Source organism: Hirundo rustica, chromosome 22, assembly GCF_015227805.2.
Source record: "Hirundo rustica isolate bHirRus1 chromosome 22, bHirRus1.pri.v3, whole genome shotgun sequence".
In the NCBI taxonomy this organism is placed as follows: Eukaryota; Metazoa; Chordata; class Aves; order Passeriformes; family Hirundinidae; genus Hirundo; species Hirundo rustica.
Genome location: NC_053471.1, coordinates 5,962,254 through 6,030,651, shown reverse-complemented (window position 1 = coordinate 6,030,651; position 68,398 = coordinate 5,962,254). Strand labels below are relative to the sequence as shown.

Here is a 68,398-nt window from a genome sequence, read left to right as displayed (position 1 = left end):
GGTGGGAGGGGCTCTGAGCGGGCAAGGGAAGCGTGGAATGGGTGAAAATAGGGGGAAAAAGGGAAAAGGGAAAGGGAAAAGGGAAAAGGAAAAGGGAAAAGGGAAAGGGAAAAGGAAAGGGAAAATGGAAAAGGAAATGGAAAAGGAAAGGGAAAAGGGAAAGGGAAAAGGGAAAAGGAAAGGGAAAAGGAAAGGGAAAATGGAAAAGGGAAAAAGGAAAAGGGAAACAGGAAAAGGGAAACAGGAAAAGGGAAAAGGGAAAGGCCTGGGAGGCACCAGTTCCTGGGAGCAGCCATTCCCCAGCCATTCCCATCCTCTGATCCAGGAAAAACCCTGGAAGCTGCTGCAGGCTCAGCCGGCACTGGTGAGGGACTCAGGGAGATTTTCCCCTATAAAATCCCCAGGAAAACACGGGAGCAGCTCGGTGGGAAAGGAGGAATTCCCACCTAAACCTGCCCCGCCCTGGGATTTTCTCCACGTTTTTCCGCGGACAGCGCCCGGAGGATGGAACCTCTGCCAGGCCAACAACGACGATCCCAACAGGAATATCCATACTTTACGGAACAGCAGCGGCCTTTTTGCGGGCCGGGAGGGCGTGGAAAAGCAGGGAGGAGCAGGAGAAGGGGATTTTTCCCGGGATTCGGCGGTACCTGGCTCCAGGGCTGCGCCGGATAAGATGCACACGGAGTTGTGCGTTCGGTTCCCGGCCCGGAGCGTGACGAACCCGCTGCCCTCACAGCTGCAAAAAGGACGGGAATTCGGGATTTGGGACGTTCCCGCTTTGTCCCTCTCGTCCTCCCGTCCGCTCTTCCCAAGGTTTTTTCCCCCTCCTGCAGGAAGTTTGGGCTTTTTCCCCTGCCCGGGTTTGTGCCCCTTTGTTTTTCCATGGATTTCCCTCTTTGGAATCCTTTTTCCAGCATCTTAAGGTTGACTTTAAGCGGTTTTAAGATGGGAGTTTGGCTTAAGCTTTGCCTGGAGACTAAGAAGAGAAGAGCCAGGTCTTGCTTAATTAAAAAAATTAATCAATTAATCTCACGACTATCATCGTGGATTCAATTTGATTTTTTAATGTCCGTATTGAGTATCTTCACAGATATTTGAATACTAATTTATTATTATCATCATATTATTATAGTCTCTTTTTTATTCCTAATTTCAAAGGAGGGAAATAGAGAAAACCCTCAGTCTGCTATTATTATTCTTATAGTTATTATTATTATTAATAATTATTAATTATTCCTATTTCCAAATAAAGGGAACATCAATAAACCCATACTCAGTCCACTCTTAGTATTATCCTTATTTCTAGTATTATTAACATTATTATTATCATCTCTATTTTCAAAGAAGGAAAACGCATTTGTAATAATAATTACTGATTGTTAATTAAGAATTATTTCGTTGTTTGTTGTTTAAATTGTCATCGTTGTCACGTTTGATTTTTGATTACTGGTTATTAACGATCGGTTATCGCTCGTTCCCTACTCGGTCCAGTTGCGGCACCAGCTGTTCCCGCTGGAGTAGGTCCCGTTCTCGCAGGGCTTGCACTCGAACCGGAAATACTCAACTCCTGCAGGGAAAGGACGGGAATGGCCGAGATCCCGAATTCCGGAGCAGCCTGCGGCAGCACAGCCAGGGCTGGTCCGTCCCCTGCCCCTGCCCCATTCCCAATCCCGTTCCCTGCTCCATTCCCAGCCTTATTCCCTGCCCCATTCCCAATCCCTGCCCCATTCCCAATCCCTGCCCCATTCCCAATCCCCTTCCGTGCTCCATTCCCAATCCCTGCCCCATTCCCTGCCCTATTCCCTGCCCTAATCCCTGCCCCATTCCCAACCCCGTTCCCTGCCCCACTCCCAATCCCATCCCCTACCCTATTCCCAATCCCTGCCCCATTGCCATTCCCTGCCCCATTCCCATCCCCATTCCCATCCCCTGTCCTATTCCCATTCCCACTTCCATTTCCATTCCCATTCCCTGCCCCATTCCCTGCCCCATTCCCAATCCCGTTCCCTGCCCTATTCCCATTGCCATTCCCATTCCCTGCCCCATTCGCTGCCTTATCCCCATTCCCTATTCCCCATTCCCGATCCCGTTCCCATTCCCAATTACCGATCCTGGCGGGTTCCCAGCCCGGCTGGCACCACGGCAGTTGGGAGCAGGACAGGCAGGGAATGTCCCAATCCCATTCCCAATCCCGTTCCCATTCCCATTCCCAATTACCGATCCTGGCGGGTTCCCAGCCCAGCTGGCACCGCGGCAGTTGGGAGCAGGACAGGCAGGGAATGTCCCATTCCCTATTCCCCATTCCCGATCCCATTCCCAATTACCGATCCTGGCGGGTTCCCAGCCCGGCTGGCACCGCGGCAGCTGGGAGCAGGACAGGCAGGATTTCTCGGAGCAGCTCCGCCCTTGGGGACATTTGCAGTCGAGTTCCTGCGCCTCCGCGCAGGGCCTGGGGTCTTCTGCGGGAAGGAAAGGGTTAAAGCAGCTTTTCCCAAAGGCCGGAATTCCCCTTCCAAAGGAATTTCCATTCCAAAGGAATTGCCATGGGGAAAAGGTTGGGAAAAAGGAGAGCGGGGGGCGGTTGAGGAGCAGACACGGGGAAGGGTCTGGAGCAGAGGGATCCCAAAAATTGTCCCTGATATTCCCAGGGAAAGAGATCTTTCCTGGGAAAAGGGATCCCAAAAATTGTCCCTGATATTCCCAGGAAAAGGGATCTTTCCTGGGAAAAGGGATCCCAAAATTTGTCCCTGATATTCCCAGGGAAAGAGATCTTTCCTGGGAAAAGGGATCCCAAAATTTGTCCCTGATATTCCCAGGGAAAGAGATCTTTCCTGGGAAAAGGGATCCCAAAAATTTTCCCTGATATTCCCAGGGAAAGAAGGAGTCCCTTCCCAGAACAGTTACCCACAATTACCCACAATATACACAATTCGCACACGATTTACACACATTTATATAGATTGACACTAAATTTATACGCCGTTATACACATTTATACAAAATTGGCATAAATTCGCCCACGTTTACTCACGATTACACACATCTACTCACAGCTCCCACCTGATTCACACCGTTTACACACGGTTTACAAAATTTATCCACAATTTACCCACATTTATCTCAGTTTACAATTACAATTTACTCAGGATTTACCCCCCAATTGACACAAAATTACCCAAAATCCCTCGCAGCCACCCACAATTTCCACCTTTGCACGCATTTCCTCACAACCACACGCATTTCCTCACAGTTACACATAATTTCCACACGATTCCCATCTACACACGTTTACTCACAGCTGCTCACATTTACGCACGGTTTACGCACAGTTTCCACGCTTACGCGCATTTCTCACAATTACCCCCATTTACACACAATTTATACACAATTACACACAACTTACACACAAATTACACCCAATTTGCACACATTTACCCCCAATTTGCACACAATTTACAGACAATTACACACATTTACCCCCAATAACACACATTTACCCCCAAATATACACAGTTTACGCAGTTTGCACACAATTATACACAACTTACACACAAATTACACACAATTTGCACACGTTTACCCCCAATTTACACACAATTTACCCCCAATTATTCACAATTTACCCCCAATTTACACACAACTTACAATTATACACAATTAACACACAAATTACACCCAATTTGCACACATTTACCCCCAATTTGCACACAATTTACACACAATTACCCCGATTATACACAATTTACCCCCATTTACCACAATTTACCCCAATTTACCCCAAATTACCCCCAATTTACACACAATTACACACAATTACACACAATTACACACAATTTCCCCCCGGTTTCCCCACTCACCTCCGTTCCAGCTGCACCGGGGGCAGCACTTGGTGTCCCCTCCCCACACCTCCCTCAGCTCCCCGCCCCGGCAGCGCCCGGCGCGGCCCGGCACGGCCCCGAGCGCCGCCAGCAGCGCCAGCAGCAGCCACAGCCCGCCGCCACCGCGCGTGTCCCGGGGACGGCGCATGTCCATGTCCTGGAGATGATGGCACCGGCTCCTTGGCACCCTGTCCTGGAGATGGCACCCTGTCCTGGAGCTGTGACCCTGTCCTGGAGCTGCCACCAGTTCCTTGCCACCCCTGTCCTGGCACAGTCACTGGCTCACTGTCACCTTGTCCTGGAGCTGCTACCTGCTCCTTGTCACCCTGTCCTGGAGCTGTCACCCTGTCCTGGAGCTGGAGCTGTCACCCTGTCCTGGAGCTGTCACCCCCTGTCCTGGAGCTGCCACCAGCTCCTTGTCACCCTGTCCTGGCACAGTCACTGGCTCACTGTCACCCTGTCCTGGCACTGCCACCTCCTCCTGGCGCTGTCCCCGCTCTGTCCCCACCGCCCACGAGGCGCCGGGGTTTTTGTGGCCGGGCTCTTCCTGGGTTTTTGGGGGGCGGGGAGAAGGGTTTGGGTTCAAAGGGCAGAGTCGGACGTCAGAGGGGAGGGAAAGGGGAGGTCCCGGAAAAACGGGGTTTGGGGACGGGTCCGAAATCAGCCCCTCTGTCCATCCATCCATGGATCCATCCATGGATCCATCCATCCATCCATCCATGGATCCATGGATCCATCCATCCCCCCATGCATCCATCCAGCCATCCCTAAAATCCGTCCCAACCTCCCTCTTTCCCTAAACCCATCTCAAGTTTTACCAAAATCCACCCCAAACTTTCCCTAAACCTATCCCAACCATTCCCCAAACCCATCCCAACCATTCCCTAAACCCATCCCAACCTTTCCCAAACCCATCCCAACCTTTCCCAAACCCATCCCAACCTTTCCCAAACCCATCCCAACCATTCCCCAAACCCATCCCAACCTTTACCAAACCCATCCCAACCTTTCCCTAAAACCCATCCCAACCTTTCCCAAACCCATCCCAACCATTCCCAAACCCATCCCAACCATTCCCAAACCCATCCCAACCTTTCCCAAACCCATCACAACCTTTCCCTAAAACCCATCCCAACCTTTCCCAAACCCATCCCAACCTTTCCCTAAACTCCCAGCCCTGTTTGTTCCAGCCTCTTTCTCACAACAATCCGAATTTATCTGTTTCTCTTTTTGGTTTTTTTGGCCGTTGTGGATTTTTTTTCTCTCTCTCTCTCTCTCTCTTTTTGGGTGTTTTTTTACCCTTTTGAGGCGCCCGGCGCCCGTCAGGTGACGGAAGTTTCCAGTCACATCTCCGAGCCCGGAGCCGCTCCCGGAGCTCGGCGGCGACCTTTCGGAAACCGTCGGATTTATCTCCGTCTCCATCTCGGGGGTTTTTTTGGTCTGTTCTCGGCAGCTTCACCTGTCCCCGCTGACATTTCGCCGCTCCCTCCTCGCCTCGCCGCGGCCCCACAGGCAGAGGTCGCTTCCCGCCCCAAAAAAAGCTCATCCCACGGAAAAATTCCGCCTCCTCGGGCTCCAAAAGCGGTGACTCGGCGAGGAAAACGGGAAAAAACGCGACGTCGCCCAGAAATTCCCTGGAGTTAAACCCATCAAACTCTGGGATCCTTCCCCAAAACCCCTGTGAAAAATTTCCCTTTTTTCCTTCCAAACTGGTGACTCCATGAGGAAAATCCTAAAATACCTGACATTCCCCCAGAAATTCCCTGGAGTCAAATCCGTCAAACCCCGGGATCCTTCCCCAAAACCCCTGTGGAAAATTTCCCTTTTTTCCTTCCAAACTGGTGACTCCATGAGGAAAATCCTAAAATATCTGACATTCCCCCAGAAATTCCCTGGAGTCAAATCCGTCAAACCCCGGGATCCTTCCCCAAAACCCGACTGAGCGCAGCCCTGCTTTCCCCATGGAAAAATTCCCCCTTTTTCCTTCCCCTCTCCGGAGATCGCGGCAAATTCCAACCGTAAACTCAAAACTGGGATGGACAAGAGGGAAAAACATCCGGGATCGGATCCCTTTTCCACACCCTGGGTCACCAGAACCCGCAGTGGATTCTTGGAGCTCTGGCCAAAAAAAAAACGGGAATACTCTCATCCAGAGGAACATTCCAAGGAGTATTGGAGGAATCTGGGGGTTGGAGCCGGGGACAGGACGAGAGGAAACGGCCTCAAGTGGTGCCAGGGGAGGTTTGGGTTGGGATTTGCTCATGGATGAAGGGATCAGGCGTTGGAAAAGGGAGGAACTCCGAGGAATTCCCGTCGCTGGGGGTTCCCAAGGAATTCCTGGATGTGGCACTCAGGGTGGGGACGCCCAGAGAAGGGAATTTTTCCATGGGGAAAGCAGGGATGCGCTCAGTGGGGTTTTTTTGGGAAGGATCCCGGGGTTTTGATGGATTTGGGGTGAGGATTTCACTCCAGGTTCCTGGGGAATGTCAGATTTTTCGGGATTTGGTCGGACTCCGATCCTGCAGAGCTTTTCCAACCCCCCGGACAATTCCTGGGAATCCTCCTCTGCCCAAATCTCCTGCCCACATCACCCCGATTTCCCTTTTTCCTGGAGGCCCCGCTTCGCCGAGCCGCCCAAACGACGGAATTTCGGAGAAAACCAAAGGAAACCGCGCCAGAAAAAAAACAAAACTAAAAACCCAAAAAGGGAAACCATCCCCCCTCCAAAAAAAAATTAAACAAACAAAACAAGGAAACCATCCCCCGAAAAAAAGAAGGAAACCAACTCAAAAACCAAAGAAAACAGCCCAAAAAAAAGAGGAAAACAGCCCCCCCAAAAAAGGAGGAAAATAGCTCCCAAAAGAGGAAAACAGCCCCCAAAAAAGGAGGAAAACAGACCCAAAAAAAAGGGAAAACAGCCCCCAAAAAAGGAGGAAAACAGACCCAAAAAAAAGGAAAACAGCCCCCAAAAAAGGAGGAAAAGAGCCCCCCAAAAAGGAGGAAAAGAGCCCCCCAAAAATGAGGAAAACAGCCCCCAAAAAAGGAGGAATATGGCCCAAAAAAAGGAGGAAAAGAGCCCCCAAAAAAGGAGGAAAAGAGCCCCCAAAAAAGGAAAACAGCCCCCAAAAAAGGAGGAAAAGAGCCCCCCAAAATGAGGAAAACAGCCCCCAAAAAAGGAGGAATATGGCCCAAAAAAAGGAGGAGAAGAGCCCCAAAAAAGGAGGAAAAGAGCCCCCCAAAATGAGGAAAACAGCCCCAAAAAAGGAGGAATATGGCCCAAAAAAGGAGGAAAACAGCCAAAAAAAGGAGGAGAAGAGCCCCAAAAAAGGGAAATCACCCCCCAAAAAGGAGGAAATCACCCCAAAAATGTGCCGGGTGCCTCTCGGAGCAGCGCTGCCCCGGGCCCACGTCAGCTCCGGCAGGATGTCGGGGTTTGGTTTCAGATTTGTTCTGCTGATTGCCCAAAAGCAGCCCCGAGCTCCTCAGGCCGGGCCTAAAGGGGCGGCAAAGCCGGGCTTTGGAACGGCTCCGGCGTCTCGCCGCGGGATTTTCCTTCCCGCAAAGCCGAGGGGTTTTTAATCTCCGCGCCGTGGAATTTTCATTCCCACCCCGTGTGGAATTCCCTTTCTCAGACCGCGGAATTTCCGCTCCCACGCCTTGGAATTTTCGTCTCCGAGCCGTGGGAAAAATGGGAATTTTTCTCCCTCAGGAATGTAATTATTATCCAGGGAAAAAGGGAATTTTTCTCCCTCAGGAATGCAATTGTTATCCAGGGAAAATGGGAATTTTTCTCCCTCAGGAATGCAATTGTTATCCAGGGAAAAAGGGAATTTCCCCCCTCCCCCCCATAAGGAATGTGATTATTTCTCATTTTGCCAGGTGGATTTTAAAACTACAAAGTTGAGATCATTCCTGGGAAACCTGGAAATGTGGATGCACCCCAGCCACCCTTGGGGGGGAAGAAACTTTCCCTAAAACCCATCCCAGCCTTTCCCTAAAACCCATCCCATCCTTTCCTTCATCCCAACCTTTCCCTCATCCCAACCTTTCCCTCATTCCCAAACCCATCCCAACCTTTTCCCAAACCCATCCCAGCCTTTCCCTCATCCCAACCCTTCCCAAACCCATCCCAACTTTTCCCTCATCCCCCATCCCAACCTTTCCCTCATTCGCAAACCCATCCCAACCTTTCCCTCATCCCAACCTTTCCCTCATCCCAACCTTTCCCTCATCCCAGCCTTTCCCTCATCCCAACCTTTCCCTCATCCCAACCTTTCCCTCATCCCAACCTTTCCCTCATCCCAGCCTTTCCCCAGATCTCCCCTCCTCCCTTCCCAGGCTGTCCCAGCTTCCTGCAGGAATTCTCCCCCGTTTTTCCCCCCGAACACGCACCGGGATTTGTTTTTCCAGAGTTTTATTCCCACCAATCCCCCTTTGTACACGATACAAACCTTCCTATACACTGTATAAACCCCGTTATATGTATGACATATTAAACAAAATCCCAAATAACTCCAAATCCGTGGATTCAAACACCTCTGGATCCATTCCCTGCTGGATTTTTTTTTTTTTTTTTTCCGGGATGTTCTCGCTGCTCCTGTGTTTAAAATTCCCTTTTTTTGGGTTTTGTTTTTGGGTTTTTTTGAGGAGTTAGTAGCTGATATTTGGAGGGAAAATTGCTCCTGGATGATTAAAAAAATTCCATTTTTGTTTTTTCTGGAATTTCCAAGGAAATATTCCCAATTCAGCAAAAGGACACTCGGGGCTCCTCCCAGAAATTCCAGAGGTTGGGATTTGCTCCCTAAAAATTGGTTCTCCGGATTTGCGGGAAACCAATTGGAGAGGGGAAATCCATTTCAGGAAATGTGGATTCAGCTGCCACTTGATCCTGGTTTTAGACTCAGTTCCAACACTTGATCCTGGTTTTAGAGCTCAGCTTCACACTTAAACCCTGATCACTCCAAAACCTGGGGATTTTAAACCTTGATAAAAGTAAAATTCTTTTTTTTTTTCCATAAAATACGGAGGAATTTAAAACCTTTAAAGAGGCAAAGTTAATCTGAAAATATGAAGGGACTTTCAACTTCACAGAAGTAAAATTCGTTTCAAAATTTTGGGGATTTTGACCCTTTAAAGGAGTAAAATCCTATTTTTTATTTTTTTTTAATATGGGGGAATTCTAAACCTTTATAGGAATAAAATTCTTTTTTTTTTCATAAAATGTTTTGGGAATTTTAAACCTTTAAAGGGAGCAAAATCCTATTTTTTTTTTCCATAAACGCCCCCAAAATCCCAGGATTGGGTTGATAATTCCCGTTCTCCTCTTCCCAGGAGCTCCCAAGGATTTTCTCTTCCCTGAACCATCCCGGTTTTCAGTCTGCTCCCAGGATTTCCATGATTTTCCAGCTGGAAACTCATTCTCAGAGGATTTTCGAAGATGCTCGGCAAAGATTTGCCCAAAAGGGCAAAAAAAAAAAAAAAAGAAAAAAAACCACGCAAAATTCCCTCAGGAATTCTCCCAAATTCCAATGGAGATCCCTGAGTTAATTAAAGCTCCTAATTAACTCCTGATGAAGCAAAACCAGCCTGAATTAATCCCAGCGCTCCTTCGGATCCACGGGCTCAGAAATGCAGGAACAGCCCAAAAACTGGGAGTCAGTTTTTGATGAGGCTGGAATTGGGATCCATCTGCTCCTCCTGGATGGGAATCCGACAGCTCCTGTCCTCTGGAAAACAGGGAATCGTTCCGGGAATCACTCCAGGGATCATCCCAGGAATTATTTCAGGGATCATTCCAGGGATCATTCCAGAATCATTCCAGGAATCATCCCAGGGATCATTCCAGGGATCATCCCAGGGATCATTCCAGAATCATTCCAAGGATCATTCCAAGGATCATCCCAGGGATCATCCCAGAATCATTCCAGGGATCATTCCAGAATCATTCCAAGGATCATTCCAGGGATCATCCCAGGGATCAGGGGAGAGGCAGGAGCAGGGATTTTCCTGCTTTTGGGGGGATTTGGGCTCAGTTCTTGGCTTTCCCGGTGACCCAGGGAATGCCGAATGCAGGGATCAGGGAGAATCCAGCTGGACACGACCCTGGGGATGGACAGGAGGCAGCTGCCACTAAATCCCGGGTTTAGACTCAGTTTTGCCACCAAATCCCGATTTCAGAGCTCAGTTTTGCCACTAAATCCTGGGTTTAGACTCAGCTTTGCCATTTCCTGTTTTATTTATCCCATAAAAAATTGAACTCCCTGGATTTTATTTCCCTTTTTTTTTTTTTTTTTTTTTTAAATCCCATAAAAAAGAGAACTCACTGTGCTGGATGCTCCTCCCAGACCCATTCCTGGTTTTTTTCCGGGCTGCCTGGAGGATCAGGAGCAGGATGGAAATTCCACTCACCATCAGCAGGATCAGGCACAGCAGGAGCAGGGATAAAGAACCTGGGATTCCAAAGGAAAAGTTCCCTTAAAAAAAAAAAAAATACCAAAAAACCCCAAGATTCTTGGTTCTGGTTGGAAAGTTCCAGATTACAGAGGGAGAATCCACACCAGGGAAATTCTGGAATGTTGTGGGAAACGCAGGAAGGGCTTTGGAAAAAGTGGGATCCCAGGAAAGCAGTTTTACATGGAAACCAAGCAGGTGGGAATTGGAAATTCTGGGAAGTTCGGTGAAATCCAGGTTTGGCTTCTGAGAAAATGGGATTTCAGCTCCCAGGAAAGCAGCTGTACGTGGAAACCAAGCAGCTGGAAATGTGGGAAAAATCTGTGTAAAATCCACAAAGGGATTCACAGAGATCGGGAATTCCCTTCCCAGGAAAGCAGCTCCAGCTGGTAATCCCTGCCCAGCTGGAAATGTGGGATCCTGGAATGTGTACAATCCACAAAGGGATTCAGAGAAATCGGGAATTCCCTTCCCAGGAAAGCAGCTCCAGCTGGAAATGTGGGAAAAATCTGTGTAAAATCCACAAAGGGATTCAGAGAAATTGGGAATTCCCTTCCCAGGAAAGCAGCTGGAAATGTGGGATCCTGGAATGTGTAAAATCCACAAAGGGATTCAGAGAAATTGGGAATTCCCTTCCCAGGAAAGCAGCTCCAGCTGGAAATGTGGGATCCTGGAATGTGTCAAATCCAGAAAAGGAATCAGAGTGATCAGGAATTCCCTTCCCAGGAGAGCAGCTGGAAATGTGGGATCCTGGAATGTGTCAAATCCACAAAGGGAATCAGAGAAATCGGGAATTCCCTTCCCAGGAAAGCAGCTCCAGCTGGAAATGTGGGATCCTGGAATGTGTCAAATCCACAAAGGGAATCAGAGAAATCGGGAATTCCCTTCCCAGGAAAGCAGCTCCAGCTGGAAATGTGGGAAAAATCTGTGTAAAATCCACAAAGGGATTCAGAGAGATCAGGAATTCCCTTCCCAGGAAAGCAGCTGGAAATGTGGGATCCTGGAACGTGTCAAATCCACAAAGGGATTCAGAGAGATCAGGAATTCCCTTCCCAGGAAAGCAGCTCCAGCTGGAAATGTGGGATCCTGGAATGTGTCAAATCCACAAAGGGATTCAGAGAGATCAGGAATTCCCTTCCCAGGAAAGCAGCTCCAGCTGGATTCCCTGCCCACTCTCCGTACCCCAGCCCGGCTCCGCGGCGCTGCCGGGATCCCCACAAACCGCCGGGATCTCCCCGGGGCCGGACGCTCTGGAGCTGTTCTCCGGGAATTCCGTGGGAAAGGGATCCCTGTTCTCTGGGAATTCCGTGGAGAAGGGACCCCTGTTCTCCGGGAATTCCGTGGGAAAGGGAGGCAGGCCGTGGCTGCTGCACAGGGCATCCGCTGTCGCCGTTCCAGCTTGGAGCGTGCTCTTCCCAAAAACGCTGCAGCTGGAAAAGAAATCCCGGAGGGTTTTCCAACAATCCCAACCCTTATTTTATCCCCACAAATTTAGGATTTGCCAACCCACGGGAATGGGAGGAATTGTCGGGGAAACAAACAAACAAACAAACAAACATTCCTGGATTTTTCCCAGAGTGGATTTTGGCACGGGAATTTTGTGCTCGTTAACCCCAGGAAAAATAATAAATCCAAGAGTTTTGAATAAAAAATCCCTTTGGGATCCTAAGAACCCCCAAGGATGGGATTCAGGGGGCTTAAATCCAGGTTTATTCTGATTTATTTCTCCAGATTTGGGCTCTTCCTGGAAAAATGAAACCCCATCCCAGTGCTGCTCTGAGCAGGTTGTTCCCTAAAATGGGATTTTTTTCCCCCCCAAATGGATTTTTTTTCCCCAAAAAAAGGATTTTTCCTCCCAAAAGAGGATCCCTACTTGGTCCAAGGCTGGCAGTTCTCATTCCTTCCTCTGGAGAAAGTCCCGTCAGGACACGGGGAGCACTCTGGGAAAAAATGGGATCGAAAGGCCGGATTGCAGGGAATTCCAGCTGGCACATCCCAACTCACCAATTCCCAAGGGAATTCCAACCCCAACTCACCCCTTCCCAAGGGAATTCCAAATCCAGTTCCCATGGGAATTCCAAATCTAAACTCACCAATTCCCATGGGATTCCAAATCCACTTCCCAAGGCAATTCCAAATCCCATCTCACTGATTCCCAAGGGAATTCCCATCCCCATGCCCCTTTCCCAAGGGAACTCCTATCCCAGTGCCCCTTTCCCCAGGGAATTCCCATCCCCGTGCCCCTTTCCCCATGGGAATTCCCACCCCAGTGCCCCCTTCCCAAGGGAATTCCCACCCCAGTGCCCCTTTCCCAGGGAATTCCCACCCCAGTGCCCCCTTCCCAAGGAATTCCCATCCCAACTCTTCCCAGGGAATTCCCATCCCAGTGCCCCTTTCCCATGGGAATTCCAAATCCCAACTCTTCCCAGGGAATTCCCATCCCAACTCTTCCCAGGGAATTCCCATCCCAGTGCCCCTTTCCCATGGAATTCCCACCCCAGTGCCCTTTTCCCAAGGAATTCCCATCCCAACTCTTCCCAGGGAATTCCCATATCCCCGTGCCCCTTTCCCATGGGAATTCCCATATCCCCGTGCCCATTTCCCATGGAATTCCCATATCCCCGTGCCCCTTTTCCCATGGAATTCCCACCCCAGTGCCCCTTTCCCCAGGGAATTCCCACCCCAGTGCCCTCTCCCGGGGCCCCCAGCCGCACTCACGGCTCCCGCTGGGAATTCTGGCGGGAATTCCGTCGGGCTGGAATCCCGCCTGGCACACGCACACCCTGTCCGAGGTTCTCTCACACGGCTTCACCTCCGCGCTGCCCCTCCCTGGCGCTCGTTAATTAACAGCAATTCATTAATGAACAACATCAATTAACGCCCCGGCCTTTGGGGGTTTTCCCACCTAGAAGCCGCAGGGTTCACCGATTTAACAATTCGTAATTAAACAATTCCACGAGATGGTGGGGGTTTTTTTCCCACCGAAATTCCCTCCAAAATTTTATCCCAAAAAAGTAGGATTTTTTTTTCCCCTCAAAAATGCCCCCAAAAGGGACTTTTTTTTTTCCCAAAATGGTATTTTTTCCCCAAAAAAATGCATCCAAAAAGGGATTTCTCCACCAAAAATGGAGATTTTTTTTCCCCTCAAAGATGCCCCAAAACAGGGAATTTTTTTCCCCCAAAATAGGGAATTTTTTCCCCCCAGAGGGATGTTTTTCCCCCCAAAAGGCCCCAAACCCGGGATCATTTCCCCCAAAATTCGGGGCATTTTGTTACCCCTCCAAAACCCGGGATTATTTTCCCACAAAATGCCTCCAAAAAAGAGATTTTTTTTCCCCTCAAAAATTATTTTGCCCCAAAAAATGAGATTTTTTTACCCCCAAACCCAGGATTTTTTCCCCAAAAAAGCGATTTTTCCCCCAGATGCCCCAAACCCGGGATTTTTTCCCAGAAACGAGATTTTTTCCCCCAAATCCCAGCACTCACAGGTTTGGCAGATGGTGCAGCTGCGGCAGAAGCCGTGGTGGTGCTGGGAGCTGAAATATCCGTCCTGGCACGGCGAGCACACGGTGTCGGCCGAGGCCGTGCAGCGACTGCGCATCCTCTCCCCTAAAAACACCCCGAAATCCGGGATTAATGGGGTCCTGAGGGGAAAAATCCCGAATTTCATCCTCTGGGATCGGTGTGTCCTGGCACGGGGAGCGACTGCGCATCCTCTCCCCTGAAAACACCCCGAAATCCGGGATTAATGGGGTCCTGAGGGGAAAAATCCCGATTTTCATCCTCTGGGATCAATGTGTCCTGGCACGGGGAGCGACTGCGCATCCTCTCCCCTAAAAACACCCCAGAAATCAGGATCCACTGGGATCCTGAGGGGAAAAATCCTGAATTTCATCCTCTGGGATCAATGTGTCCTGGTACAGGGTATGACTCTGCATCTTCTCCTCTAAAAACGCCCCGAAATCTGGGATTAATGAGATCCTGAGGGGAAAAATCCTCAATTTCATCCTTTGGGATCGGTGTGTCCTGTCACGGGGAGCGACTGCGCATCCTCTCCCCTAAAAACACCCCGAAATTTGGGATTAATGAGATCCTGAGGGGAAAAATCCTCAATTTCATCCTTTGGGATCGGTATGTCCTGGCACAGGGAATGACTCTGCATCTTCTCCCCTAAAAACACCCCAAAATTTGGGATTCAGTGGGATCCTGAGAGGAAAAAATCCTAATTTTATCCTTTGGGATCAATGTGTCCTGGCACAGGGAATGACTCTGCATCTTCTCCTCTAAAAACACCCCGAAATCCGGGATTAATGGGATCCTGAGGGGAAAAATCCTCAATTTCATCCTTTGGGATCGGTGTGTCCTGGCACAGGGAATGACTCTGCATCTTCTCCTCTAAAAACACCCCAAAATCTGGGATTAATGGGATCCTGAGGGGAAAAATCCTCAATTTCATCCTTTGGGATCGGTGTGTCCTGTCACGGGGAGCGACTGCGCATCCTCTCCCCTAAAAACACCCCGAAATTTGGGATTCAGTGGGATGCTGAGGGGAAAAATCCTGAATTTCATCCTCTGGGATCGGTATGTCCTGGCACAGGGAATGACTCTGCACCTTCTCCCCTAAAAACACCCCGAAATGCGGGATTAATGGGATCCTGAGGGGAAAAATCCTCATTTTTATCCTTTGGGATCAATGTGTCTTGGTACGGGGAGCAACTGCGCATCCTCTCCCCTAAAAACACCCCGAAATTTGGGATTCAGTGGGATCCTGAAGAAAAAAATGCTAAATTTCGTCCTTTGGAAAGTCTGTCCTGGCACAGGGAGCGACTGCACATCCTCTCCCCAAAAAACGCCCCCAAAATCGGGATTCACTGGGATGCTGAGGGGAATAATCCCAATTTTCACCCTTTGGGATCGGTGTGTCCTGGCACGGGGAACGACTCTGCATTCTCTCCCCTAAAAACACCCCCAGATTTGGGAATCCTTGATCTCCCTGAAGGGAAAAACGCTAAACTCCATCCTCTGGGATCAAAACGCCACGTCCCGGCCCAGGGAGCGACTCCGCATCTTCTCCCCGAAAAAACACTCTGAATTTTGGGATTCACAGACATTTCACAAAAAAAAAAAAAAAAAACAACAACCCCCAGATCTACCACCAAGGATGAAATTAGAAATTCCACTAAAAATTAGATATTTCGCTGAGAAATACATCTCCCCCTGGGAAAGAGACGGCGGTTCCCGGCTGTCCCAGCCCCGGCGGGCACTCACTCATCGGGAATGCGGCGGGCACTCACTCACCGGGGGCACGGCGGGCACTCACTCACCGGGAATGCGGCGGGCACTCACTCACCGGGAATGCGGCGGGCACTCACCGGGAACGCGGCGGGCACTCACTCACCGGGAACGCGGCGGGCACTCACTCACCGGGACCGCGGCGGGCACTCACTCACCGGGACCGCGGCGGGCACTCACTCACCGGGACCGCGGCGGGCACTCACTCACCGGGAATGCGGCGGGCACTCACCGGGAACGCGGCGGGCACTCACTCACCGGGAATGCGGCGGGCACTCACTCACCGGGAATGCGGCGGGCACTCACTCACCGGGACCGCGGCGGGCACTCACTCACCGGGAATGCGGCGGGCACTCACTCACCGGGGCCGCGGCGGGCACTCACTCACCGGGACCGCGGCGGGCACTCACTCACCGGGAATGCGGCGGGCACTCACTCACCGGGAATGCGGCGGGCACTCACTCACCGGGACCGCGGCGGGCACTCACTCACCGGGGCCGCGGCGGGCACTCACTCACCGGGACCGCGGCGGGCACTCACCGGGGGCGCAGTCGCTGCAGCACTTCTCATGGAACCGGTACTGCTTCTCCCCGCACTCCAGAGCCAGGAAGCCGGGAATGGGCAGGGCCAGGAGGAGGCAGAGAGCGGGAGGACTCCAGGGAACGCCTGGCAGCGCCATGTCCCCGCGCCGCTGCCCTCGGGCCGCCGTGAGGGCCCGCCGTGAGGGCCCGCCGTGAGGGCCCGCCGTGAGGGCTCGCCGTGAGGGCTCGCCGTGAGGGCTCGCCGTGAGGGCTCGCCGTGAGGGCTCGCCGTGAGGGACCGCCGTGAGGGCCCGCCGTGAGGGCCCGCCGTGAGGGCTCGCCGTGAGGGCCCGCCGTGAGGGCTCGCCGTGAGGGCTCGCCGTGAGGGCTCGCCGTGAGGGTTCGCCGTGAGGGCCCGCCGTGAGGGCCCGCCGTGAGGGCTCGCCGTGAGGGTTCGCCGTGAGGGTTCGCCGTGAGGGCTCGCCGTGAGGGACCGCCGTGAGGGCTCGCCGTGAGGGCCCGCCGCGGGCACGGCTCCGGGCGGGGACCTGTGAGGGAAATTCCTGCTTCCTCCACGCCCCTTCCCGCTCCCGCTTCGGGGTTTTTGGGCAGGAAGAGGAAATGCTGAGCTTGAGAAGGGGTTGAGAGGTAAAAAGAGCCCTCAGAGGAGGGGGATCCCCGTGGGAATGGCTGGGAAAAAACTCCGTTTTTATCGGGATGGAGCGCGGTGAGGCTGCGCTGGCTGAGGCGGGGAGAGAGCGGGAGTTGCGGAATTTCATTTTCCAGGCTGCTGGAGTTGGAGCCAGGAGCTCAGTTTTAGGTGTTGAAGTTTTAGGAGAGCTTCCCCCGAATCCATAAAATCGTGGGAATTAAGGAATTTTATTTCCCAGCCCGTTAGAATTGGATCCAGGATCTCAATTTTAGGTGTTTCAGCGCCCTGGAATTCCAGCTTTACCTTCGCTGACTCCAGAAAATAGTGGGAATTAGAGATTCCGTGCTCATGTTGTCCCAAAATTGATTTAGGGTGGTGTTGGCAAGATCTCTTGAGAAATAAATTACAATTATTAGCTTGTTTTACTGGATTTTTTTGTGTTTAAACTCATTTTATAGGAGATGATCCATGGAATTTATTCCTCTTATTTCCCCCCTTAAAAGCAGCAGAAGTTCCAAAGCATGGAAAGAAATATTTAATGGAAAACCAAAATAAAATATGGAGATAAAAACCTTTTATCCAAGGAATTTAATAAAAACGTCGAATAAAGAGCAGGAAAAGGGAAAGAGGGACAGCAACTCCTGTATTTACATTATATTAAGAATAAATTTAATCAAATAGAACATCTCCGATTTTCAGGAATTCTTTCCCAAAGAGGGGTTTTTCCCAGGAAAGATGGAAGCAGAGGAAAAATCCATTTTATCTGGGACAGAGCTGCTTTCAAGAGCTCACCCAAGACCTGGAATTCCCCCAAATCATCACTAGCAGCTCATGAACAGCATTTATTAGCACAGAGCTCATTAATTTTAGCAGTGAATTTTAATTAAGCAGCCATCAGACTCCATGGGAATTCCCACTGCTCTGTCCAACAGCTTAAATTCCCCCCCAAAAACTTCCAAACTGTTTGACTTTCGACCAAAATCTGATTTTTTAAAGCCATAATCTGCCATTCCCAGTGCAGATGTCAACAAAAAAATGTCATTTTTGTATTAAATTAAATTAATGTTAATTAATTTTCTTTCATTTCAATTAATTTAATTCCAAAGAGTTTTCTTCTGTAACACCCCAGCCCCCTAAAAAGAGGCAAAAAAATTCCCACTAAACTCTTCAGGAAGTTGAGAAAAACACTGGGATTGAGCGTGGATCTCCCCAGGAGGTCAAACATTCCTTGGAAAGAGCAAAATTCCCCAAATCCAACTTTTCTTTGGGATTCCCCGTTTCAGCAGCTGGAGAAAGCAAAGAAGGGGATGAATATTCAAGGAGCCTCCCAAACGGAATTGGGGGTGGATCTCCCCAGGAGGTCAAACATTCCTTGGAACCACCAAAATCCCCCAAATCCAGCTCTTGGTTAGGATTCCCCGGATCGGCAGCTGAGGGAAAAGAAACCTTTAAGGAATTGGGTGTGGAGGCCAAACTTGCCTTGGAATCACCGTTCCCTTCCCAAAACCCAGCTTTTCTTTGGCACCTCCTGGGATCAGCAGCTGAAGGAAACACGGGAATATTTCAGACCGACCACAATTCCAGCTGGATTCAAACCCCCACAAACCAAAAAGGAAAACAAACAAACAAAAAAACCTGCCGGAATCCAAGAATTCCCAATGATTCCTCCTGGCAGGGGGAAAAAACCGCCGGAATCCAAGAATTCCCAACGATTCCTCCTGGCAGGGGGAAAAAATGCCGGAATCCAAGAATTCCCAACGATTCCTCCTGGCAGGGGAAAAAACCTACGGAATCCAAGAATTCCCAACGATTCCTCCTGGCAGGGGGAAAAAAACCCACCAGAATCCAAGAATTCCCAATGATTCCTCCTGGCAGGGGGAAAAAATGCCGGAATCCAAGAATTCCCAATGATTCCTCCTGGCAGGGGGAAAAAACCGCCGGAATCCAAGAATTCCCAATGATTCCTCCTGGCAGGGAAAGAAAACACCGGAATCCAAGAATTCCCAATGATTCCTCCTGGCAGGGAAAGAAAACACCGGAATCCAAGAATTCCCAATGATTCCTCCTGGCAGGGGGAAAAAATGCCGGAATCCAAGAATTCCCAACGATTCCTCCTGGCAGGGGGAAATAATGCTGGACTCCAAGAATTCCCAACGATTCCTCCTGGCAGGGGGAAAAAATGCTGGAATCCAAGAATTCCCAACGATTCCTCCTGGCAGGGAAGAACCACTCCAAGGAGCTGCAGATCCCAGGGACGGACGGAAAACCGGGAATCCTCCGCGAGCGAGGAGCGGCGACGGCAGCGAGGAATTCCTGCGGCTTGGCCGAAGTCTTTTTTTTTTTAATTTTTTTTTTTTTTTTGGGTGAACAAACCGAAGTCCCGGCAGGAGCGGGGAGGGAGCTCAGAACTCCTCGTGGACGTTGCGGGCGTAATCCATGAGCTTGCTGCCGGTGAAGTACTCGCTGTACTTGAGGATCTCCTCCAGCTCCAGGTGGTGGTCCTGGTTCTCGTCGGCCACGGCGATCATCTGCCGCGCCTCGTTCAGCGCGTTGTGCTCGTTCATGGGATCCATGTATTCCTGGGGAAAAAAAAAAACCACGGGAAAACAAAACACCTTGGGAGCTTCCCCCCCCTCAAAAAAACCCCCAGCCCTCAGGGGATGGGAAGTGGAGGTAAAGGTCTTTAAGAAGGGTTTGAATGGAAAGGTTTTTTCCTCATTTCTCGGCTGTTCCGACAGGAATCCCGATTTTTTTCAGGGGTGTTTTTGGGAGTTTGGGCTGCAAATTGAACTCGGGATCAAGCTGCAGTTAATAAATGAAGAATTATCGATTTTCGGGGCGTAAATTCTATGATTTTTCCTGTTTTCTTGCAGAAATCCCGGATTTTTTTCAGTTTGTACTTGAGGTGTTTGGGATCGAATATTCAAATGTTTCAGGGGGTTTAATATATTTAATTGGAAATGAAATTATTGGGAAATTAAATTGAAATATTCCGTTTTTTAATGAAATGCTTACAAGAAACTGAGCCGCAGCTCAGCTACTTGGGGGGTTTAATATATATTTAACTTAAAATGAAATGAACACGAAATGAACACGAAACTAAACTGAAATTAACACGAAATTCAAACTAAACCAAAATTCAATCATTAAGTATTTTTTAAATCGAGCCGTAATTTGAACCTTCTGGGGTTTTTTAATCCTCTCTTTTCAATGAACTTCCAATCAAATCGAAATATTCCCATTTTTTTCACGAAACACTCCAAAAAAACCCCGATTTTGGAGGTTTTTCAAGCTGCATTTTGAACGAACTGGATTGCGCAGGACGAGGAATTCACCTCCAGCTCCTCCATGGTGACGATCCCGTCGTGGTTGGCGTCGATGACCTCCTGGAATTCCTTCCTCCTGTCCCTCACCCAGTCGTCGTCAATGTCCTGCGCCTGCTGGTTCTCCACCGTGCCCACGGGCAGGGAGATGAATTCCGACAGGGTCAGCTTCTTATCCCCGTCCTGATCTGCGAAAACACACGCGCCTTCAAACAGGCGCACTTAGCTCCCGGAAAAACGGGCATTTCCTGCGGATCTGAGCGAAAAATTCATAGAGATTGCTCAATTCCCACAAAAATTCACATAGATTCCTTTAATTCCTGGAAAAACGGGCATTTCCTGCGGATCTGAGCAAAAAATTCATACAGCTTTGCTCAATTCCCACAAAAATTCAGATAGATTCCTTAAATTCCTGGAAAAACGGGCATTTCCTGCGGATCTGAGCGAAAAATTCATAGAGATTGCTCAATTCCCACAAAAATTCAAATAGATTCCTTTAATTCCTGGAAAAATGGGGATTTCCTGCGGATCTGAGCAAAAAATTCATACAGGTTTGCTCAATTCCCACAAAAATTCAAATAGATTCCTTTAATTCCTGGAAAAACGGGCATTTCCTGCGGATCTGAGCAAAAAATTCATACAGCTTTGCTCAATTCCCACAAAAATTCAAATAGATTCCTTTAATTCCTGGAAAAATGGGGATTTCCTCCAGATCTGAGCAAAAAATTCATACAGGTTTGCTCAATTCCCACAAAAATTCAAATAGATTCCTTTAATTCCTGGGAAAATGGGCATTTCCTCCCACTCTACACAAAAAACTCAAATAGATTTGCTTCTAAAGAATTCTCAAGTGAAACCCCAGAAATTAAATTGAAAACCTAGAAACTGAATTTCACAATGCATAAAAAACCCCGCAAAATTCCAGTATTTACACCAAAAATTTGCCTTTTTCACTCATAAAATCAGATCATTTCAGGAAAACCCCTCCCAAAATCCACATAAAATTGGGAATCCACGGATACAATTCCTGGAATTCCCTGGATTTACCGAGGTCGCGGATGATCTCCTGCACCATGAAGTGCGGCTGTGCTCGGGGTGCAGGAAGGACAGGAACTCCTCCAGGCTGTTCCCGCCCAAAACCCACGTTAAAAATGGGAATCCATGGACAGAATTCCCAAATTAAAACCCAGAACTTAAACCGAATTTCGTGATGCACAAAAAACCCCCACAAAATTCCAATATTTACGCCAAAAATTGGCGTTTTTCACTCATAAAATCAGATCATTTCACAAAAACCCCTCCCAAAATCCACATAAAATTGGGAATCCATGGACAGAATTCGCAGGATTTACCCAGATGATCTCCTGCACCATGAAGTGCAGCAGCCATGGCCGTGCTCAGGGTGCAGAAGGACAGGAACTGCACCAGGCTGTTCCCTCCCAAAACCTACATTAAAAATGGGAATGCACGGATACAATTCCCGGAATTCCCAGGATTTACCCAGATCCCGGATGATCTCCTGCACCATGAAGTGCAGCATGCTGCGGCTGTGCTCGGGGTGCAGGAAGGACAGGAACTCCTCCAGGCTGTTCCCTCCCAAAACCCACGTTAAAAACGGGAATGCATGGATACAATTCCCGGAATTCCCTGGATTTACCGAGGTCGCAGATGATCTCCTGCACCATGAAGTGCAGCAGCCATGGCCGTGCTCGGGGTGCAGGAAGGACAGGAACTCCTCCAGGCTGTTCCCGCCCATAACCCACGTTAAAAATGGGAATCCATGGATACAATTCCCAGACTTCCCGGAATTCCCTGGATTTACCGAGGTCGCGGATGATCTCCTGCACCATGAAGTGCAGCAGCCATGGCCGTGCTCGGGGTGCAGGAAGGACAGGAACTGCACCAGGCTGTTCCCGCCCATAACCCACGTTAAAAACGGGAATGCATGGATACAATTCCCCGACTTCCCGGAATTCCCAGGATTTACCGAGGTCGCGGATGATCTCCTGCACCATGAAGTGCAGCATGCCGCGGCTGTGCTCGGGGTGCAGGAAGGACAGGAACTCCTGCTCGCTCAGCAGCAGGTCCGGGGGGGGATTGTCCGCCTGGTACCAGCGATCCTTCAGGTTGTCCAGCACTTCCTGCGCTGCAACGGCACCGCGCCTCAGCCCCAGGGCCCACGGCCGCACCCGCCCGGGCTCACCCCGGCCCCCGTGGGAGCTGGAACAAGCCCTCTGTAGGGTTTGGCACAACCCCTCTGTAGGATTTGGCACAATCCCTTTGTAGGATTTGGCACAATCCCTTTGTAGGATTTGGCACAACCCCTCTGTAGGATTTGTCCCCATCCATCTTTAAGATTCATCCCAATACATTTTTTAAGGTTTGTCCCAATTGCTTTTTAAGGTTTGCCCCAATCCCTTCTCAAGGTTTGCCCCAATCCCTTCTCAAGGTTTGCCCCAATCCCTTCTCAAGGTTTGCCCCAATCCCTTCTCAAGGTTTGTCCCAATCTCTTTTTAGGATTTGTCCCAATCCCTTTTTAAGATTCATCCCAATCCATTTTTAAGGTTTGTCCCAATCCATTTTTAAGATTTGTCCCAATCCCTTTATAGGATTTGTCCCAATCCCTTTTTAATGTTTGCCCCAATCCCTTCTCAAGGTTTGCCCCAATCCCTTCTCAAGGTTTGCCCCAATCCCTTCTCAAGGTTTGTCTCAATCCCTTCTCAAGGTTTGTCTCAATCCCTTCTCAAGGTTTGTCTCAATCCCTTCTCAAGATTTGTCCCAATCCCTTTTTAAGGTTTGCCCCAATCCCTTCTCAAGGTTTGCCCCAATCCCTTCTCAAGATTTGTCCCAATCTCTTTTTAAGATTTGCCCCAATCCCTTCTCAGGGTTTGCCCCAATCCCTTTTTAATGTTTGCCCCAATCCCTTCTCAAGGGATTTTTGTGCCTTCTGACTTCGATTTTTGGGCTGATTTTAGAGGAAATTTTCTTGACTCGCTCCTGCAGGGAAAGGGAAAGGTTCAGGGGGGACTTGACAGGAAATTTCAATGGTTTTCGAAGGGAGGAAAAAAAAAGGGAGATTCCTCTTAAAAACTGGCATTGTCCCAATGCCATTGGAATGTCCCAATCCCTTTTTAAGGTTTGTCCCAATCCCTTCTTTAAGATTTCGGTTGTCACAACCAGTTTTGAGGAATTTCAGTTGTCCCAATCCAGTTTTTAGGATTTCAGTTGTCCCAATCCACTTCTAAGACTTTGTCACAATCAATTTTTAGGGTTTAATTTGTCACAATCCCTTTATTTGAAGCTCTCAGCTGTTTTAATCAATGATGGGGTTCTTTTAAGCCTAAACCCTGCTGATAATTATTTATCACAACATTCGATATTTTTGCTGCAAGAAAAGTTGAATTAGGGGTGCACAAACAGAAAAATCAGCACCAAAATCCCATGGAATTCTTTCATTCCACCCCACAATCAAACCAAGAAACCACCATCAATTAATTAAAATCAAATTTCGGCCCGGAATCCAAATTGCTCCAGAAATCGCCTTAAACTCCAAACCCTCAGGTGGTTTTTATTTAAAAAAAATAAATTAAAAAAAAAAAAAAAAATCATTTTTACAGCGCTTGGAGGAGGAAAAAAAAAAAACCCTCAGGAAGTGGAGGATGAATAATTTGATTTTCCATACGAAGATTTGGGTGCTCAGGTGCAGAACTGGGGCCCTGACTCAGCAGCTGCCATCAGCCCCAGGTGATTTCCCTGCACATTTCTCAGCTCCTTTTTTTTATTTCATTTGCATTTCGGTCGTTTTTGAATCACTGGAAAATGTCACCTAAGCGATTGGGAGATGACTCATTCCTGCAGGGAAAGGGAAAGGTGCAGGGGGGATTTTACAGGAAATTTCAACGGGTTTTTTAAAGGGGGAAAAAGGGAGATTCTTCTTAAAAATTGGCATTTTCCTGGCAGATTCGGGTCAGGATGAATGGAGGATCTGTGCCTTCTGCCTTCATTTTTTTTAGGGATTTTAGAGGAAATTTAATGTATTTTTTAAAGGAGATTCCTCTTAAAAATTGCAATTTTCAGGACAGATTCGGGTCAGGATGAATGGAGGATCTGTGCCTTCTGCCTTCATTTTTTTTAGGGATTTTAGAGGAAATTTAATGTATTTTTTAAAGGAGATTCCTGTTAAAAATCGCAATTTTCATGGCAAGTTCTGGTCAGGATGAATGGAGGATTTCTGTCTTCTGCCTTCGGTTTTTGGGGGCATTTAAAAAGAATTTTAATATATATATTTTTTAAGGAGATTCCTCTTAAAAATTGCAATTTTCAGGACAGATTCGGGTCAGGAGGAATGGAGGATTTGTGTCTTTTGACTTCAATCTTCAACAGTAAATTTAAGTATTTTTTAAAGGAGATTCCTGTTAAAAATTGCAATTTTCATGGCAAGTTCTGGTCAGGATGAATGGAGGATTTCTGTCTTTTGACTTCAATCTAACAGTAAATTTAAGTATTTTTTAAAGGAGAATCCCCTTAAAAATTGGCATTTTCATGGCAGATTTGGGTCAGGGTGAATGGAGGATTTCTGTCTTTTAACTTCAGTTTTTGGGGGCATTTAGAATAAATTTAAATACTTCTCTAAGGGAAAAAACAGGCAGGATCCCCTTTAAAACAAATGTCATTTTCACAGCACATTTTAGGTGGGAAAAAACCCGCAGAATTCCTGTTTCCTGACTTAAACCTTTGGCTTTAACAGTAAATTTAAATTTTCCTCGAGGAAACGGGGCGATTCCTCTTAAAAATCCTCATTTTCACGGCAAATTTTAGATGAGGGGGGCGGGGGAAAAAAAAAAAGCAGAATTTTAATTTTATTATTTCGCCGAACGTTTCCCTCCCGTTTTCATTTTCACACCAGGTTTGAGGAACACAAATCCCGCACTTACTTTCTTCGTCTATTTTCAGTTCCTCGTTGTTTTTGATTTTCTCGGCAATTTCCTTCTCGTTGAAGCCTTTGCTGGCCAAGAATTTAATTCTGTACTCATCCCACGACACGTGACCTGGGAAGGGAGAAGGTTTCAGCCTGAAATGAGGAATTTTGGGTCTCATTCTTTAAAAAGCCGATTTTGAAGTGTTTTTTGTTCTATTTTTTTTAAGCCCAGCATCACAAGCCCACGCTGAATTTTAGCAAGGACAACACAAAAGCTGTCACCTGACTCATTTTGGGGTGTTTTTTTTTTTCACCAAAAATCCGATTTATATCCATTTTTTTCCTACACCTTTATGAAACAAAGAGCTGCCTGCAGCACCTCCTTGCCCACAACAATCAAAATCCGAGATTCCCAACCTGACTTTTATCCCAGGAAGAAGTTCTGGATCCCAGAATTGACTGAAAAAGTGATTTTTTTTTTTTTATTTTTTAGGGGAAAAAAAACCCCAGTGGATTTTACCATCCCCATCAGGGTCCACGGCTCGGAAATGCATTTTGTTCTCCTCCACGGCCTCCTGGAAATGCTCGTCGGTTTTTTCCATGATCCAGCGCTGCATTTCCTTGGCACTGATTTTTTTATCGTTATTTATATCCACCCTAGGGAGGAAAAAACAAACCAGGATTTAAACGGAAGCGTCTGGGAGGGAAAGATCTGGTTTATTCCGTTTTATTTGTTAAAAATGAACAGAAAAAAAGAGCGTTTCTGACTCTGTGCGGCAGCTCAGGCTTTATTGCAGAATTAAATGTCAAGAATTCCATGGATTTAATTAAATTGAGCAATATTTTGGTTATTATTCAGTGATAAACCTTTTTTTGTTTTAATTAAATCATGTTTTTGAGGGAATTTTTTCCCACAGATCATCCCTGATGGGATTTTGGGTCACTCTAAATCCAAAATCGTCACTGCTGGGAAAAATTTCTTCCAGACCTTGAACTCCCTCTCAATTTCTCTTTCCAAGCCCTTTTTTTTTTCTTTTTTTTCTTTTTTCTTTTCGATTTAATTGAGATTTTTAATTTTTAACACATTTAAAAGCAGCACAGCCCTTTGTTCTGCGTGACTTTTCTGCCTGGCTCTTACTTTCCCAAGGAACCTCTTGGATTCAGAGCTGCAGAATTCCATTTTTCCTGATTGAAATGATCAGGAAAATCCCATCTGACCAATCCTTATTCCATTAGGAAATGAATTAAATTACAGCTGAAAACCAAAAATAAATCGATTTTTCTGCCACTTCGAGGGGGGATTTTTATTTATTTATTTTTTTTTGAGGACAACATCAAATAAATATTCAAAATATCACTAAAAAACCAGATTTCATTTCGTTGCCATTTCAAATTCTATTTAAAGCATCCCCAACCCACTCTTTGTTCAATTAAAAAAACCCCAAAAGTCAAAAAGAAACAGAATTAAAAAGCCCCAGTGTGACTCTGGCCTTTGTTATCTTGGCATCACTGAGTTGTTATGATTGAAACTCGAAATATTCAAGATGTGATTTGCCTTGAAATGACAACTCAATGTGAAAAAAAAAGCGACAAAACAACCCCAAAAAATGCAGCTTTGGGGAGTTTAAATGTCACAATTTACACCTCTGAGATGCTCCTGATGCACTCGGGCCCTGGAGGGCTCAAAAATCAGATTATAAAAAGCGTTTTCTCCTCAATCTTTCAAATTTTGGGGTTTTTTTTTTCCCCCCTCAAATCAGAGCTGTCAAAATTCCTCCTTCCAATTATTTCCCATCATAATCAGGATTAAAAAAAAAAAGGGAAGAAAATTCCTTTTAATGCTGATTTAAAGCGTGGAAGCACAAAGTGGGAGCTTGGAGTCAGGGGGAGTGTGGATTCTGTAGGAGAACCGAATTTTTCTGAGGGACAACAAACCAATTTCAGGCCGGTTTCTCTACCAAAAGCCAGGAAAAATCAGATTTTTGGGGCTCCTTTCCCCTGTTCAATCAACACAGGGTTCCTAAATCATAAGGTTCCTACCCCAAAAAATTCCAGTTTTTGATGCAAATCATTTCAGGGCTGGATTCTGTTTCATGCAAATCCGGATTTCAGCGACACAGGAATTTTTTCAATCCCACTTTTCCTGTGAAAATCACGGCCTGGGGAAGCTGTTCCAAACTTTCTTTTCAGTTCTGTTAAATAAGAATTTACGTCTGCAATTTGATTTTATTTGTGATTTTTATGGAGCTTTTGTTCATTAAAAACCACGTTCTGCGTTTGTCTCCCACGTGAATAATTCCAGAGCATCTGGAAGTTTGGGATTTACTGGATTTTCCTGGGATTTCTCTCTAGAAATCAATCAAATCCCCCAAACCCCTTCCCTACATTTTTAATCTGATCCTCTGAGGGAATTTAAAATAAATCTCGGAATGAAACCGACGCCAAATCCAATTAAATTCAGCTTCCTAAGGAACCTCTTTCATAACAAACAGGGGGGGAAAATCAGAATTTGGGAATGGAAATTTCCTAACCAGGAGCTGGATGTTTCCAATTAACATCCAGAAATAAATATTAAAAATATTTCAGATTTTACCAGTGAAGTGAGGGGTTTGAATAACCAAAAATAATAAAGAATTTACTTTAAATCCTATTTTTTTTTTTTTAAATCCTGGCTGTTCGCTGGAACTCCTTTGCTGAGGAGAACTCCAAACTCCCCATTTCCAATGTTATTATTCAAATTTAAAATTAAATTAATTTATTATTTTATTAATCATCTATTATTTATTTAGCAATTCTTTTAATGGAGCTCTATTTCTTAATGAAAAGTTTGCACCAAATGAAGCCTTGAAAGCCTCCTCAGTTCGTCCCCCTTGCGGTATTAATTGGAGATGTTTTAATTAAAAAAAAAAATGCAAATGAAGCCAACTCTGCCACCTGGTGCCTGCAAGTGCTGAAACAAAGCCAAAAACAAAAAAGAAAAAGAAAAATTTTATTAAAAAGAAAACGCTTGAATGTCTCCAAATAAAACTTTGTATTTTTCCACCAAGAAAATAAATTAATTCATTTTTTTTAAAAGCCATTAAAGGAAAAAATTCCATTTCCACGTTTTATTCTCTTTTCTTGTTTTGAATTCTGAGGAATTGTTCTGTTCCTGCTGGGGATTCCTGAACCGCTGGAATTTGCAGTTATCCCCAATTTTTTATATTTATTATTCACTTGAAACACTCCCCTTTTAGCCACTGCAGCATCCTCTGGAAGTTCTGTCAGCAGAAATCACAATTTGTTTTAAATTTCCTGTCATTTTCCCTCGCCTTTTCCTGCCCCTTTTCCCTGGATTGTCTCCTTGGTGTTTTCCTTGGATTTGCACAAATCCCAACAGGAAAAGTCCCAAACTCCGGGTGGGGGGAAAAAAAAAAAAAGCCAAAAAAATAAAGAAATAACTCAAAATTGCCAATTGAAACCAAACTTAGCGCAAAACCGGAGCACATCCCCATCCGAAGGAAATCCCTCCTCGCCAATTCCAGCACGGAAAATCCAAGGGGGAGAAATTATTGAGCAACCAGGAAAAAAGGAAGATTAATTTGCACACCTTCGAGTTGCTTTTTCCCACGTAGAAATTGAGGATTTGGGCACAAACCACAAAATCAGCACTGCCAGGGTGAGGCTTTTCCCTTTCCACTTTTAAAAACGTGAATTAAAATCCCTGACTTTGAAACCATCAATTAAAATTCCCCACTTTTCAAATATTAAACCCCCCAAATTTTGAAATATTAATTAAAGTTCCCCAACTTTTGAAACATTAAAATCCTCAATTTTGAAACATTAAAATCCTCAATTTTGAAATCCTTTAAAGCCCCAATTTTGGAAAAACATGAATTAAAATCCCCAAGTTTTGAAAAACATGAATTCCCAATTTTGAAAACATGAATCCCTGATTTTGAAATCCTTTAAAGCCCCAATTTTGGAAAAACATGAATTAAAATCCCCAAATTTTGAAAACATGAATTCCCAATTTTCAAAACATGAGTCCCCAAGTTTGAAATCCTTTAAAGCCCCAGTTTGGAAAATATTAATTAAAATCCCCAAATTTTGAAAACATGAATTCCCAATTTTGAAGCATAAAAATCCCTGACTTTGAAATCCTTTAAAGCCTCAAATTTGGAAGATATGAATTAAAATACCCAAATTTTGAAAACATGAATTCCCAATTTTCAAAACACGAATCCCCAAGTTTGAAATCCTTTAAAGCCCCAATTTTGGAAAAACATGAATTAAAATCCCCAAATTTTGAAAACATGAATCCCCAGTTTTCAAAACATGAGTCCCCAAGTTTGAAATCCTTTAAAGCCCCAGTTTGGAAGATATTAATTAAAATCCCCGAATTTTGAAAACATGAATTCCCAATTTTGAAATCCTTTAAAGCCCCAGTTTGGAAGACATGAATTAAAATCCCCAAGTTTTGAAAAACATGAATTCCCAATTTTGAAGCATAAAAATCCCTGATTTTGAAATCCTTTAAAGCCCCAATTTTGGAAAAACATGAATTAAAACCCCCAAATTTTGAAAACCATGAATTCCCAATTTTCAAAACACGAATCCCCAAGTTCGAACCATCAAAACTTCCCTTTTTTTTTTTTCTACCCCCGTTTTCCCGCGACTCACTTGGAAAAAATCACCATCAGCTTCCTCCTGTTCCTCCTGGGCTCGGAGTCCTCCTCGAACTCGTCCCTGTCCTTGCCCAGGAACACCTCCTGGTGGAACTCCTTGTTCAGGTGCCCGTCCATCTCCATCTTGACGCCGTTCAGGTGATCCGGGGGCAGCAGCTCCTTCTCGTCCCTCAGCACGGAATTGTTCGCGGGCCTGGCGCAAACGTCCATCAGCAGGAAGACGAAGAGCAGGGATAAATAAAGGGAGCCCAAGCTGCAGAGGAAAGCTTGCCTTGACATCATTTTGGGGTGGTTTTTTTTAAATTTATCTTTTTTTTCCCCTTTTTTCTTTATGTTCATCGGCTGCTGAAATCACTGCGGGTGAAACGATCTGAAGAGGGGGGAAATAGGAGAGAAAGCGAATTAAACTCCGAGGCAAGAGGTCGTTAGTGAGGGTCTAAAAATTGAAATGTCGATGATTTATTTATATACACGTAAACGTATGTATATACGTAAACTCTGAAGCAAGAGGTCATTAATGAAGGTCTAAAAATTAAAACAACCTATACACAATTGTTTGTTTATATGCACCTAAATATATACATATATATGTACCTATTTATATGTATATAAAATACATATATACATGTATGTTGAATACAAATCCCTACACACAATAAATTCAGAGAAACCTACACAAAACCAGAGGAGTTTTTGATGTCAGACATTTAAGAAGCCTATTAAATAATAAATATATGGCATTAACGCTTTCGTTTTCAGTCTGCAGAGGACTTGGGAAGGGAACATCCCTGAAAACGCAGAAAAAGCCACAGGAGTATGCCAACAAAAATGCTCTTTGGAAAAAAAAAAAATAAAGGCGTTTTTGGAGAGGGATGACTGAAGGAAATACGCTCAGATCCAAGAGAAAGCGGAGCTGGAAACACCCAGGAAACAGCGCCGGGGAGGAGCTGTCACCGAGCCACAGAATCAGAACACCCTGCCCTGGAAGTGACCCACAGCGATCATCCCGCCCAATTCCAGGGGAGAAAAATAACAATAATAATTAAAAAAAAATAATAATAATAATAAAAAAATCCCAAATCCAACCGAGAGCGCGCGAAGGAACCCAAACCCCTCCGAGCCCTCGGCGCCCCCCAGCCCGCCCGCGGGAGGAGCCGCCCGCACTCACCCAGAGCCGGCACGGAGCGAGCGCTCCCTGCCCCGAGCCCCTGCCGGCCGCGGGGACGCTGAGCCCGGGCCCGGCCGCCCCTGAGCGCCCGCGGCCCGCGACGGCCCCTGACGGAGCCCGGCGCTGCCAGGGCGGAGGGAGGCGGGAGCAGGCGGAAGTTTTGTCACCGCGCCGCGCGGCGGGAGGGCGCGGCCGCCATGGCAGGGGAGGGCAGGCGCCATCCTGAGTGAGGGCAGGCGCCATCCTGAGTGAGGGCAGGTGCTATCCTCAATGAGTGAGGGCAGGCGCCATCCTCAGCGAGTGAGGGCAGGCGCCATCCTCATGAGGGCAGGCGCCATCCTGAGTGAGGGCAGGTGCTATCCTCAATGAGTGAGGGCAGGCGCCATCCTCAGCGAGTGAGGGCAGGCGCCATCCTCAGCGAGTGAGGGCAGGCGCCATCCTCAGCGAGTGAGGGCAGGCGCCATCCTCAGTGAGTGAGGGCAGGCGCCATCCTCAGCGAGTGAGGGCAGGCGCCATCCTCAGTGAGTGAGGGCAGGCGCCATCCTCAGCGAGTGAGGGCAGGCGCCATCCTGAGTGAGGGCAGGCGCCATTCTCAGTGAGTGAGGGCAGGCGCCATTCTCAGTGAGTGAGGGCAGGCGCCATCCTGAGTGAGTGAGGGCAGGCGCCATCCTCAATGAGTGAGGGCAGGCGCCATCCTGAGTGAGGGCAGGCGCCGTCCTCAGTGAGTGAGGGCAGGCGCCATCCTCAATGAGTGAGGGCAGGCGTCATCCTGAGTGAGGGCAGGCGCCATCCTGAGTGAGGGCAGGCGCCATCCTCAGTGAGTGAGGGCAGGCGCCATCCTCATGAGGGCAGGCGCCATCCTCAGTGAGTGAGGGCAGGAGCCATCCTCAGTGAGTGAGGGCAGGCGCCATCCTGAGTGAGGGCAGGCGCCATCCTCAATGAGTGAGGGCAGGCGCCATCCTCAATGAGTGAGGGCAGGCGCCATCCTGAGTGAGTGAGGGCAGGCGCCATCCTCAATGAGTGAGGGCAGCCGCTGTGACACGGGGCAAAGGAGCGTTTTCCTCCTGTTCCGGTCATTTTCTGGGTTGTTAACGCGGGCATCTCTTCCTGCTTCCTGGCTGCGTGTGCGTAGCTGTTTTCACTGAACAGTGGAATGGTTTGGGTTGGGATAAATAAAGATAAATTAAATAGCATCTAATGTCAACCCCCTGCCATGCACGGAGAAGCTGGGACTGCCCCATCCCTGGAAGTGTCCAGTGCCAGGTTGGACACTGAAGCTTGGAGCAACCCGGGCTAGTGGAAGCTGTCCCTGCCCACGGCCGCGGCTGGCGCTGGATGGATTTTGAGGTCCATCCCAACCTTTTCCCGTTCCGTGATCCCATGAGCGCATCGCCCAAGCCCAAGATGTCTCCTCCTCGGCCTCACTTGCCCTACTCCAAGAGGGCAGCGGCCGCGTCGGGCGCTGCGGGCTCCGCCTCTCCTCCCTCCCCTTCCCCCGGTGCGGGAACCGCCGGAGCCGCGGCAGGAGCCGGGACGGAGCCGCCGCTTCCCCTCGGAGAAGGCGGAAAGCGCCGGAGAGCCATGAGAGCGGCCCAGCGCGGCAGCGACGCGCGGTGAGCTCTCCCGCGGGAAGCCCGTGTCCGCTCCCGCGGGCCGAACCGCCCTGCCCGCCTGAACCCTGTGGGCGCGGCCCTGAGGGGCCCCGCGGCCATGAAGGCGCTGCGGCGGCTGAGCCGGCACCGCACCGCGCTGGGGCTGGGCGGGCTCTCGCTCTGCGCCGCCGTCCTGCTCTACCTCGCCAAGTGCACCTCGGAGGGGCTGCGCCCGCCGCCCGCGCCCGCCGCGCTCCCGCACGGCCAGCCCGGCCGGGGAGCCCGCGCCGCGCCCCCGCCCGCCCCCGAGGGCAGCGCCTTCGTGGCCGTGGTGGTGATGAGCGGCCCCAAGTACAGCGAGCGGCGCAGCATCATCCGCAGCACCTGGATGGCGGCGGCGAGGCAGGCGCCTCACGGCCGCGTCTGGAGCCGCTTCGTGGTGGGCACGGCGGGGCTGGGCGCCGAGGAGCTGCGGAGCCTGGAGCTGGAGCACAGCCGCCACCGCGACCTGCTGCTGCTGCCCGAGCTGCGCGACTCCTACGAGAACCTCACGGCCAAGGTGCTGGCCACCTACGTGTGGCTGGACGCGCACCTGGACTTCCAGTTCGCCCTCAAGGCTGACGACGACACCTTCGTGCGCCTGGATGTGCTGGTGGAGGAGCTGAGGGCCAAGGAGCCGCGGCGCCTCTACTGGGGCTTCTTCTCGGGCCGCGGGCGGGTGAAATCCGGGGGGAAGTGGAAGGAGAGCGCCTGGCTGCTGTGCGATTACTACCTGCCCTACGCGCTGGGCGGCGGCTACGTGATCTCCGCCGACCTGGTGCGCTACCTGCGCCTCAGCAGGGACTACCTGAACCTGTGGCAGAGCGAGGACGTGTCCCTGGGAGTGTGGCTGGCGCCCGTCGACGTCAAGAGGGTGCACGACCCCCGCTTCGACACCGAGTACAAATCGCGCGGCTGCAGCAACAAGTACATCGTGACGCACAAGCAGAGCATCGAGGACATGCTGGAGAAGCACCAGACGCTGGCCAAGGAAGGGAGGCTCTGCAAGGAGGAGGTTAAACTCAGGCTTTCCTACATGTACGACTGGGGAGTGCCGCCCTCGCAGTGCTGCCAGAGGAAGGATGGCATCCCCTGAGGAGCCCCGGGAGGAAGCCTCGGCGTGATGGACTCTGGCTGCTGTTACACGGGGAGAATCCCATTAACCGGGGGTTAATTACTCTTAAAAAAAGATTTTGCACGACTCATTCTGTCGCCCCCCCTCGCCCCCGGGACTCCCCGGGAGCTGCTGACGTGGCATGGTTCGAGATGCTTAAAAAAAAAAAAAAAAAACATAATAAAACAGGTGACAGAAAGCACAGAAAAAGGTCAAATGCCAGGATCGAGGGCAAATAAAAGGTGGCAAAACACAGAGAGTAGGAAAAAAACAGGAGGGAGAGAGCCGGAGTGAAAAGTTGGAACGGATTCGGAGGTTTATTTGCTAAAGGTCACGCTGGGTTTTGATGCTGGTAAGACTGAAATGAGGCTGCTGTTTATCCCTTGGCAAGGAAGCGCCAGCTTGGCACGGAGAGAAGAGCCCAAACCGGGAGCAGGTTATTCCCGAGGGAGCAGGTTGTTGCCACAGGCAGGAAAATCTGGGATCAGCTTTTCCCGGGATACCTGCAGGGAGAGCAGCTCTGGCAGAGCAGGGAGCGATTCAATCTGTTCATTTGTCTCCTGCTGCTCTTTGAAAGGCGACGTTCATAAATCACCTGGCAGCTCCCAAGGGAGGTGCCTGAGTTTTGGCAGAAATGGAATTCACCCTTATTTTGGGAGATTTTTTTATTTGGCTTTGCGAAGCCTCCGGGTGTTGTTTTGAGCTCATTTCCCTCCAACGCTCAAGGCTGCTCCAGGACGTTCAAATTTAGATTTATTTTTAATACAAATGAGCAGGAGTCGATGAGTGGGGGCTCAAAAAACGTTTGCCCAAAGGTGGGGATTTAAGGTGTGAAAGTGAACTTTGTGTAGCCAAGAGAAAAAGGTTCCACTCACCCCAAAAATCCAACTTTGAGAACTTGATTTCTCCTTCCAGCACACGAAAACAAAAAAATCACATTTAAGGTGCTCAAAGCTGGGGGAATTCCCTCCTCCTCTCCAACAACTCCTTGCAGAGGAACCAAAATGGGATGAATTCTCAGTGACACATCCACAAGTGGGATTTTCCCCTCAGCCCTGGTTGCACCCAAATAATCAGAGCTCAGGCAGGACTCAGACGCGATTTCTTTATCTCCAGACCTGGAATTCCGACATTTTCCAGTGGCAGCTGCTCCGGAATCTTTCCAGCCCCCTGTGCCCGCTGCTGCTCGTGCAGCGTGAGCGGTTTTTCCTGTAGAAATGGGAAATTTCCTTTTTTCCGTGTCTCTTTTTGTGGTCGTCGTTTTGCTTTTGGAGTCTGTTGCACTCAGCACTTTCATCCCCGTTCCGTTCCCAACTCTGGAAGAGAAAAATGGCAAAGAAAAACAGGAAATTAACAAAAGTGCCAATTTCCTCGTTCTTTTTGCTTCTTAGCAAAATCAGGAATTTCGGGAATTAGGGCTACCAAAGGGATCAATTACGTTGGCTTTTTTTTAATTATTATTATTGTTTAATTATTGAAGATTCAAAATCTTCAGATTTTTTTTTTTTTTAATTTTGAAAATATTGAGGCTTTGGCTCCCTCCTAAAACAAAACTAAAATCCTGCAAAAAACTCAATTCTTTTAGCATGAGCAGCTCAAGTATTATAATTATCATTAAAATAATTATAATTATTAGTATAATGCATGCCTAGGCGTTACCAGGGAGTATTTTGTCCCAGAATATCCTATTCCAAACCAGGGGTTTTCCAAGACGACAGCAAATTCCAGTTTTTTAAACATCCATTTGCCATCTGAGGGTCATTAATGTTGTCTGTACCGTGATAAATTACCTGTAATGTGAATATTTATTTATAATTATATTTATTTATAATTCTTGCCAGTGTTTTCTCTTTATTTTCCCACGGAAATTCCAAATAAATCCGTTTATTCCCAGAAAAACATCCATTTTCCCATTATTTTATCCACCTTTACCCTTTTTCTCCCAGGAAAACCAAATAAATCCATATATTCCCAGAATCCACATCATTTTTCCCATTATTTTATCCACCTTTCCCCTTTATTTTCCCTGGAAAATCCCACCTGGGAAGCAAAATCAGATGAGGATGAGGCCAAATTATTTTGATTTCCTTGGAATCTTTAATCCCCAGCATTCCAATATTTTTTTTTTTTTTTTTAAATCGATTTTCCTCCAAATTTCAAACATTCCACGCTCACACGAAGAACTCAGACTTCCCTCAGAAATTAAAACAATCCTTTTTTTTTTTCCCCATAAATATTTGGGAATAACGTCGAGATTTTGCTGTTGAAGCGAAGGGATGCTTTGGGAATTTATTCCCAAATTTTCCTGCCTGTCCCAGGCAGTCGCTAGATGTCACTCCAAGCCTTTGGAAGTGTGAATTCCTTTTTTAAAAAAAAGAATTTAATTGTCCAAACCCAGACGTTTGAGGCTAAAATCGGGTGGTGCTCTCTGATTTTGACATAAAATAATTGGGGGGGGGGAAAAAGGGAAAGGAAAAAGTTTTCCAATTAAAATAAAAAAGGGAATTATGAGGGAATTATTGAGGATGGAGCCGCCGTGTTTTTCCATGGAATTGATGGAAAATTAATGTGGAAGCATGAAGGGAAACTTTTGTAGAACCCCCCCCCAAAAAAAAAGCCCCCCAAATGCAGGAGAAAATAATAAAATTAATAAAATTGAATTGAAATAATTTAAAGCATTCTGGGATTTTTTTAATGGAACAACTCCACCCGAAATCCCAGCCCCTGTGTCCCCTTTTAATCAAGAATTTCTGGGGTTTCCTCGGCTGAAAATTCCATGGATTTGAGCTGGGAAATTTCGTTTTCCAAAAGGAAACCTTTCCCTGGAATTTCCAAAGGGTTTTAATTCCCAAACCTGTCCATGTGGGACCCCTGCTCCAATTTTTGGGATGATTAAAAACTCTGTAGGAATCGAAAAATTCCTATTAAAAATTATCCGCACGCCAGGAGCTTCCCGGGGGATTTTTTTTCTGGGATTGGGAATTAATCCCAGTTTATTTTCAACGGGAAGATTCACCTGGGTTAGATGCTGGAATTTAAGGGAAAATTAGATTTTTTGTTATATTTGAGGAACATCTCCTCATGGAAAAAACATGGAAAAAACATGGAAAAACCTGGAAAAAAAGTGGAAAAATCCGGACACTGACCCAAATTTTGAGGAAAACTCAGAAATCCACGATCCCGCAGATCCAAAGAGCTCTGGGGGTGCCGAGGAATATCCGGGAAATTGGGAAGTCGCGTTTTCCCCTCGTGGAAAACCACAATTGCCGCTTTCTGGTGGTCCCCGGCATTCCCTGCTTCCCTGGACAGCCGAAATCCCGGGAATGCGAGCGCTGTTTATTTTCCGCTCCCCGGCTCTGGCCGAGTGGAGCGGCTCCCGCAAAGTGCAGGACCCAGGAGGGACCAAAAAAGGCTGGGAAAGGAACAATTCCCTGCTTTCGGAATCAAGGGAAGCGGCGGCGTTCGCCGGTGATCGATGGATTTGGGATGGTGCCAAAGGGCTTGGAATCATCACAGCACAAACCACTGGAAAAAAACCATTCATCCAGAGCTAATCCTGGCCGGGAGAATTCCAAATATTTACTTTAGATGTTGATTTTAGGGAAGGACTCCAGCCAGGATTATGGATCTGGATCTGCCAAAATCCCGACGGTTGAGGTGCTAAGAGCTGGAATTTGGGGCCAATCCTGATTTTCTCTTATTTCTCCTTCTTTCCATGCCCCAATCCCACAAAAATGAGTGGGAATGGGCCGGATCCAGGCGGGATCCGTGGCTTTGCTGAGCTCAAATCCCAGGCTGGGGCTGGTTGATTTTGGGGAGGTTTTTGCCGTTTCCTGGGTGAATTTTCCTGCTGGGATTTGCCGCTCCTCGGAGTCCGGAGCGTCTCCGCACATCCCGCTGTCCCTTCCCAAATCCTGCTGCAAAAAACCCTCGGGAGAATCTTCGGCCCCACCAGGGTTTTCCCAATTTCACGTGCTGTGCACAAAAACTTGGGAAAGTCGGGGTTATCCCGCTTTTATTGTTCCCAGCCTTGAATTCCATCGGGATTCCTGGCCGGGAGGAAGTTCTGGGTTTTTTCCTTCTGTTCTGCGGGGTGGGGATCACTCCGCTGCTCCCTGGAATCTTGGAATTAAGGCTGGAAAAAACCTTCCAAGGTTTGAATCCCAGCAGGACCCCAGCCACCACGAAACCGTGTCCCCAGGTGCCGCATCCATGGGTTTTTGGGAAGCTGATCCGCAGGGGGTTGGGACATTCCAGGGATGGGAACTCCACCAGTTCCCTGAGCAGCCCATGCCAGTGCTCGGCCACTCTTTCAGGGAGGAAATATTCCCAAATATCCGAGCTGACCCCGGCCTGGTGCTGTGGATCCGTAATTCCAAGGGAATTGAGCGGGAAGAGATGATAAAAGGGAATTTTTGCCTCAGTTTCTCCATCAGAACTTTGGGAAAAAATGATTGCCCTCAGGCGCTGATCCCAAAGGCTTTGGGATGCAAGCCTGGCTGGATTTAGGGAATGAGGTCCTGGAATCTCCCACTCCATATCCATGGACAGGCTTCCCAAATCCCGGCCTGGTGCCGTGGATCCGTAATTCCAAAGGAATTGAGCGGGAAGAGATGCTAAAATGGAATTTTTGCCTCAGTTTCTCCCTCAGACCCTTGGTACCGAACCGTTCCCCTCCGGCGCCCATCCCGAAGAATTTGGGATGCCGGCCTGCCTGGATGTCGGGAAGAGCCCGATTACCTTCCACTTTATAAAATTCCAGCCTGGCTCCCGAGACGCTCCGAGGTTTCTGGGGACGGGCAGAGGGATAAGAAAACAAAAACCGGGATCGGGTTTCTCGGGAGCCGCGGGAGGAGACGATCGGAGTCTCCAAGAGCTGCTGATAAGATCAGGCTCCGTGGCTATTTTCAGGCTCAGACCGGCTGGAGACGCCGAAATCAATCCCAAAACCTGAGCCCGGGGAGCTGAGGGCTCCCGAAGAGTTCTGTCTCCAAGGAAATCCATAAATATTGCAAGGGGTGGGATCCCGGGATCGGCCCCGCCGGCTTCCCCCTGGGGGGAGGCGGATGGGGAAGAACGGAGGGGAAAAGGCTCAGGAATGAGGGGGAAAAGGGATCTGCCTCCATTCCAAGAGGGGTTTTATCTTCCACGGAGTGTCCCAGCAGCAGCTCCCGGCTGGAATTCCTTCTGGGAAAGAGGCAGGGAATAAACAGAGCCGTGTTTTAGGGGCAGGAGGCTGGAAAAGCAATTCCCGAGCGGAGTCAGGGTGTCCTGATCCTGGCCGGGAACCTCAGGCATCGCCTGGAGGAAAATAAACCTGGATTGGAAAAACTTGGAGAGGGATTAATTCCAAGCTTCAAATTCCTGAGGGAATCTGGGGACAGATCCCAGCTCTCGGCAGTGGCCATGGCAGGAGGATGGGCACGGGGGCACGGGAGGGGCTCAGACTGGGTCGAAAGGAATTTTCCTCCTCATCCCCGCCGTGAATTCTCGGATCAGCTCTCCCAGCGAGCTCGTGGAAACATTCCAGCGTTGGAAGTTTTCAGATCCAAGCGGAGAAATCCCTGAATAACCCGGCCTGCTCCCACCTCCGGGGGTTTTTCCAGCGTTGATTATCCCGGGATTGGCAGCGATCCTGCCTCCCCTCGGTGTGCCGGGGCGACAGAGCCGCGGAATTCTTGGGATCACCCCGCTCCCCTGGCTTCATCCGCGGGGATCCGCTCATTCCCTGCTCCCGACTGTTGTTTATCCCAAAAACATTTGGCTCTCGATGCCTTCCAGATGAAATCAGACATCAAAGGCCCCCGATTTCCCTCCCTCCCTCCGCATTCGCCCCGTATCGATCAGGGATTTCTCCGTGGATTGGGAAGGAAAAGGAAAGGCAGGAGCCAGGAGCAGGTCGGGAATGGCTGCGAATTCCTGGATTGGGGAATTGGGAGATGCTGAGGCAGCAGCAGCAGCAGGACAGTGGGATTATGCAGAAAAAAATATCCCAGGAAAACCCAGCTTTAGGAATGTTCACCAGGTCTGATGGGAAGGTTTTGTCCTTGCTAATGGGATGAAAATTCCAGGCCGGTTCCCCCAGGAATTCTGGAGCCGAAGGGAGCTGCTTCCAGTTCATCCAGGTCCTAAAATTCCCGTCACCAGGGAACCCCCAGGCTCGCCCTCCCCTCCCAGCATCCCTGCTGGAAAGATTCCTGGATCTGGGGAAAAGCTTCCTGGATATCAGGGAAAGCTTCCTCCCCCCGAGGGAGAGCAGGATCCTCAGGGAATGTCACATTCCCGAGGCTGCCGCAGCTCCGGGGGGTTTGGAAAACGCTCCCAGGTGGGATTTTGGGGCGTCCTGGGCTGGGATAAGAGTTGGACTCTGATCCCGAGGATCCTTCCAGCTCGGGATATTCCCTAATTCCTTGATTCCGAGTGTCCCCATTCCTTGAATTATCCCTTTCCCCGCGGCCATTCCCTGCAATCAGGGAGTGTTTATCCCACCGCTTCCCTTTCCATGGGAGGCTTTTCCATTGCTTTTCCACGGCTTTCCAGACATCAAGCAGCTCATTTCCCTTGGCTTTCGTCCCTCAAATGGGCTGGAACGAGGCTCCTAAACAACAACGCCGAGGCTGATTTGAAAGCCAGGAATTTTTTGGGGTTTCTGTCCTTTTTTAACGCTTTAAATCCAACGTTTTTCCACAGCTTTGCCCGTTCCCCTCCCTGGCTTTGCAGAGCAGGAAAAGGGAAGGTGGAGGAGAAAATTAAGGATAGAGATTGGGATGAAATTATCCTTTAAAGGGTTCTTGGGAGCGCCCTGGTTATGAATGGGGGATCCAGGTTCAAGGAAAATTTTTTTCCCCTTTTTTTTTTTTTTTTTTTTTTTTTTTTTTTTTTATTATTATTTTCTTTTTTTTTTTTCCGGACAAATCCAGAACAATCCAGGGAAAATACTTGGGCAAGGAGAATTTAATTGGAGCTGCCCCGGGGGAACAGCAGCATCCAGGTGTTTCCTGGCTGGATTTGCGGATCCTAAAGGGCTTTTCCAGCCTTTGATTCCCGAATCTGGCGGGGATTGGGATCCTCGAGAGCACAGCCAGGAACCCGCCTGGATTTCCAGCCAGAACTGGAGAGAATCTGAACATTCCTATGGATTCGAGGACTCAAAACTTCCTGCCGGAGCTTTTCCCCTCTCATTCCCATAAAGAAGTGGGAATTCAGAGGGAAAATCCTGTGTTTGGGGGCTTGGACAGGACAGGGAACACGAATTAATTAATTCCTTATATTATATTAACAGAAAGAACTTTGCTGGGCAAATTTATCGGGATTCGTCCTTTAAATATTTCAAATGTTTTCAATTATTTCTACTTATTTAGCCTCCTCTCAACAAAGCAGAGGGTTAACAAATCGAAATTTGCTGCCAAGCCCGAGTCCCGACATCCCATTTTCCCATCCCTCTGGGATGGGGGGGATTCGGGCCGGGCAGTGGATTTTCCATCGCTCCCATCCACCAAAATAACGGCTGCAGCATCCTCCCGCCGCGCCCCTCCCTCGTCCTTGGGGAATGTTGGAGAGGGCCCAGCCCCGCTAATTACGGATTGCGCTAATTGGGATATTTGGGATATTTAATCCCCGCTGCTGGAACCGTCCCGGGCTGCTGCATCAAAGGGCCCAGTGTCACCGGCACAGAGGAGCCGTTGAGGGCAGCGGCTGCTCCGGGGGATGGCTCCAGCCTGGCGGGAGGGAAGCGCCGCCACCAGGGAACGGGAGCGGCTCCATCCACACCGCGCCGGCCGGAGCGGGAATTGTGTCCCGGAGTGGGAGAGGGAACTGTGTCCCAAAAGGGGAGAGGGAATTGTGTCCCGGAGTGGGACAGGGAACTGTGTCCCGGAGTGGGAGAGGGAATTGTGTCCCAAAATGGGACAGGGAATTGTGTCCCGGAGTGGGAGAGGGAATTGTGTCCCGGAGTGGGAGAGGGAATTATGTCCCGGAGTGGGAGAGGGAATTGTGTCCTGGAGTGGGAGAGGGAATTGTGTCCCAAAATGGGAGAGAGAATTGTGTCCCAAAATGGGAGAGGGAATTGTGTCCCGGAGTGGGAGAGGGAATTGTGTCCCGGAGTGGGAGAGGGAATTGTGTCCTGGAGTGGGAGAGGGAATTGTGTCCCGGAGTGGAAGAGGGAATTGTGTCCCAAAATGGGAGAGGGAATTGTGTCCCAAAATGGGAGAGGGAATTGTGTCCCAAAATGGGAGAGGGAATTGTGTCCCAAAATGGGAGAGGGAATTGTGTCCCAGAGTGGGACAGGGAATTGTGTCCCGGGCCAGGAGAGGGAATTGTGTCCCGGAGTGGGAGAGGGAATTGTGTCCCAAAATGGGAGAGGGAATTGTGTCCCGGAATGGGAGAGGGAATTGTGCCCTGGAATGGGAGAGGGAATTGTGTCCCGGAGTGGGAGAGGGAATTGTGTCCTGGAATGGGAGAGGGAATTGTGTCCCGGAGTGGGAGAGGGAATTGTGTCCTGGAATGGGAGAGGGAATTGTGTCCCAAAATGGGAGAGGGAATTGTGTCCCGGAGTGGGAGAGGGAATTGTGTCCTGGAGTGGGAGAGGGAATTGTGTCCCGGAGTGGGAGAGGGAATTGTGTCCCAGAGTGGGAGAGGGAATTGTGTCCCGGGCCAGGACAGGGAATTCATCCCGGGCTGGGAGAGGGAATTCATCCCAAAATGGGAGAGGGAATTGTATCCCAAAATGGGAGAGGGAATTGTGTCCTGGAATGGGAGAGGGAATTGTGTCCCGGAGTGGGAGAGGGAATTGTGTCCCAGAGTGGGAGAGGGAATTGTGTCCTGGAATGGGAGAGGGAATTGTGTCCCAAAATGGGAGAGGGAATTGTGTCCCAAAATGGGAGAGGGAATTGTGTCCCAAAATGGGAGAGGGAATTGTGTCCTGGAGTGGGAGAGGGAATTGTGTCCTGGAATGGGAGAGGGAATTGTGTCCCAAAATGGGAGAGGGAATTGTGTCCCGGAGTGGGAGAGGGAATTGTGTCCTGGAGTGGGAGAGGGAATTGTGTCCCGGAGTGGGAGAGGGAATTGTGTCCCGGAGTGGGAGAGGGAACTGTGTCCTGGAATGGGAGAGGGAATTGTGTCCCGAAATGGGAGAGGGAATTGTGTCCCAAAATGGGAGAGGGAATTGTGTCCTGGAGTGGGACAGGGAATTGTGTCCCAAAACGGGACAGGGAATTGTGTCCCGGAGTGGGAGAGGGAATTGTGTCCCAAAATGGGAGAGGGAATTGTGTCCCAAAATGGGAGAGGGAATTGTGTCCCGGAGTGGGAGAGGGAATTGTGTCCCAAAACGGGACAGGGAATTGTGTCCCAGAATGGGAGAGGGAATTGTGTCCCAAAATGGGAGAGGGAACTGTGTCCCGGAGTGGGAGAGGGAATTGTGTCCCGGAGCGGGAGAGGGAATTGTGTCCCAGAGTGGGAGAGGGAATTGTGTCCCAGAGTGGGAGAGGGAATTGTGTCCCAAAATGGGAGAGGGAATTGTGTCCCAGAGTGGGAGAGGGAATTGTGTCCTGGAATGGGAGAGGGAATTGTGTCCCGGAGTGGGAGAGGGAATTGTGTCCCAGAGTGGGAGAGGGAACTGTGTCCTGGAATGGGAGAGGGAATTGTGTCCCGGAGTGGGAGAGGGAATTGTGTCCCGGAGCGGGAGAGGGAATTGTGTCCCAAAATGGGAGAGGGAATTGTGTCCCAGAGTGGGAGAGGGAATTGTGTCCCAGAGTGGGAGAGGGAATTGTGTCCCAAAATGGGAGAGGGAATTGTGTCCCAGAGTGGGAGAGGGAATTGTGTCCTGGAATGGGAGAGGGAATTGTGTCCCGGAGTGGGAGAGGGAATTGTGTCCTGGAGTGGGAGAGGGAATTGTGTCCCGGAGCGGGAGAGGGAATTGTGTCCCAAAATGGGAGAGGGAATTGTGTCCCAGAGTGGGAGAGGGAATTGTGTCCCAGAGTGGGAGAGGGAATTGTGTCCCAAAATGGGAGAGGGAATTGTGTCCCAGAGTGGGAGAGGGAACTGTGTCCTGGAATGGGAGAGGGAATTGTGTCCCGGAGTGGGAGAGGGAATTGTGTCCCGGGCCAGGACAGGGAATTGTGTCCCAGAGTGGGAGAGGGAACTGTGTCCCAGAGTGGGAGAGGGAACTGTGTCCTGGAATGGGAGAGGGAACTGTGTCCCAAAATGGGAGAGGGAATTGTGTCCCAAAATGGGAGAGGGAATTGTGTCCCAAAATGGGAGAGGGAATTGTGTCCCAGAGTGGGAGAGGGAATTGTGTCCCAGAGTGGGAGAGGGAATTGTGTCCCAGAGTGGGAGAGGGAATTGTGTCCCTGAGTGGGAGAGGGAATTGTGTCCCGGGCCAGGACAGGGAATTCATCCCAGGCTGGGAGAGGGAATTGCATCCTAAAGTGGGAGCAGGGAATTGTATCCCAAAATGGGAAAGGGAATTGCATCCCGGGCTGGGAGAGGGAATTCATCCAGGGCTGGGAGAGGGAATTCATCCCAAAATGGGAGAGGGAATTGCAGCGGCTCACCCTGCTCCTGCATGGGGCTGGGATCCCGGAATTCCTGGGCATGGAGCCTTCCCAGAAGGGATCTGAGCTCCCAATCACTGGGAAAAGGCTCTGTGATCCATTGGGAAAAGGCTCCAGGATCCATTGGGAAAAGGCTCCAGGATCCATGAGGAAAAAGTTCCGTGATCCATTGGGAAAAGGCTCCAGGATCCATTGGGAAAAGTTCCGTGATCCATTGGGAAAAGCCCACGCTCTTCCCCTAGGAGAAGGCCATCAGTCCCAGGGATGGCGTTTCCCTCTTGGATTTGGGATTCGGAGGGGAACTTTAGGGATTTTGGCTGGGTAAGACAAATATCCCGAGGCTGGGAACATCTGGAAGGCTCTGATTAGTGGGAACATCTGCTGTGAGTGTCTGGATTCCAGATGGGAGAAAACAGCTTGGAATTCCAGCCAGGAAATCCAGGAAAGCCAGGAGATGTGTCCTGGTGGGAGCAGTGAACAAGGAGCTGAAAACCAGGAAGGAAATCCAAAAAAAACCCCAAAAATTCCACCAAAAAAAAATCCCAAACAAACGCCAAGAAATCCACAAAACTCCACAAAAAAAAAAAATCCCAGGAAAGCCGAAGGTTTGGGAAGGGAAAGAACTCATCCTGGGAAAGGCTGAGCCTTATGGAATAATCCCAAATATTGGGATCTATTATTAATGCAACCTGTGGTCCTGAAGTGGGAATTTTTTTTGGAGGGAATTTTGGATTATTTTATTTTATTTTATTTTATTTTTTTATATTGGAATCCATTTTCCCCTCTTTTTTCCCTTCTTGTATCCCAAAACGTGCTCAGGCCTCCGGTGTTTATTTGGGAACAATGGAAAACTCCTGGATCTCCCTCACGGGCCGCCCAAACTTCTCCAGCCTAATCAGAGTTCCTTCCATTGCTAATTAAATCCTCCAGGGAACCAATCGAAATTCCCTGGGATGAAAATCAGCTGGACTCCCTCTGCTCTCCCAGGCTGGAATCTCCTTTTCCCCCACAGGGAAATCGCTCAGATTCCAAGGAATTCCGTCACTTTTCCTCCTCTCTTTGGGATTTTTGGGCGATTTTATTTCCAAGCGGAACAGTCGGAATTTCACTTTATCGTTCTTTCTGGGATTCTGGGATGTGATTCCATGGGATTCCTGTGACAACTCCCACAGCATCCCAGCACAATTCCAGCCGGGAATGAGGGAATGAGGAAATGAGGGAATGAGGGAAAGATTTCCAGCAGATAAATCCCCAAATCCCTTCGTTCCCTGCAGGATCCCGAGGCTGGGACTCTGCAGCCCTCAACAGGAACCTCCAGACAAAATAAACATCCCGCAGGGAATATTTATTTTAGTCACATTCCAGACTCTCGGATTTCTGGCAGTTTCCAGCTCTCCTGGAATTCCAGGCCACTCTTGACAGATCCCTTTCCCTGGGAGCTGCTGTGTCCCGGGAATCAGCTCCGGCGCCTTCCCCAAGGGGGATTTTTTCCACTTGGGATTTGCCCACACGGATCAATATTTGGGAATTCACCCCCGGATTTTGTGTGGATTCCTTCCTGCAGGACCCGGGAGCACATCCCGGCCTTTCCCTGGCTTTGGGCAGGCGCGGGAATCGTTCAAACCTAAGGAAAGGAACATCCCTAAAAGGCAATTTTTAGTTAAAAATTTAAAATGAAAATGAATTTTTATGGCGCTGAGGGAATATTTGGGTGGAAGGGAAAGGGAAAGGGAAAGGGAAAGGGAAAGGGAAAGGAAAGGAAAGGAAAGGAAAGGAAAGGAAAGGAAAGGAAAGGAAAGGAAAGGAAAGGAAAGGAAAGGAAAGGAAAGGAAAATGAAAGGAAAAGTAAAAGGAAAAGGAAAAGGAAAAGGAAAAGGAAAAGGAAAAGGAAAAGGAAAAGGAAAAGGAAAGAGAAAAGGAAAAGGAAAAGGAAAAGGAAAAGGAAAAGGAAAAGGAAAAGGAAAAGGAAAAGGAAAAGGAAAAGGAAAAGGAAAAGGAAAGGGAAAAGGAAATCCCCACAGTTTTACCCCCAGCTCCTCCTGCTCCCCCCAAATCTCCCCCACGGCACCCAGAGCTCTCCCCAATCCCAGCCTGAGCATTCCCAGGTCCCTTCGGAGCATTCCCAGATCCCTTCGGAGCATTCCCATATCCCTTTGGAGCATTCCCAGATCCCTTTGGAGCATTCCCAGATCCCTTTGGAGCGTTCCCAGATCCCTTTGGAGCATTCCCAGATCCCTTTGGAGCATTCCCAGGTCCCTTTGGAGCATTCCCAGATCCCATTTGGAGCGTTCCCAGATCCCTTTGGAGCATTCCCAGATCCCCTTTGGAGCGTTCCCAGATCCCTTTGAAGCGTTCCCAGGTCCCTTTGGAGCATTCCCAGATCCCATTTGGAACGTTCCCAGGTCCCTTCGGAGCATTCCCAGATCCCTTCGGAGCATTCCCATGTCCCTTTGGAGCGTTCCCAGGTCCCTTTGGAGCATTCCCATGTCCCTTCGGAGCGTTCCCAGGTCCCTTTGGAGCGTTCCCAGGTCCCTTCGGGGCGTTCCTAGATCCCCTTTGGAGCGTTCCCAGATCCCTTTGGAGCGTTCCCAGGTCCCTTTGGAACATTCCCAGATCCCTTTGGAGTGTTCCCATCCAGGGTGGGAGAACGAACCGCCCGGCCCGGCCTCGGCTCCAGGCTGGAATTCGCAGCCGGGATGGAGCCAGACACATTTACATTCCCGGAGCCGCCGTCAGCCCCTAATCCTCGGGAAGATTCGCAGGCTCCGCTCCCCCCAGGTTCCCTCTCTGCCCTGCTGCAGGACTTCCAAAGGAAAAAAAGGGCTGGGAGTTTGGGAATCCGGGGTTTGTCCCGGTTTTGGGGGGATTTTTACGGATTTAACTCCAGGGTTTCATCTCTGAGGGTGAAGGGGGGTTTCTGCTCTCCTTCTCCCCAGCAGGTCAAAAGGTGTGGAGGGAAAAAAATCTCCCCGGAAGGAAAAATTCCGTGCTGAGGGCAACGTGGATCCCTGGAACTGGGGTTCCTGAATTCCCGAGGGATTCCTCAATTCCCTGAGGAGTTTCTGAATCCCTGAGCAGTTCCTGAATTTCCTGAGCAGTTCCCGATGAGTTCCTGAATTCCTGAGGAGTTTCTGGATTTACTGAGGAGTTCCTGATTCCCGAGGAGTTCCTGGATTCCTGAGGCGTTTGGGATGGAAGGGATTTCAATCCCATCCCTTTCCCACTTTCCTTATCCCGAGTTGCTCCAGCCCGGCCTTGGACATTTCCAGGGATGGAGCAGACACAAATTCTCTGGGAATTCCATCCCAGAGTCACAGGAAGGATTTATTTTCCCCATTTTTTCCCATTTTTCCCCCATTTTTTCCTCCATTTCCCCCATACTTTTTCCCATTTTCCCATTTTTTCCCACCTGAACTTCCCCCCTGGCTCTACCACTCCAGCCCTTGTCCGAAATCCCTCTCCAGGCTCCTCCTGACAAAACCCAGGCATTTAAAATCCTTCCCTGGGATCCTTCCCTCCGCTTTTCGGGAATATTCCCTCCCAAACTCCTCATTCCCAAACTTCTCCCCGCTCCAAATCCCGTTTTTCCTCCTTTTTTAAATTTTGTTTAAATTTTCAGGCTGCAAAATTCAGCTGAAACCAAAGTGAGCTCCGGGCGCCGGCAGCGGCTTCTCCCTGCGCACGAAATCGGGAATTTTCACTGGGAGCCAGGGAGAAACTCCGGGAAAAAATCGGTGTTGAAAGCTCCAACCTCACCCCAAGCCGAATTCCAGGGAGATGGGAATTCCCGGGATTGAGGAAGGGAGGGGAAGGGAGGGGAGATCCCGGCTCCAGCGCAGCCGGGCGAGCAGGATCCCATCCCCCGGGAGCAGCCGGGCGCGGAATTCCAGCCCTTCCCGAGGACTGCCGCGGGGATTTGCAGGGAATCGCCTCTCCCAGGGAAAATTCGGGATGGGCGTTTCACTCCCAGCCCCGTGCCCGAGGTGGTTTTTTAGGGAACGGTGGGGGAATGGGGGAGATTCCCAAAAGTTTCTGGGATCTGCGGGTGCCCAGGTTTGGGTTCAGCCCTTGGAGCAGCACCGGGAGTGGATCCTTCAGGACCCCAATTCCCAAAATTCACCTGGATCGGGATGCAGAAAACTCCAAACTCCCCTCAAATCTGCGTGGATTCGGACCCAGAAAATTCCAAAGTCCCCAAATCCAGGTGGATTTGGACACAGAAAATTCCAAACTCCCCAAAATCCATCTGGATTTCGACCCAGACAATTCCAAACTCCCCAAATCCAGGTGGATTTGGATCCAGACAATTCCAAACTCCCCAAATCCAGGTGGATTCGGACACAGACAATTCCAAACTCCCCAAATCCAGGTGGATTCGGACACAGACAACTCCAAACTCCCCAAATCCAGGTGGATTTGGACCCAGACAATTCCAAACTCCCCAAATCCAGGTGGATTCGGACCCAGACAACTCCAAACTCCCCAAATCCAGGTGAATTCGGACCCAGACAACTCCAAACTCCCCAAATCCAGGTGAATTCAGACCCAGACAATTCCAAACTCCCCAAACCCAGGTGGATTCGGACACAGACAATTCCAAACTCCCCAAATCCATCTGGATTCGGACCCAGACAATTCCAAACTCCCCCAGAATTGTCTGGAAGTGCCAGGCCCGGGATCTGAGGTTTCCATGGATCCCTCCCAGCCCAAGCCGAGCTGAGGGATAACTCTGAGCTCCCAGCTCTGGAATTGTGTCCCAGCCCTCGGGGACAGATTGGAAAAATCCCAAAAATCCCCAGCTGGTGACCACGGCCACCCCGCAGATCTTCGGTTTTTCCTTTCCCCTTTGGGGTTTTTTTTTGTTTGTTTTATTTATTTTTTTCCCCTTCCAAGGTTTTATTTATTTTTTTTTTTTGGGAAATCCAATATCCCGTGAATTCCCCTCTTGGTCTGCAGATCAAAGTGACAGAAGAGCCCCAGCTGGTGACAGCGAGGAAATCCAAAGCCGGGAGGAAAAGAAAACAGCTCCTGGAAAAATTTAATTTAAAAAAAAAAAGGGAATTTTGAGATCTGTGTTTTTGAGGGCAGCTCCAATCCCTGGAAAATATCCCTGAGTGACCAAAGCCCAGTTTTTGGGGAATGTGGGGTGAGAAGGAGATTTTGGGAAAATCCCTTGAGCCGTTATTAAATTTCTTTGGAGTTTTCGGTGGGAATTTCCCAGGAATCACCAAAAAAACCCCTGGAAAATCGATGGGACACCCTGGGGGGCTCCAGGAGAATCCAGGGAATTGTGGAGGGAGATGTCCTGGAAAAGAATCCAAAGGGAAAAACTTGGGGGGAAAAAAATTCCCTCTTCTTTTTTGAGGAAGTCCCTGGCTCCTGGAATTCCTGGAATCAGCTCAGAGAGGTTGGAATCACATTTTGGGAGTGGGAAGCTGAAATTTCCTTTTTCTCCAGGGAATTTCTGGGAGCTGGGAATTCCCAGTGATCCCAGTGAAATTCCCCCCAAAAGAGGGATGAGCTCATCCCAGAAGAGGCAGATTTGTCTCTTGTGAGGTAAAAATGAGCCATGAAAATTCCAAGTTTTCCTCGTCCTTACTTCTGTTCTCACAGGATCCCGGTTTTCCTGGATTCCCCTTTGGAATCTGCCCGTCCCCAATTCCCAAAATTCCTCATCCCACATCCCAATCCCGCAGCTCCAAAGCTCTCGGGATGGGGAGGATGGAAGAGAATTCAAGATTTCTCCTGGATTTTTCCAGCTTTAATGGCTCTGCACTGGGCACGGGCAGGGAGGGTTGAGCAGCTGGAAAATCCCGGAAAATCCCGGAAAATCCCAGAAAATCCTGGGAAATCCCAGAAATCCTGGGAAATCTTGGGAAATCCTGGAAAAACCCAGAAAATCCTGGGAAATCCTGGAAAATCTTGGGAAATCCTGGAAAAACCCAGAAAATCCTGGGAAATCCTGGAAAATCTTGGGAAATCCTGGAAAAACCCAGAAAAACCTGGGAAATCCTGGAAAAACCTGGGAAATCCTGGAAAAACCCAGAAAATCCTGGGAAATCCCGGGAAATCCTGGGAAATCCTGAAAAATCCTGGGAAATCCTGGGAAATCCTGGGAAATCCTGGGAAATCCCGGGAAATCCTGGGAAATCCTGGGAAATCCCGGGAAATCCTGGGAAATCCTGGGAAATCCTGGGAAATCCTGGGAAATCCTGGGAAATCCCGGGAAATCCTGGGAAATCCCGGGAAATCCTGGGAAATCCCGGGAAATCCTGGGAAATCCTGGGAAATCCTGGGAAATCCTGGGAAATCCTGGAAAATCCTGGAAAAACCTGGAAATTCCTGGGAAATCCTAGGAAATCCTAGAAAATCCTGGAAAATCCTGGGAAATCCCAGAAAATCCTGGAAAAACCTGGGAAATCCTTTTTTCCCTGTGCAGGAAAAGCCCCCGGGGCTGCAGGAGGCCGTGGCTGTGCAAATCCCAGCCCAACATTCCCGGTTTTTCCCCCTCCCGGGAATCACCTGCCCCGGAGGTGCCAGACAGAGATGATATCGGATTTTTGGCACCCAAATCCGCATTCCTCTGCAAAAAGCCAATTTAAATTCCTGGCTCCCAGAGCTCCTGGAGCCAAGAAAAAAATGGGAATTAAAACAACCGAAGCACCCAATCAGATCCCGGGATTTGATAAGGAATCCATCATCCCCAGCCCGGGGCGGGAACCGGGAATTGCTCAGCCCCGGGGTGGGGGGATTTTGGAGAGTCCCAAAAATTCCCTGCTCCTGGTTTTGTGTCCTTAGAGGGGAGGAATCCATGGAATGGCGCCGGTGAGGGCAGACTGGGGGTTCAGGGTGGAGAGAGGGAGAGGCTGGGGTTCCAGGAGCTGGGGGAGAGTTCAGGATTCGAGGGAAAGTTTGGAATTCTGGGTTTGAGGGAGAGTTTGGAATTCTGGGTTTGAGGGAGAGTTCGGGATTTGAGGGAAAGTTTGGGATTCTTGGGTTTGGGGAAGAGTTTGGGGTTCCAGGATTTGAGGATGAATTTAGGATTCCAGGATTCGAGGGAGAATTCGGGATTCCGGATTTGACGGAGAGTTCGGGGTTCCAGGATTTAAGGACGAATTCAGGATTCCAGGATTTGAGGATGAATTCAGGATTCCAGGATTCGAGGTGGAGTTCGGGGATTCCCGGTTTGAGAGTGAAGAAATAAACCGGGAAAAGAGTGAAATAAATAAAAAGAGCAGGGAAAAAAATAAACCGGGAAGAGAGTAAATAAATAAAACCAGCAGCGAATAAATAAACGGGGAAGAGAGTAAATAGATAAAAAGAAGAAATAAACAGGGAAAAGAATAAATAAATAAAATGAAGAGAAGAAATAAACAGGGAAGAGAGTAAATAAATAAAAAGAGCAGTGAATAAATAAAGCAGTGCCCGTTTTTAACAGGAATTTCAGGGATAAATAATGGGATTTTTGGGGGTGTTTTCACCGGCTGCCACTCCAGGGGAGTTCACACGAGCCGGGAGCGAGGAAAACCATGGAATATTCTCCCGATCCAACATCAACAGCCCCGGAGTCGGGCTGGAGTGAGGCGCTGGAAGCTTCTCCAGGAGCGGAAATTCCAGGAGAACTCCAAAAACCTCAAAACCAAGGAGGGGGGGGAAAAAAAAAAGAAAAAATCCCGGGAATTCCTGGGATTTCTTTGGGACGGGTTTGGAATATTGGGAGGGGAAAGAAAAGAATTCCCAAGGAATTCCAGCTGGGAAGAGCAGGATCAGAACCCGCCATCACAGGGGCGGCGGCGCGGGGATTTTTCAGCGGTCCAAGGTCACCCCGGACCTCCCGAAAATGAATTCAGGGACGAATTTCCATCCCTGAGCCAAAATCCGGCGGTTTTGGGATGAATCCGCTGATTTTCGGGTCATTTTCCAGCAGCTGGGAATGACCCAAAAAACCCCCAAAATGTTGAATTTGGGTTTTTTTTCCCTTTTCCCCTTTCCCCTTTCCCCGAGCCCCAAACGAGCGTTGATTTTGTCTCCATCCCGAGCTGCTGAATCCTTCACTTCTCCTGGATTTGGGAATTTTGTGGCCGAGTTTTTGTTCACTTGGACCTCCACATCAAAAAACTCCATTTTTGGGGTTGTTTTGGGTCTTTTTTTTGGCTGTTTCGACCCATTTTACCCCGTTTTATCTTGGCTGGAGCTCCGGCGGACAAGGAAACCATGGGGAGCATCCACAGGCGGAAAAAAATATCACAAACAAAAACTTCTGGGGGAAAAAAAAAAAATCATAAAAATAATGAAAAGAAAAAGATTTATATGATTCCCCCCCCCCCCCCCCCCCAGGAAAAAAAATAACATTTTTGTTCCCCCAGAAAATGATAATGATGATAATGATAATGATGATGATGAAGATAATGATAATGATGATAGTGGTAATGATAATGATAATAATAATAATGATAATATATTTTAATGTATTTTTTCTGAAAAAAAACCCCCATAAAAACAACAACAAAACCCCCCGATTTTTATGATTTTTCTCGGGGGAAAAAAAAAAACACATAAAAATAATGGAAAAAATTTATTTTAATAATTTTTTTTCCCCCCCAGGGAAAAAAAATTTAAAAAATAATAAAAAAAATCCAACTAAAAATATTTTAAATCTGAAAAAAAACCCCAAAAAACCACCAACGAAACAACTCCTGGAGGTCCAAGCTTCCATCCTGAGGATAAATGGAGCTGTTGGTGAGCCCGGGATAAAGCAAGAGACACAAAGTCCCTTCCTGCTGCCAACTTGGCTCCTTTGCCGGGACTCCGACACCGGATTCCAGCTCCTGCCTCCCAGAGAAATTCCAGAGGATGAGCGTTTCATTTGCTTTTTCTGCTCGGGGACAAATCCTCAGTTTCTTTTCCAGCCTTTATCCCTAATTTTTCTTTTTTTTCGGCTGGGAAAACTCCTCAGAGAGGAGGAATAAGAGGTATAAAAGCAGCTTAGTTCCTAATTGCTAATAATTATCATTATTAATAATACAGGAAAAAAAGAAAAAAAAAAAAAAAAAAGAGAGGAAAACGCAGCAGGGAATAAAAGGCAGAGCAAAATCCGAGCAAGGATTTGGAGTTCCAGGAGAAAATAAATATTTGAGCTCTGCTTTCGGCTTCGGGGTGGAGCAGCGCAAGGCTGGATGTGACAACAGCCCGGATTTATTCCAAATAATTCCCAAAGAACGGTGATTTCTTCCAAACAGACCCCAAAGAACGACAGTTTATTCCAAACAATTCCCAAAGAACGACGATTTCTTGTAAATATTCCCACAGAACGACAATTTATTCCGAATATTCCCAAAAATCCGAGCTCAGGGCAGCGAGGCCTCGTGGGATGTGGGGCCCAGGCCCTGCCTGCTCTGTCAAATCCGGGGGAAAATCTCAATTTTTGGGTCAATTTTTGGTGATATCTGGGATTTAAATGAGAGGGGGTTTCATCCCAAGGGTTTTTCCAAGCTGTGGGTAAAAAAAAAAAATCCCAGGGAATTTAAACATTTTTATTTAAAACGAGAGGCTGGCCTAGAACGGCGGGCCAAGCTCAGTTTGACACCGTTATTTTTCAGCCAAAAACACGGAAAAGATTCCCTGGATTATTTTGGCAGCGCTTTGAGGCTCCGTTTTGGGCCTTGCTCTCCTCTGTTTAAGAGGTTTTTTCCACAAAATCTTCCTCAGTTCAGGTGAAATCCATAAAATTCCAGGAGTGTGAGGGGAGGAAAAGCTGCGGAGGGGATTAAAATGAGAGGGGGTTTAATCCCAAGGATTTTTCCAGGCCTTGGGTGAAAAATTCCATGCAATCTCCCCTCTCTTTTATTTAATCCCAAGGATTTTTCCAGGCCGTGGGTGAAAAATTCCATGCAATCTCCCCTCTCTTTTATTTAATCCCAAGGATTTTTCCAGGCCGTGGGTGAAAAATTCCATGCAATCTCCCCTCTCTTTTATTTAATCCCAAGGATTTTTCCAGGCCTTGGGTGAAAAATTCCATGCAATCTCCCCTCTCTTTTATTTGAGCTGCGAGCAGGGCCTGCGGCTGCGGGCCAAGCTCCGTTTTACACCTTTATTTTGCACCCCAAAATCCCAGGAGAAATTCCCTGGGTTTGGTTTTGGCAGCGCTTTGAGGCTCCGGCTTTTCCCCTCCGTGTTTTCCTTCCCCAATTCCCGGCAGCGAGCGAGCCGAAGCTCCCGGCCCCGCCGCGGTTCCCAGGATTTGGACGGATTTTGTCGCCAAAACCAGGATTTTTATCTCCTTAAAAACGTCAGAGGATCAGAAGGATGCGTGCTCCGCTCAGTTTTCCCTTTTTCCCCCCAGCCCCGGCAGGGAGGGATTTGGGATCCTCAGGGAAATATCTGGATATCAAAGACCCCAATGAAAGAGTTCGAGCCGTGGATTCTTTGGATTGCGGGAGAATTCAACATTTCCCAGCTGCGACGGTGAACCCGGCGGAGGGCTGAAACCATTCCCAACCCCACGGAAAAAAGCAGTTTTCCTGGGAAATCCTCGTCCCCTCCCTCCCCAGCAGACAGAAAAGAGTCACCGAGTTATTTCCCTTATTTCCCATCTCAATCCTTCATTTCCAAACCCCCCCAAAAAACCCAAAAAAACCCCAAACAACCCAAAAAACCCCAGTGCTGGTTACAAGTGCTGTGGTGAAAAAATCAGGTTACAGCATGAACGGCCCCTAAATCTCAGCGTGCTGCCCCGTGAGCATCCGGTGAGGCACAAATTAAATATCCCAAGGGGTTTTATGGGTTTTTTTTTGCTTTTTTCAGGAGGATAAAAAGAATTATTCCGACGAGGACCTTGAAAAGCAGCGGCGGCAGCAAAGCCGGAGGAGCTGGGGAAGGATTTCAAATAATCGCTGCAGGAAGAGGGAGCAGTTTCAAGGTCAAAGCGTGGGGGTTTGGGGTTTGGGTTTGGGTTTTTTTTCAGTCCGAAATCCGGGATTTGGGGGATTCCTGCTACGCTCCCATCAGCATTCCCATGAAATCAGATCCGTGCTGGATGGTGATGGGAGCCCCGGCGCTGTTGTCCACGAAGATGGAGGTGTACTGCCCAGCCTGCAGCGAGAACGAGGGGGAAAATGGGAATAGCTCACACATTCCAGGGGGAAAACAAGGGAAAAAATTCCCATTTCACCAGCAATCCGTTCTGCGGATTGAGCCGGCGAAGGGGAAGAAATTTGGTGTTGTTTTTATCAAATCCTTTATCAGATCCTTTATCAAATCCTTTACCAAATCCTTTACCAAATCCTTTATCAGATCCTTTATCAGATCCTTTATCAAATCCTTTATCAGATCCTTTACCAAATCCTTTACCAAATCCTTTATCAGATCCTTTATCAAATCCTTTACCAAATCCTTTATCAGATCCTTTATCAAATCCTTTACCAAATCCTTCACCAATCATTTCCTGCCCCGGCACCTTTTTGTGACTTCGGGTGGGAAATTCAATTGGCATCTTGGTGATGCCCAGGGGAGAGCTGGGAAAGGAAAATTTTATTCAAAATTTATTAGGAATGTTTTGTTTTTCTTCAAGAGAAGCTTCTTCCTGTGCCTTCGATTCGGAATGTGGAGCCCGAGTCAAGTTTTGCCTCCTGATCCCGCCCCAGGTGAGGAATTCCCCTCCTTTAAATGTAGGAAAAAAAAAAGGGTTCCTAAATCCTCCCCCACCTCCAGGGCAGAGTCCAGCCTGGCCAGGAAATAATTCCGTGTCCTGCCCAGAGATTTGGGGCAGAAATTCCCAATTTTCAGGGCCTCACCTGCAGCTGCAGCAACCCGTGGACATAAATAGTGAAGATTTTGCTGTTGCTTTCCAGCCCAGCGATGACTTCCAAGGACCTAAAATAAGAAATAAACAGATGGAACCCCTCAGGCCACGCCCCAGCTGTGTGTGGCAGGATAATTGTCCCTCAGTTTCCATGGAAATCGGAGCGCTCCGACCAAAAAGGGGAATTTGGGGTGGAATTTTGATGTTTGGAAAGGTTTAAAGGCAGGTTGGAGCGAGCTGGGATGGTGGAAGGTGGCCCTGCCCAAGGGAATGAGATCTTTAAGGTCCATTCCGTAATTCCATGATTCCATGATTCCATGATTCCAGCTGCCTCAAAAATTAAAACAGGAGCAGCTTTTCCTCACTGCAGGAATGATGGAAAATCCACCAAAACCTCAGGATTTTGGATACAAAACTCAGCTGGAGGCAGGACTGGGAATCTCCTTCTTCCCCCGAGGTTTTTCCAGGTTTTTCCTGTCCTCTCTATTCCCACTGAAAACCCAAGGGGCTGGATCTGTTCTGCAAAGAGCTCTTCCAGGGATGAAAGGACAAATTGTGGGTTTTTTTTGGGGGGAGGATTTTGAGATCAGGGATCGCACACAAGGAAAAATAATAATAAAAAAATCCTTCCTTAATTGTGCTGCAGCTCAAAATCCAGGGAGAGCTCCACATCACCCCTCCAGCGTTATTCTTTGGATCAGGGAGAGCTGTTCCCCGTGGAATTCCCCGTTCCCAAAACAAACCCATCTCTCCTGTGCAGGATCCAGGGTTTTGGGACAGCAACAGCTGGTTTTAACCAGCACAGCCCAGTTAAACTCAGTTCTAAGCTCCCAGTTCCTGGCTGGTTCCTCCCTCCCTGCCCAAAGCTCTTTTCCCTTGTTTTCCCAATTAACCCAACCCTTTCCTCCTTTTTGGTTTTTTGGTGTTTTTTTTTTCCCGGCGCAAGTTCCAACGTGTTTTTCCCAGGAGAAGCGGAAAGTGGGAGCCGCTTGGCGCCTCCTCAGCGAGGCTGTGTCACACCCTGCCCAAATCCTGCTCTGGGGACTTCCCACCTTTCCTCTCCTCCAGGAGTTTCCACAGCTCATCCCAAAGCCCTGGGCGCTTTCCCAGCTCCGTGGATGGATGGGTGGGAAATTCCACAGGGGGTGTGTGCAGGCAGGCTCACAGCGCTCCTGCCAGCTCCTGCCACCCCAGCCACGCTCTCCTGGCACTGGGACCTGTCCCAAATCCACCCTGATCCCTCAAATCCACCCTGATCCCTGTGGGATGTGTCCCAAATCCACCCTGATCTCTCAAATCCATCCTCATCGCTGTGGGATCTGTCCCAAATCCATCCGTATCCCTCAAATCCACCCTGATCCCTGAAATCCATCCTGATCGCTGTGGGATGTGTCCCAAATCTACCCTGATCACTCAAATCCATCCCTGATCCCTGAAATCCATCCTGATCGCTGTGGGATCTGTCCCAAATCCAACCTGATCCCTCAAATCCACCCTGATCCCTGTGGGATGTGTCCCAAATCTACCCTGATCACTCAAATCCATCCCTGATCCCTGAAATCCATCCTGATCACTGTGGAATCTATCCCAAATCCACCCTGATCTCTCAAATCCATCCTCATCGCTGTGGGATCTGTCCCAAATCCATCCTGATCCCTCAAATCCACCCTGATCACTGTGGGATCTGTCCCAAATCCACCCTGATCCTTGTGGGATCTGTCCCAAATCCATCCTGATCCCTCAAATCCATCCTGATCACTCTGAGATCTGTCCCAAATCCATCCTGATCGCTCTGGGATGTGTCCCAAATCCACCCAGATCCCTGAAATCCATCCTGATCCCTGAAATCCATCCTCATCACTGTGGGATCTGTCCCAAATCCACCCTGATCCCTCAAATCCACCCTGATCCCTGTAGGATCTGTCCCAAATCCACCCTGATCTCTCAAATCCATCCTGACCCCTGAAATCCATCCTGATCGCTCTGGGACCTGTCCCAAATCCACCCTGATCCCTGAAATCCATCCTCATCACTGTGGGATCTGTCCCAAATCCACCCTGATCCCTCAAATCCACCCTGATCTCTCAAATCCATCCTGACCCCTGAAATCCATCCTGACTGTTTGCACTACTTATATCACTATAATAACTATTTATTTATAATTATTTGATAATTACTTATCACGATAAATAATAGTAATTTGGGTGTATTATTTTCTGTTTAGGCAATTCAATGTTACTGCAAACAGCAGTTTATTCGTAATTATTGGGTAATTATTTATCACTATAAATAATTTGCAATTTGGGGGCGTTATTTTATAGCGAGGTGATTAAATATCACTATAAATAACTGCAATATTTCACCATTATAACTAGAAACGACGATAATTTTTAGGTGATTAACACTCAGAAGTTAAAACTCGGAGTTAAAAGAACACCTAAAACCCGAGGGACGCTCTGCGGAGCAACGCTGCAAGAATTCACAACAAAAAAAATTCCACTTTTGGCGAACTTCCTCTGCCAAAGTCGGCTGGAATATCGGGGAATGTGGAAATTCTGAGGGAGGGATTGTCCCAAATCCCCGGGAGCGACTCACGTGTGTCTGTGGCACAGGGACTCGATGCAGATCAACACCCGCACGTTGTCCCTGGCTCGCAGCTGCACTTTGCTCTTCAGCTCGCTGTGGTCTGGGAAAAACAGCGGGGAAAACGTCAGCGTTCCCAGAAATCCTGGGACCTGGGCTCCACAGGGACTCCAGCAGCCTGGGGACGGCCTTTGGGGCTGCAGAAGGTGCCAGAAGGTTCCTCTGTATCCCATGGAGACAAAGGCGATGGAGCCAAGGTGGATCCATCAGGGATGGAACCTCTGGGATAACGGATTTACAAAGGGGATCCAAGGTGGATCCATCAGGGATGAGATCTCTGGGATAACGGATTTACAAAGGGGATCCAAGGTGGATCCATCAGTGGTGGAACCTCTGGGATAACGGATTTACAAAGGGGATTCAAGGTGGATCCATCAGGGATGGAACCTCTGGGATAACGGATTTACAAAGGGGATCCAAGGTGGATCCATCAGGGATGGAACCTCTGGGATAACGGATTTACAAAGGGGATCCAAGGTGGATCCGTCAGTGGTGGAACCTCTGGGATAACGGATTTACAAAGGGGATCCAAGGTGGATCCATCAGGGATGGAACCTCTGGGATAACGGATTTACAAAGGGGATCCAAGGTGGATCCATCAGTGGTGGAACCTCTGGGATAACGGATTTACAAAGGGGATCCAAGGTGGATCCATCAGGGATGGAACCTCTGGGATAACGGATTTACAAAGGGGATCCAAGGTGGATCCATCAGTGGTGGAACCTCTGGGATAACGGATTTACAAAGGGGATCCAAGGTGGATCCATCAGGGATGAGATCTCTGGGATAACGGATTTACAAAGTGGATCCAAGGTGGATCCATCAGGGATGGAACCTCTGGGATAATGGATTTACAAAGGGGATCCAAGGTGGATCCATCAGGGATGAGATCTCTGGGATAACGGATTTACAAAGGGGCAAAAAAAATTAGTGCAACTCTGAGGAGAGGAATGTGGGGGAAGAGATGCTCCAGCAGGGAAAAAGCCACGGAAAACCCTCCTGGATGCGGCTCTACACCAACATTTGCATTTCTCCTGGAGTTTTTTGCGGAAGGCAGAACTCCTGAGGATCAATCCGCTCCCCAAGCTGTGGCTCCCTAGGGAACGTGGATTTTGGTGCTCACGGAGCTCCCGGCCTCTTGGGGCTGTGGGAGGAGCCAGCCCCGAGGCCCTGGTGCCGTATCCCAGTTTTCCCTGGGTGCGGGGGCTTCTCGGGGGGTTCTCAGGGAATTCTCCGGGGGCCCAGGGCAGCACTCACCGATGTGGATGTTGGCTGAGAACTGGTAGATGCCGCCCACGGGCGCGGTGAAGCGGCCGGTGGCCAGGTTCAGCCCGGAGCCGCGCAGGAACGCGCCCTTGGCCAGCGGCTGCGGAGACAGGGCAGGGCTGCAGCCGGGGCTGATCCCAAATCCATCCCCGGGCTGATCCCAAATCCATCCCCGGGCTGATCCCAAATCCATCCCCGGGCTGATCCCAAATCCCTGGGCTGATCCCAAATCCATCCCTGCGCTGATCCCAAATCCATCCCTGGGCTGATCCCAAATCCATCCCCGGGCTGATCCCAAATCCATCCCTGGGCTGATCCCAAATCCATCCCCGGGCTGATCCCAAATCCATCCCCGGGGCTGATCCCAAATCCATCCCTGGGCTGATCCCAAATCCCTGGGCTGATCCCAAATCCATCCCCGGGGCTGATCCCAAACCCATCCCTGGGCTGATCCCAAATCCATCCCCGGGGCTGATCCCAAATCCATCCCTGGGCTGATCCCAAATCCATCCCTGGGCTGATCCCAAATTCATCCCCGGGCTGATCCCAAATCCATCCCCGGGCTGATCCCAAATCCATCCCCGGGGCTGATCCCAAACCCATCCCTGGGCTGATCCCAAATCCATCCCTGGGCTGATCCCAAATCCATCCCCGGGCTGATCCCAAATCCATCCCCGGGGCTGATCCCAAACCCATCCCTGGGCTGATCCCAAATCCATCCCTGCACTGGTCCCAAATCCCTGCACTGATCCCAAATCCATCCCCGGGCTGATCCCAAATCCCTGGGCTGATCCCAAATCCATCCCTGGGCTGATCCCAAATCCATCCCCGGGCTGATCCCAAATCCATCCCCGGGGCTGATCCCAAACCCATCCCTGGGCTGATCCCAAATCCATCCCTGCACTGGTCCCAAATCCCTGCACTGATCCCAAATCCATCCCCGGGCTGATCCCAAATCCCTGGGCTGATCCCAAATCCATCCCTGTGCTGCTCCCGAATCCCTGTGCTGCTCCTGGCTCCATCCCCGAGCTGCTCCTGGCTCTGAATTCCCATTTTTCCGGGGGGCACAAGCCAGAACCAGCCACTTCTCGTCCCGGGCCGCGGTGCCAGCTTGGCATCCAGAGCCTCCCGCAGCAGCTCCGAGCCAGGAAAAATTAGGAAGGATTTGGGCACCCCATCCCTGAGGCTTGGGAAACAGCAGCCCACGCTCCCGCTGATGGGACGGCTTAATTAGTCCCATTTTCTCTGCTAATTAATGAGGCAGCAGCTCTCCCTCAGCCCTGCCCATGCCTCAGGGCCGATCCTGCCCGGCTGCCAAAAGTTTGGGAAGAACCCAGGAAGGCACCAGCAGCCCCTCCAGATCCTTCCCACCTCCGCGTCCCTCCTTCGGACACTTCCTCACGGATTTTTAGCTCCCTTCCAGCCTGAGAGGAGTTTCTGGTTGGAGGCAGGAAGCCCCAGGGAGCCAAGCAGGGAGCGGGAGCTGCTCCACGCCCTCCAGGACGACTCTGGAATTCCTCACCGACTGGAAATTCTGGAGCTCCACCAAGGTCTTCTTGTCCACCACGACCTGGCCTTTGAGCTTGCAGTGGAAAGCTTCTTCCACACGGCGCTGGGGTGGAACCTCCTGCAGGGACAGCAGCAGCGGGGGCAGCGGGCTGGGCCGGGCTGACACGGCCTGGGAGGCTCGGTGCTCCATGGCTTCTGAGGGGAAAAGGGCAATAAAAATAAATAAAATTGAATAAAATAGTCATTTAAGGTCTGGTCATTCCTGTTCCTGTGAATGGAACCTCCTGCAGGGACAGCAGCAGCGGGGGCAGCGGGCTGGGCCGGGCTGACACGGCCTGGGAGGCTCGGTGCTCCATGGCTTCTGAGGGGAAAAGGGCAATAAAATGAAATAAAATGAAATAAAATCGTTATTTAAGGGCCTGGGCTGTGGGATGGAACCTTCTCCAGAGGCAGCAGCAGGAATGGCCAGGGAGGCCTCGGTGCTCCATGGCTTCTGAGGGGAGAAAGGGGAATAAAAGGAAAAAAAATGTTCATTTAAGGGTCTGGCCTAGTGGGGGCAGCTGGCTGGGATGGGCTGAAATGGCCAGGGATGCTCAGTGCTCCATGGCTTCTGAGGGGAAAAGGAGAATAAAATGAAATAAAATTGAATAAAACCCTAATTTAAGGGCCTGGCCATTCCTGTTCCTGTGAATGGAACCTCCCGCAGGAGGCTGGGTGCTCGATGGCTTCTGAGGGGAAAAGGGCAATAAAATGAAATAAAATGAAATAAAATGAAATAAAATCTTCACTTAAGGGCCTGGCCTATGAAACCATTACTGTGTGGTTGGAATTCCAAACTGGATGTTCAAGCTGAGCCCAGCAGCGCTGAGGGAACATTTCTGCTTGCCAGGGGAATGCTTTGGGGTGAAGGCCTTGATTCGTCACCAAAACAAAGCTCTCCCAGCCTTTAATATCCTTCACCTTTACCATCCTTTTGGAATCTTTTACCTTTGGGCATCTTTTACCTTTTAAGATCTCCTTGAACTCCTGCAGAAGAACTTCCCTGGTGACTTCAGCCCCAGGGGCTCCCGGAGGCCCCTGAGGCCCAGGAGGTCCCGGAGGCCCAACCAGGCCTCGCTGAGGGAACAAACAAAGGGAAAATCGGGATTAAAACCAGGGAATTGCAGAAAATCCCACAGGGACATCAGCAATGTGAGGGGTTTTGTTCCCCCCAAAAATTCCTGCGTCCTCAAATTAACCGTGCAGAGGGAAATCATGACAAGAATCCAAGATCGTCCGAGCAGCAAAGAGCCGCGTGATCGAGCGTTGCTCGGCTCGTTAATTTGAAATAAATCACTTGTCCACACCTTGATTAATTTATCCTTTGGGACACTGATGCCTGAAGTTTTATTTTTGCTGTGTTTCGGGTTCTGTGGTGCCCAGGGTGCGGCTCTGAGCTCACACTCAGCGTCACTCAGCTCTGCACACAGCAGGGCACAGAACAAATCCCGTTCCACATGGACACCAAGGACAACGCTACAAGTGCTCAGCCCAAAAGGAAAAACAATGGTGAAGAGAGAAAACAAGAAGGATGGGACTGGATAACCTGGAGCTGGAATTGGACAATTAAACCCCAATGTGTAAATGGAGCAAAACTTATGAAAGTGTGAGACCTCGTGACCAAGAGTCCATTTTGTGACCATTTTGTGTCCATTTTGTGTCCATTTTGTGCCCATTTTGTGCCCATTTTGTTACCATCTTGTGGCCATTTTAGGTCCATTTTGTGTCCCTTTTGTGCCCATTTTTTGACCATTTTGTGTCCCTTTTGTGCCCATTTTGGGTCCATTTTGTGCCCATTTTGTGTCCCTTTTGTGACTGTTTTATGCCCATTTTGGCTCCACCTTGGGCGCAGCCCTGCCCAGGCTCTTGTCCTGCCCAAGGTGGATCCTAAAGGCCTTTCAATAAATATCCACTTTATTCTCCAGCTCTGTCCAGTCTTTGTTCCAGCACAGGCACCAATATTTTCATTTCATCTCTTGGAAGAAGAAAAATACAGATTTTATTTTGACTGAGCGGGAAAACAACCCCCCAAAGAAAGGCCCAGTCCGAGAGCGGCTGGTTCCAAATTCCCACCTCTCTTCTCCCAAAGCAAGAAAAGCTCAAACTCAAATTAAACACCAAAAAAATCCAGAAACTCAGCACTCCCCGGGCTGGGAAAAAGCTGAAACCCCGAGGATGAGCAGCAGGAAGGGAAACCACGGCACACACGGGAGTGCAAATCCTACCAATTTCTTGTCCTTCCCTTTGCATCTCCTCTTGGAGTTGTTTCCGTCGTCGGGGCGGTGCACGAAGGAGATCCAGGTCCTGCGGGGGTCCGTGAGCCGGGGGTCTGCCGACTCCAGCGGCTGAGGAGACACCAGCACACAGCTGCTGGGCCTCAGAGGATGCAAAAAAACCCAGCCCAGGCTGCTCCTGCTGCTTTTGGGAGGACACTTGAGGGGTCAGGGAGAGCCGGGAGCTCTGAAAATTCCTTTTCGGAGCTGCTGGGGCTCCCTGTCCTCTGATAACCCTCTGAAATCCCATGGAAAACCCGCCCAGGTCCTCAGAGGATACAAAAATTCCTGCTGCTTTGGGAGGACGTTTGAGGGATCAGAGTCCCTCAGAGATCTTTGCACAGCTGCTGGGGCTCCCTGTCCTCTGATAAACCTCTGAAATTCCATGGAAAACCCGCCCGGGTCCTCAGAGGATACAAAAATCCAGCCCAGGCTGATTCTGCTGCTTTTGGAGGACACTGAGGGTGTCCTGGAGGGGTCAGGGAGAGCCAAAAGCTCTGAAAAATTCCTTTTCAGAGCTGCTGGGGCTCCCTGTCCTCTGATAACCCTCTGAAATTCCACGGAAAACCTGCGCAAATATTCAGGAGAGGTAAAAAAATCCAGCCCAGGCTGATTCTGCTGTTTTTTGGAGGGCACTGAGGGTGTCCTTGAGGGATCAGGAAGAGCCAAAAGCTCTGAGAGTCCCTCAGAGATCTTTCTCCAACTGCTGGGACTCCCTGTCCTCTGATTATCTTCTGAAATTCCATGGAAAACCCGCCCAGGTTCTCAGAGGATACAAAAATCCCAGCCCAGGCTGTTCCTGCTGCTTTGGGAGGACATTGGAGGGATCAGAGTCCCTCAGAGATCTTTCTCCAACTGCTGGGAGAAAGTCCTCTGACATCCCTCTGAAATTCCATGGAAAACCCGCCCAAATAAAAAAAAACAGCAGGAAAATTTTGATTTTTTTTTTTTTTTTTTTTCTTTTTTCAATGGGGAATTGATGGAAATGGGAATTCCGTGGGGATTTTTTTTTTTTTTTGGTTTTAATGGGAATTTCGGTGGAGCACGAAGGGTTTCGGAGCCCCAGAGCTGCCCAACCCCAACCAATTACTGGGGATATTCCCGGTGGCAGCGCAAGTGTTCCCGAATTTGTCGGGAATCGTTGGCGTTCCCGGCTCGTCCCCTGGTTGCCGTGGCGACTGCCAGGCCCAATGGCGCTGATCAAAGGCGGGTCCCGAGGTCACCCCGTGGGGACAGGGGACAAACGCGTGTCACCGGGAGGATGGGGATCCCCTCCCTCCCTCCTCCCACCGCCCTTCCCAAAAACTGCTGTGAAATCCCAAAAACTGCTGTGAAATACCAAAAACTGCTGTGAAATCCCAAAAACTGCTGTGAAATCCCAGAATCTGCTCTGAAATACCAAAAACTGCTCTGAAATCCCAAAAACTGCTGTGAAATCCCAAAAACTGCCCTGAAATCCTAAAAACTGCTCTGAGATCCCGAAAACTGCTCTGAGATCCTAAAAACTGCTCTGAGATCCCAAAAACTGCTGGGAAATCTCAAAACCTGCTCCAAAAATCCCAAAACCCGCTCTGAAATCCCCAAAACCTGCTCTGAATTCCCCAAAACCTGCTGTGAAATCCCAAAACCTGCTGTGAAATCCCCAAAACCTGCTCCAAAAATCCCAAAACCCGCTCCGAAATCCCCACTCCAACACCCAACCCCAAAGAATTCCAAACCGCTTCAACTTCCCGGCCGCTCCCAACCCGGAGAAACCCTCAAAAAAATTAACCCCCAAAAGAGAATTCACCAAAATAACCCAGGAAAAAAAAAATAAATAAAATAAAACACCCCCCAAGGAAGCAGGACAGCGCCGTGGGGGGCAGGAATAAATCGGGGAACGGTTCCAGGACCCACCTTGGGGTGCTCCTGGCTGTTGGCCAGGGAGGCGTTGAGGGGCTCCGGGGGCTCCTTCCGGCCCTTCCTGTCCCTCCTGGCCGCGGCCACGGCGCGGGGACACAGCTGGGGACACAGCTGGGGACACAGCAGCCACAGCAGCAGCAGCCAGCGGCACATGGCGCCCGGGAGCGGGGCAAAACGGATCGGCGCTCCCGAAAAACCCCGGCGGAGCGGAGGGCGGGACGGGGGAGCAGGGTGGGGAATCGTTAAAGGGCAAAAAAATCGGGTTTGTGTCCCCACAAAATCCCAATGGAGCAGAGGGCGGGATGGGGGACCAGGGTGGGGGATCGTTAAAGGGCAAAAAAATCGGGTTCGTGTCCCCACAAAATCCCAATGGAGCAGAGGGCGGGATGGGGGACCAGGGTGGGGAATCGTTAAAGGGCAAAAAAATCGGGTTTGTGTCCCCAGAAATGTGAATTTATTAGGTCAGGATCAAGGAGTTGGGTGGGGAATCGTTAAAGGGCAAAAAAATCGGGTTTGTGCCCCCAAAAAATCCCAATGGAGCAGAGGGTGGGATGGGGGACCAGGGTGGGGAATCCTCAAGGGGCAAAAAAATCGGGTTCGTGCCCCCAAAAATGTGAATTTATTTGGTTGGGATCAAGGACTCAGGTGGGGAATCCTTAAGGATCAAAAAATCGGGTTTGTGTCCCCAAAAACTCCCAGTGGAGCAGAGGGCAGGATGGGGGAGGAGGGTGGGGAACCCTCAAGGGGCAAAAAAAAAAGATTTGTGTCCCAAAAATGTGAATTTATTTGGTTGGGATCAAGGACTTGGGTGGGGAATCCTTAAGGGTCAAAAAAATTGGGTTCGTGTCCCCAAAAGTGTGAATTTATTAGGTCGGGATCAAGGAGTTGGGTGGGGAATCCTCAAGGGGCAAAAAAATTGGGTTTGTGTCCCCAAAAAAATCCAAATGAACCAGGGTGGGATGGAGGAGTTGGGTGGGGAATCCTAAAGGGGCAAAAAAATTGGATTTGTGTCCAAAAATGCCCAATTTATTTGGTCGGGATCAAGGAGTTGGGTGGGGAATCCTTAAGGGTCAAAAAAGTGGATTCGTGTCCCCAAAAAATCCCAATGGAGCAGGGCAGGATGGGGGACAAGGGTGGGGAATCGTTAAAGGGCAAAAAAATCGGGTTTGTGCCCCCAAAAATGTGAATTTATTTGGTCGGGATCAAGGAGTCGGGTGGGGAATCCTTAAGGATCAAAAAATCGGGTTTGTGTCCCCAAAAAATGTGAATTTATTTGGTTGGGATCAAGGACTCAGGTGGGGAATCCTTAAGGATCAAAAAATCGGGTTCGTGTCCCCAAAAAATCCAAATGAACCAGGGTGGGATCAAGGAGTCGGGTGGGGAATCCTTAAGGATCAAAAAAAATTGGATTTGTGTCCTAAAAAATGTGAATTTATTAGGTTGAGATCAAGGAGTCAGGTGTGAAATGCTTCAGGATTGAGGAAAAATTGGATTTGTGTCCAAAAAAATCTGAATTAACCAAGTCAGGATCAAGGAGCCGGGTGTGAAATGCTCCAGCACAACGGAAAAAATTGGATTTGTGTCCCAAAAAATCCGATTTAACCAGGTCAGGATGGAGGAGTTGGGCGTGAAATGCTCCAGAAATAAGGGAAAATTGGATTTGTGTCCAAGGAATCCGAATTTATTAGGTCAGGATCAAAGAGCCAGGTGTGAGATCCTTAAGGACCCAAGAAAAAAAAAAAATAAATCAGATTTGTGTCCAAATAATCCGAATGAACCAGGTCAGGATCGAGGAGCCAGGCGCGAAATCCTCCAGGTGCAATTAAAAAAACCTCAGCTTCGTCTAAAATAAATCCAAAGTGAGCCAGGTGAGAAGGATCCCAGCAGTCACCAAGAAAAACCCGGATTCGTGTCCAAAAAAATTCCAAATTTACGGAATCAGCATCGAGGCGCAAAATCCTCCAGGAGCGTCAAAAACCACAGAAACCCAAATTAACCGGGAGAGAAGGATCCAAACCCAGTTAAAAAAATCCAAATTTCAGAAGGATCCCAGCAACCAGGAGCGAAATCCTTTAGGATCCAACAACAACAACGACAACAAAATCCGGATTTGTGTCCAAAAAAAAGGAAAAAAAAAATCCAAATTTCGGAAGGATCCGAGGGAAATCCTCCAGCGCCGACACGAACCCGGGTCGGTCTCCGAAAAATTCCCAAATCCAGGCGGATCCGAGCGGCTCCTCGGGATGGGAAACCGGAGGTGAATCTGTTCGGAATTCCGGAGTCCCCGGGAGCTTCCCAGGAATCCCAGAGGAACTGGAATTCTCCGGAATTGGCCCCGAAATCCGGCTCGGAACCGGTTTTACTCTGCTCCCCTAAACCCGGCTTAAAACCGGTTTAAAGGCGCTCGGGCTCACCTGAATCCGGCTCGGAACCGGTTTCACTCTGCTCCCCCTGGATCGGAGTTAAAACCGGATTCACTCTGCCCCCCAAAATCGGGCTTAAAATTGGTTTTAAGGGCACAAAGCCCCCCCTTAATCCGGCCTGAAGCTGGGTTTAGTCTGCTCCTTCTGACCCCCTTAATCCGGCCTGAAGCTGGGTTTAGTCTGCCCCTTCTGACCCCCTTAATCCCGCCTGAAGCTGGGTTTAGTCTGCCCCTTCTGACCCCCTTAATCCGGCCTGAAGCTGGGTTTAGTCTGCCCCCCCAAAGGGGGCTTGAAACTGGTTTTAAAGGCGCTCAGTGCCCCCCCCGGATCGGGTTTAAACCCGGTTTTAAAGGTCCCGGAGCTGCAGATCCCAAGC

General features: G+C 49.1%; 5 protein-coding genes across 5 annotated transcripts in view; 1 reads left to right on the top strand and 4 right to left on the bottom strand.

Annotated features, from left to right (window-relative positions):
- Positions 1–4,035, bottom strand: part of TNFRSF18 (TNF receptor superfamily member 18) — a 5,359-nt gene extending 1,324 nt beyond the window's left edge. The window contains exons 1-4 of the mRNA XM_040084880.2: positions 3,861–4,035; positions 2,328–2,462; positions 1,486–1,570; positions 651–739 (exon numbers count right to left, since the gene is read on the bottom strand). Of these exons, the coding sequence (XP_039940814.1) occupies positions 651–739; positions 1,486–1,570; positions 2,328–2,462; positions 3,861–4,035 (484 nt within the window). The remainder of the gene's footprint in view (positions 1–650; positions 740–1,485; positions 1,571–2,327; positions 2,463–3,860) is intronic.
- Positions 4,036–8,310: 4,275 nt separating this feature from the next.
- Positions 8,311–16,923, bottom strand: TNFRSF4 (TNF receptor superfamily member 4). The gene is made up of 7 exons (XM_040084879.1): positions 16,164–16,923; positions 13,818–13,940; positions 13,050–13,166; positions 12,205–12,271; positions 11,514–11,761; positions 10,205–10,330; positions 8,311–9,607 (listed from the first exon to the last, which is right to left on the bottom strand). Exons 1-7 carry the CDS (start codon positions 16,921–16,923, stop codon positions 9,537–9,539), a joined length of 1,512 nt encoding a protein of 503 aa, XP_039940813.1. The 3' UTR covers positions 8,311–9,536.
- A 702-nt stretch (positions 16,924–17,625) lies between these two features.
- On the bottom strand, positions 17,626–30,994 carry SDF4 (stromal cell derived factor 4). The gene is made up of 7 exons (XM_040084737.2): positions 30,873–30,994; positions 29,700–30,074; positions 25,558–25,694; positions 25,054–25,167; positions 22,107–22,265; positions 20,132–20,307; positions 17,626–19,375 (listed from the first exon to the last, which is right to left on the bottom strand). Exons 2-7 carry the CDS (start codon positions 30,041–30,043, stop codon positions 19,199–19,201), a joined length of 1,107 nt encoding a protein of 368 aa, XP_039940671.1. The 5' UTR covers positions 30,044–30,074; positions 30,873–30,994; the 3' UTR covers positions 17,626–19,198.
- Positions 30,995–32,582: 1,588 nt separating this feature from the next.
- On the top strand, positions 32,583–35,413 carry B3GALT6 (beta-1,3-galactosyltransferase 6). Its single transcript, XM_040084537.2, has one exon. The coding sequence runs from the start codon at positions 32,583–32,585 to the stop codon at positions 33,597–33,599; it is 1,017 nt and encodes a 338-aa protein (XP_039940471.1). The 3' UTR covers positions 33,600–35,413.
- A 19,347-nt stretch (positions 35,414–54,760) lies between these two features.
- Positions 54,761–65,752, bottom strand: C1QTNF12 (C1q and TNF related 12). The gene is made up of 8 exons (XM_040084878.1): positions 65,594–65,752; positions 63,650–63,769; positions 62,390–62,501; positions 61,399–61,580; positions 59,868–59,976; positions 58,563–58,653; positions 55,960–56,038; positions 54,761–55,258 (listed from the first exon to the last, which is right to left on the bottom strand). The coding sequence occupies exons 1-8, from the start codon at positions 65,750–65,752 to the stop codon at positions 55,160–55,162; spliced, it is 951 nt and encodes a 316-aa protein (XP_039940812.1). The 3' UTR covers positions 54,761–55,159.
- Positions 65,753–68,398: the final 2,646 nt, after the last annotated feature.

Bases quoted from the DNA above. Each gene is read 5' to 3' on its own strand.
- TNFRSF4 (XM_040084879.1), bottom strand. From the start codon at position 16,923: ATGAAATTCCGCAACTCCCGCTCTCTCCCCGCCTCAGCCAGCGCAGCC. The intron at 12,272-13,049 runs GTGAGTGCGGCT...ATTTTTTCCCAG, and splicing joins CAGAATTCCCAGCGGGAGCC to AGTGCTCCCCGTGTCCTGAC. The intron at 10,331-11,513 runs GTACGGAGAGTG...TTGGAATCCCAG, and splicing joins CGCCGCGGAGCCGGGCTGGG to GTTCTTTATCCCTGCTCCTG.
- SDF4 (XM_040084737.2), bottom strand. From the start codon at position 30,043: ATGAACATAAAGAAAAAAGGGGAAAAAAAAGATAAATTTAAAAAAAAC. The intron at 25,168-25,557 runs GTAAAATCCACT...CTCCCTTCCCAG, and splicing joins CGTGGACCCTGATGGGGATG to GTCACGTGTCGTGGGATGAG. The intron at 22,266-25,053 runs GTAAGTGCGGGA...GTGCCGTTGCAG, and splicing joins ACTGAAAATAGACGAAGAAA to CGCAGGAAGTGCTGGACAAC.
- B3GALT6 (XM_040084537.2), top strand. From the start codon at position 32,583: ATGAAGGCGCTGCGGCGGCTGAGCCGGCACCGCACCGCGCTGGGGCTG.
- C1QTNF12 (XM_040084878.1), bottom strand. From the start codon at position 65,752: ATGTGCCGCTGGCTGCTGCTGCTGTGGCTGCTGTGTCCCCAGCTGTGT. The intron at 61,581-62,389 runs GTAAAAGATGCC...TTTTCCCCTCAG, and splicing joins GTTCAAGGAGATCTTAAAAG to AAGCCATGGAGCACCGAGCC. The intron at 56,039-58,562 runs GTGAGTCGCTCC...TTCTTATTTTAG, and splicing joins TCCCTGTGCCACAGACACAC to GTCCTTGGAAGTCATCGCTG.